Source organism: Hordeum vulgare, chromosome 3H (assembly GCF_904849725.1).
Source record: "Hordeum vulgare subsp. vulgare chromosome 3H, MorexV3_pseudomolecules_assembly, whole genome shotgun sequence".
NCBI classification, from domain to species: Eukaryota; Viridiplantae; Streptophyta; class Magnoliopsida; order Poales; family Poaceae; genus Hordeum; species Hordeum vulgare.
The window spans coordinates 435,578,810-435,650,898 of record NC_058520.1 but is presented as its reverse complement, the minus strand read 5'-3'; the positions used below and the strand labels follow the sequence as shown (position 1 = coordinate 435,650,898).

The following is a 72,089-nucleotide window of genomic DNA, read 5'->3' as shown; positions in this document are numbered from 1 at the left end:
GTGGTGAATTCATGTCCTTCCAAGAGGTGTTCTCATGTTTTATGGGAATGCAAATCCCTTTGCTTAATCAATTGTCTTTTCAATTCTTGTCAACCGGAGTTGTTATGTCAATTCTTTTCAACCGGTGTGCTTCTCTTGAAGTGAATTCAATCCTCTCCAATTTTGCAAGATCAATCTCTCTTTTCTTTCCGGAGTTGTCTCATCCGTCCCAAGTTGTCTTAGTTTTTCCCCGCCCACCCGCCCTTTTCTTCAGTGATTAGATTATCATCCTAGTGCCTTCCTTTTCAATGGTGCTTCCGTTATCTTTTCTTTCGTGTCCTATCCGGTGACTCGTTGTGAAGATTCTCAGGAGTTCTAGTTTATAATTTCTTCATTTTGTTCTCTTTTCCGGTGAATTCAATTCAGTTATCCATGTTCATCATATCCTATTCATCCTCGTAATTCCTTCCTATGTTGGAAATTCTTGTTCAGCCTATCTCGTTTATTCTTCCATCTCTGTTCTATCCGGAGTGCTGAAGATATCTCAGAGTTTCTTGTTTTCAATTCTTTAATTATTTCGAGGTGCTCAACCCCATCAAGTTTTCTTTGTACCGGTGCAATATCTCTCTTCTAAGCAATCTTTTCAATGGTGGTTCCTTTCAGTTGGCCCATAACCCACAAGTTCTTTCCCAGGATCTTATCGGGTTCTTGTAATCTTTTCCGGAGTCCTCTAATTCTTTTCAACTATGACATAAGTATGAATTTCATCAGTCATATTTCTTCTTCAAGACCAATTTGAATTATTTCTCATATTTGGCTCAACCTGTCATTCTTCTTTATTCCGGAGTGTCTCAGTTATTCTTGGTCGTGTTCTCCTCATCATTTTCAGCTTGGAAGATCGAAGGAATGTTTCTCTTAAATCTTGGTTCATTCTCTTGAAGATTCATCATTTCAACTTTGTGGCATCATCTTGAATTGTTCCAAATCATGAGTAATCCCTTTCTTGCTATCCGGTGCATTTCTGAAATATTTTCATTCTCTATCCTACGAAGGCCATCATTTCAAAAGATTCTTCATTCTCAGCTTTCAACTTTCATCCTCAATTCTTCTCAATTGTTGTCTCTTCGTTCGTCTCTTAATTATTCTGGTGCCTTTTTCAAGTTTTCTGTTGGGTGGCTCATGATTTCTACATTGATGCTATCTTGGTTTAGTTTTCACCTAAAGCTTTTCCTATGGAATGTTGCTATTATGGTGATTTTCATTGATCCAAGTTATCAATGTTTCCGCTTGGTGTAAGAAGGTTTGGTATCTTTGCTCTCAAACTATCCTTGTTTCTTTTAGTGGTTGGTGTTCACCTCATAAATGTTGAGATGACTTTAACAAGTACACTACAAGCTTGTTCTTTTCGTTGTTGTTTTTCCAACAACTACGTCAATACCTCTTGTCCGGAGGCTCTTCAATTCTATTGTAATAGTAGTTGTCCTTCTCTTATTCATTCTTTGATCCCAATGATCTAGTTTTATTCCCTTGTTCCGGAGGCATTGTGATGTTGCTCTTTTGGGTCAATCATGTTTTTCTATCAAGATCATGGTGATACCTTGTTCTATTAAGTTGTTTGTTGTGAATCATGTCTAGTTCTCCCATATTATCAAAAAAATGTCCCCTTTTCCTACCGAAATGTTGTCGAAATTTTCCGTGAATTCTTGCTTGTTTCTCGTATCATCCCTCATCTCTTTGCAACATTCAAGGATCGTTGGTTTCACTCGTTTGTCAAAGAAGAAAATAAGTTCTACCTCTTGATTTCTCATTCTCTTCCCCTTTCATTCTTGGATCTCGAGTCGAGATCCTCTTGTAGTGTAGGAGAGTTGCGACAGCCCGAGACCGATGTTCCAGAAGATTCCCCTTCTATTCCGTTTTCGTCGTGTGTTTATTTTTATTTGTCGCATCATCATCGCATCATGTGCATCATCCGCATTGCATCGGCATTCTGTTGCCGCCAGTTTTCAAACTTGCATCCGTTATTAGTTGCTGGTTCTCGTCGTTGCCCGTTTTGAGCCCGACCACACACGCACGCGCCCGCGGCATCATCAAAACCTGTTTTTAAAAGTGCGTGTAAAATATTCTCTGATTGAGTTGAAACTTGACGTGCGGTCTTATTTAGTTATATGTAGGCCTCCTGTCAAATTTCGTCGCAATCGGAGTCCGTCTGGTACCCGAACGGTCGATCGTAGCGGCACCGTATTCGGTCTACCGTGGGACGTTCTTCGGTGTTTTAAAATCGCGTTGCCGCGCCGCACCGTTTCCCTCTCTTCCCCGGCTAGCCTACTCTACATGGTCACTTAGCCGACCCCGCGTTCGAGTTCGTTCGATTCCGATCGTGTGGGTGAAAACGGGGCCGTATTCGGATAACCCTAGCCTATTTTGTCTATAAATAGAACCCTAGCCACCTAACCCTAACCCTCCTCAAAATCCGTGCCCGCAACTCTCTCCCACCTACCTCCACCTCCCTGTCTCCCTCCTCGGCCGTCGGGCCCGCCAGGCCCGGATCGAGCCAACCGCCGCCAGCCGCTCCCGTGAGCCATGCCTCCCGCGCCTCAGCTCCTGCCCGCGCCTTCCCCGTCGCCGCGCCGCCACCGGGGCCCCCTTCGCCACCGGGCTCCGACGAGCCCTCGCCGGGTCGCCCCCGCGTCGCCCCTCTCCTCCTCCCCTCGTTTTCTCCTTATCAACCTCTCTCGTTGTCTCCCTCCTGCAGGTCCGCCATGGATCGAAGAACCTCCGGCTCGCCTCCGCCCCGATCTAGCCGGAGACCGGACTCCCCCGCGTTCTCCCGTGGATGGATCTAGCCGGAACAGCCCGGGCCCCGCCTTCGCCAGACTCGCAAGCCGCCGCCTTCGCGAGAGCTCGTCGTCCCGTCGCGCCATGGCCTGTTGTGCCTCGAGTGGGACGAGAAAACCGTCCGCGTTGACCGCGTCGCCCGCGGCCCAGCACTGCGCCTCGCCAGCGTGCCCACGCAGCCCAGCAGGAGAGTCGGCCCAGTCCCGCGCTGGCGCCCAAGGCCCACCTGGGCAGTGCCTCGCCTCTTCAGCCGGCCCAGCAGCGCCCTCCAACCAGGCCGAGCCCAAGGTGAGCTCCAGCGCCTATCCCTCACCCCGGGCGACATTTAGTGTGTTGCCCATTGGCCCATGTGTAGATTCGGCCCAATAGTGTTTTTTAGGATTTAGAATTTAATTCTATTTCACGAATATATAGATATTTTCAAACGCCCGTATTTAATTAACCGAGCATCGGATCGAGATGATCTATATATGAATCTCGTGTAGAATTTCGTGTAGATTACGAATTTGCAACTTGCATGCACGTTTGAAGTAGTTTGACGTGCCGAATGCCTAGTTTTGTGTGCTGTCCTAATATGTTAGTCACCCGTATCTATTTTTCGTGAGTTTCCGGATTGCTCAAACCCCGTAGGTAAAATGCTCATGTTTTTAGGGACCCTTTGGCATGTATTTTAGAGTAGTTGTTTGTATTTTTGCACGTAGGATTCCGTCGCTAGTTTGATATACCGCGTTTAGGACATATTCCCGCATATACGTGTGGCGTTGTTTTTATTTTGCAACCCCTCATGTTATATATGTTTTCGGGGTAGAAAAATCCATAGAATTTAACTGTGCATTTAGTTTTAGCTTTCGAGTAAATTAGTTTGCGTGATATTTTGCCATGTTGCCCTTTGTTTATTTTTGTGGGATTTAATCCGTGCGTGATATGAATGAGTTGTCAACTAGAGATATGCCCTTGGATGTTTAGGCTAGCCTCTGGTATTTTTCGTTGCAATAGAAATCCATGTTCAGGTGTGGTTTGCTTGCTCTCAACTTGCTAGGAAATAGTGCTGTTTTAGAGATGCTGAAATATTTTTAAGTCAGAAATCTGTTATATTTTTTTGCTGTCTTGTCATGGTTTTATCTCGTGTTCTATAGCTCTTTTGACGTTGGTGCAATGGAGTTAGTTGTAGACTTTAAGATTCTCTAACATGCTGTCGATTTTCATGCCATTTGGAGTTCTGTAGCTTATGGTTTTGCTGCTGTTAATATGCCTTCAGATCGAAAACTGCAGTTTCATAAACTGTTATTTTCACTAAGTCTGAAACTGTGTGTGAGATGCCTTTTTGTGACTTCTTTTCATAGTGATCCATACCTCCATGCTAGATGATATTGGTTGTATGTTGTAGTGCATCTTGCCCTCTATCGTCTCATGCCTTGGTTGAGCATATTGGATTTGTGTAGCTCGTAGTTGTGGGGTGTAGAAAATGCTATGTGGCTGATTTTGGCAGATTGTAGTGATTTCTTGTTTAGCCCGTAGTTGTTGAACCGTTGCTCCGTTTTGATCGTGTCCTACATGAAACTTGCTTAGAATATCGTGTAGTTTCATATTATCTTGTTGGTTGTGTGTTCTGGAATGCTTGTGACTGTCGTTGCACACATATTGCATTCATGCCATCATATGTTGCAGTGCTTGTATCTTTTGGATCGTAGCTCCGTTGGAGATGTTCTTTATGTGTAAATTGGTTGTAACGACGCGTAGAATCACGTGAACCTATTTATTTTTTTGTTTAACAAATATTTAGAAGTGTTAGTTCAGATCTGGACAGAATTACAAATTAACGCATGAGGTCATCTCGGAGGTGCTATATGTCATTTCTGACCTCATTTAAAATGCCTAGATAGGTAGCTTAATTACGCTTCACCTCTTGCCATGGTTAACCATATTTAATACTGCCGTGTACCTAATCGGGATAGAACTAAATAATTCGTATGTGGAGTTTCGTCAATATGCAACTCGTTGCATATTGAACTTCACTTAATGTGTAGTGTTTGATTGTTGTGAATTGTCATGCCATGCCTTGCATCTATCCAACCGTTCATGCATCATATGTGTTGGGCATCGTGTGGTGTATATCGTGTGTTGATTCTTGTTTCTGGTTTCCTTCATCTCGATAGAGTTCCGCAAGCGTATCGGAATGTGAGGACCCATTCGACTACATCAGTTCGTCTGCTTCACGGAGTCATTCTTCTTCCAAGCGGGATCTCAGGCAAGATGACCATTTCCCGAGATACCATTACAATTACTGTCATTCTAGTATTATCGTTGCTGTCGCTATGTCTCGTTGCCTACCACATGTTAAATCTCAGTCTCTCAACAATGCCATGAAAACCTTCAGCCTCTTCACAACCTAGCAAAGCACTTATTGGCTATGTTATCGCTTGCTTAACCATGTGTTAGCGCTGTTAGTTGCAGGTGCAGTTGCTTCCATGTGATAAAATGGGTTCCTTGTTATATCACCCTATTAAATGTTATTTAATTTAATGGACCTATATACTTGGTAAAAGGTGGAAGGCTCGGCCTTCCTAGCCTGGTGTTTTGTTCCACCTTTGCCCCCTTAGTTTCGGCTACCGGTGTTATGTTCCATAATTGAGCGCTCCTAACACGATCGGGGTTGTTATGGGGACACCCTTGATAATTTGTCTTAGATTAAAGCTGGTCTGGCAAGGCCCAACTTTGGTACTACATTTGCCTAATAACCTAATAATAATGCATAGGGACCCGCTGGCACCCGCGGAGTAATTTAATCAACCCCCAGGCCAGTGCTCCTCATGAGTGTTGGTCCCACCTGAGCGATGTCCGATGCCCCCTGGTCATCCAGGGTTTAGCGATCCCGACGTCTAGCTCATCCGTTGTGTCCTGAGAACGAGATACGCGGCTTCTATCGGGATCGTCGACACGTCGGGCGGCCTTGTGGATTAGTTTTACCTTTTACGAGATATCTTGTGCATCGGGATTCCGGTGATGCTTTGGGTAATCTCAGAGTTGAGGTTTTCCACTAAGGAGTCCAACGAGATTGCGAGCTTCGTGATCGGGGATTTCTATGCGGCTTGTGGTAATTTGTGATGGACTAGTTGGAGCACCCCTACAGGGTTAAATCTTTTGGAAAGCCGTGCCCGCGGTTATGTGGCAATGTGGAAACTTTGTTTAACACTGGTTCTAGATAACTTGAAGTTAACTTAATTAAAACATGCCAACTGATTGCGTAACCGTGACTGTCTCTTTTGTGAGTTCCTTCTCCGATCGAGGACACGGTGGGGTTATGTTTGACGTAAGTAGGTGTTAAGGATCATTCATTTGATCATCAGTAGTTCACATCCGCTATGCGTAGATCATCCCCCTCTTTCCTTCTTGTACTCGTAAGTTAGCTACTAAATAAATGCTTAGTCGCGTGTTGCTGCCTCACCACTTAACCTTACCTCACCCATTAAGCTTTGCTAGTCTTGATACCTTTGGAAATGAGATTGTTGAGTCCCCTGTGGCTCACGGATTACTACAACATCGGTTGCAGGTACAGGTAAAGGTTACTTGACGCGAGCGCATTGGTTGTTCATTTGGAGTTGCTTCTTCTTCTTCTTCATCATCGATCTAGGATGGGTTCCAGGCCGGCAGCCTGGGATAGCAAGGATGGACGTCGTTCTCTTTTCTCGTTTATTTTTGTCTGTAGTCAGACCCTACTCTTCTTCGTGATATTTTTGTATTGCACTGTTGTGACTCTGAAGTAGCTTGTGGCGAGTGTAAGCCAATTCTATGTATCTCATATTTTCAGTACATGTACTTGTAACGATATCCATTCTTGCGAAACGACGAGTTGTGCTTCTATCCCTGACGAGGCCCTCGTGCCAAATTGAGGATAGGATCGCATCTTGGGCATTACAGGTGAGGATCTCTAATCCAGCATCTTGCACCGAAGACATTGAAATAACTTACATTGGGTTTCTTGTTAGTGATGAGTTCACATGAGGTTTTCTTGAGGAATTTGTGAAGATATGCCATGTTGATGATGTGGCAAGCAGTGTTGATTGCTTCAGGCCGGAAACGATGAGGAGTCTGATATTCTTCAAGCATGGTCCATGCCATTTCAACCATAGTCATCTTCTTTCTTTTAAAGATGTCATTCTGTTGAGGAGTATAAGGAGGAGGCAATTCGTGAGTAATACCAAGTTCATCAAGATAATCATCAAGACCAGTGTTTTTGAATTATGTCCCATTATCACTCCTGATGTTTTTGATCTTGACGCCGAAGTTCGTCGAGGCCATTGAGAAAAATCGTTTGAAGACTTCCTCCACTTCAGTTTTATACAGAATTATATGCACCCAAGTATATCTAGAATAATCATCAACTATGACAAAGCCATATAAAGATGTTGCATTTGTTAGAGTAGCATAATAAGTAGGTCCAAATAGATCCATGTGAAGCAATTCAAACGGTCGTGTAGTAGTCATGATGATCTTCGAGGGGTGTTTGGATCTGGTCATTTTTTTCAGACTCACAAGCACCGCAGAGCTGGTCCTTGAGGAATTTGACTGATTCGATGCCAATGACATGCTTTTTCTTCGCCAGCGTGTGCAAGTTCCTCATGCCTGCATGACCAAGTCTTCGATGCCATAGCCAGCCTTCTCAGGTTTTTGCTAGTAAGCATGTGGCTGGTTGAGGACCTGTGGTAAAATCAACAATGTACAAATCTCCTCTCCTAACACCTTCGAAGACTTTGGATCTGTCAAATTCCATGATGACTACACACCTATATTTTCCAAAGATAACAACCATATCAAAATCACAAAGCATTGAGACTGACATGAGGTGAAACCCAAGGGATTCAACAAGCATCACTTTGTCCATGTGCATGTCCTTGGAAATAGCCACTTTGCCTAGTCCCAATACCTTGCTTTTACCTTTGTCAGCATATGTGATTTGCTTCAGTGGTGATGGAGTTAGTGGCATATTCATCAGCAAGCTTTTATCACTAGTCATGTGGTGTGTGCAGTCACTATCAAGAACCCACTCAGTGCTCTTGGGTTTGTCCTCCTGCAGATGAATTAGTGCAGCTTACCATCTCATATGCTTCAGATATGAAGAATATGATATCAATTTCATTAGACAGGAATTTCATCATAAACAGTAAATTTGAGAACGTGTGAAATGTTATCATTTCATCAATTTTAGCTTGCGTCCAAACAAGCATTTTCCTCAGGTCTCAAGCAAATTCTTCAGATGATGATTTTCATCTGGAGACCTGGCCTGCAGAAGTGATTAGTTTAATTTCTTCACCACCCACATATGAAGGGGTGGCAAAGAGTTCATCATCCTGCGAGCACCATATGGGAGAGGGGGCATTGAAGCTAATGCACTTCTCTTCACAGTAGGGGGTTAGAGTACTCAAATGAATAGGCAGAGAAGTTCTTTGAGGATTTATGAACATAGTGATTTGGGGTATAATGCTCATATTCATATCCCATGTAATTTCCCTGCACATCAGAGTATGAGCATAGTTTTGACCAGTTGAGGATTTTGATCCTCTTGAAGACTTTGGTCCACCTGAGGAATTTGATCTCGGGTTCACATTCTTCACGGGTGGTGTCATGAGGACATTCACCTCAAGATTTTCCAAGCAACTTTTGGGGACCTAGATTTTCCTCAGGGATGGTCCATTCCTGTAGTTAGTTCCAATATATCGAGCAAATAGTTCACCAAATTGATTTTTGAACAGTTTATAGTCGGAGTCAAATGACTCATCTGAGGAATAGGATAATTCACATGCAAAGCATGTTAGATTGGATGGATCAACAAGAGGTCCTTTAGTAGCAACCCATGAGGTTTTGGGATATTGCTCAGGTTTCCAGTATGATCCATCAGCATTCAGTTTCCTTTCAAAGGCAATTCCTTCTTTCCTCGGGTTCCTGTTCAACATCTGCTTTTTGAGCACATCGCAAAGGGTTTGATGCCCTTTGAGACTTTTGTACATGCCTATCACATACAATCCCTTCTGCCCTTCATTTTTGTCAGTAACATTTGTGGTTTCCTTAAGTGAGGAATTTGGTACCACATTACTGTCGGAAATATGCCCTCGAGGCAATAATAAAATGGTTATTATCATATTTCCTTGTTCATGATAATCGTCTAATGTTCATGCTATAGTTGTGTTAACAGGAAACAGTAATACATGTGTGAATAAATAGATCACAATGTGTCCCTAGCAAGCCTCTAGTTGGCTAGCTCGTTAGTCAATAGATGATCATGGTCTCCTGGTCATGGGCATTAGATGTCATTTATAACGGGATCACATCATTGGTAGAATGATGTGATGGACAAGACCCAATCCTAAGCATAGCACTAGATCGTATTGTTCGTATGCTGAAGCTTTTCTAATGTCAAGTGTCTTTTCCTTCGACCGTGAGATTGTGCAACTCCCGGATACCGTAGGACTGCTTTGGGTGTATCAAACTTCACAACATAACTGGGTGACTACAAAGGTGCACTACGGGTACCTCTGAAAGTGTCTGTTGGGTTGGTACGAATCGAGATCGGGATTTGTCACTTCGCATGACGGAGAGGTATATCTGGGCCCACTCGGTAGAACATCATCATGAGCTCAATGTGACTAAAGAGTTAGTCACACGATGACGTGCTACGGAACGAGTAAAGATCCTTACCGGTAACGAGATTGAACAAGGTATAGGCATACCGACGATCGAATCTCGGGCAAGTTCTATACCGACAGACAAAGGGAATTGTATACGGGATTGATTGAATCCTTGACATCATGGTTCATCCGACGAGATCATCATGGAGCGAGTGGGATCCACCATGGGTATCCAGACCCCGCTGATGGTTATTGGCCGGAGAGGTGTCTCGGTCATGTCTGCCTGTCTCCCGAACCCGTAGGGTCTACACACTTAAGGTTCGATGATGCTAGGGTTATAGGGAATTGTTATACGAGGTTATCTAAAGTTGTTCGGAGTCCCGAATGAGATCTTGGACATCACGAGGATCTCCGGAATGATCCGGTGGTAAAGATTGATATATAGTACGGATGGTTTTGGACTCCGGAAGTGTTTCGGGCGTCGGCGGTAACGTACGGGGACCACCGGGACCACCGAAAGTGGCCCCGGGGGTCCGCCGGAAGGGGGGCACCACCCTGGGAGGCTATATGGGCCAAGTGCGGGAGGGAACCAGCCCCTAGGTGGGCTGGTGCGCCCCCCACACTCAGCCCATGGCGCAAGAAGAGGGGAGAGAGGGGGAAACCCTAGCGCAGGTGGGCCTAAGGCCCACCAAAAGGGTGCGCCACCCCTCCTCCCCCCCCCCTTGGCCGCCGCACCTCCTCCCATCTAGGGCTGCCGCCCCTCCCAGGAGAGGTAAACCCTCAGGAGGGCGCAGCCCCTCCCTCCCCCTATATATAGTGGGCACTTTGGGCAGTTGGAGACACCAATCTTCCTCTCCCTCGGCGCAGCCCTGCGCTTCCTTCTCCTCCTCTCTGCCGGTGCTTGGCGAAGCCCTGCCGGGAGACCTCGTTTCTCTGTCGACACCACGCCGTCGTGCTGCCGGATATCTTACCCAACCTCTCCCTCCTCCTTGCTGGATCAAGGCGCGAGAGACGTCACCGGGCTGCACGTGTGTTGAATGCGGAGGTGCCATGGTTCGGCACTAGATCGGAATCACACCGCGATCTGAATCGCCGCGAGTACGACTCCATCAACCGCATTCTAGCAATGCTTCCGCTTAGCGATCTTCAAAGGTATGAAGATGCACTCACCCCTCTCTCGTTTCTGGTCTCTCCATAGGAAGATTTGAATATGCGTGGGAATTTTTTTGAATTTATGCTACGTTACCCAACAGTGGCATCCGAGCCAGGTTTTCTATGCGTAGATTCTATGCACGAGTAGAACACAAAAGGTTGTGGGCGATGATTTGTCAATTGCTTGCCGCTACTAGTCTTATTCTTTTCCGGCGGTATTGTGGGGATAAAGCGGCCCAGACCGACATTACACGTACGCTTACGTGAGACTGGTTCCACCGACAGACATGCACACCGTGCATAAAGGTGGCTAGCGGGTGTCTGTCTCTCCTACTCTAGTCGGATTGGATTCGATGAAAAGGGTCCTTATGAAGGGTAAATAGCTTTGGCATATCATCGTTGTGGCTGTCACATAGGTAAGAAAACATTCTTGCTAGAAACCCAAATCAGCCACGTAAAACTTGCAACAACAATTAGAGGACATCTAACTTGTTTTTGCAGGGTTTGACATGTGATGTGATATGGCCAAAGTTGTGATGTTGCATGTATGATGTATGAGATGATCATGTTATTGTAATAGGTTTCACGACTTGCATGTCGATGAGTATGACAACCGGCAGGAGCCATAGGAGTTGTCTTAATTTATTGTCTGAGATGCAACGCCATGTGCTTACTACTTTTACTTCATTGCTAACGGTTAGCTATAGTAGTAGTGATAGTAGTGGTTGGCGTGACGACTTCATGGAGACACGATGATGGAGATCATGATGATGGAGATCATGGTGTCACGCTGGTGACAATGATGATCATGCGATGCCTGAAGATGGAGATCGGAAGAGCAAAGATGATAATGGCCATATCATGTCACTATATGATTGCATTGTGATGTTTATCATGTTTTTCATCTTATTGCTTAGAACCACGGTAGCATAATAAGATGATCCCTCCTAAAATTTCGAGAACGTATTCCCCTAAGTGTGCACCGTTGCGAAGGATCGTTGTCTCGAAGCACCACGTGATGATCGGGTGTGATAGATTCTAACGTTCGCATACAACGGGTGTAAGCCAGATTTACACACGCGAAACACCTAGGTTGACTCGACGAGCTTAGCATGTACAGACATGACCTCGAATACAAGAGACCGAAAGGTCGAACATGAGTCGTATGGTTGAATACGATCAACATGAAGTTGCTCACCATGGTGACTAGTCCGTCTCACGTGATGATCGGACACGGGTTAGTCAACATGGATCATGTATCACTTAGATGACTAGAGGGATGTCGATTTAAGTGGGAGTTCATACTTAATTTGATTAAATGAACTTAATTGTCATGAAATTAGTCTAAAATTTGTCTTTGTAAATATTGTAGATGGCAACGTCAACCTCAATTTCAATGCATTCCTAGAGAAAAACAAGTTGAAAGATGATGGTAGCAACTATGCGGACTGGGTTCGCAACTTTAAGCTCATCCTTGAAGCAGCTAAAAAGGCTTATGTCCTTGATGCGCCACTAGGTTATGCTCCCGCTCCCGCAGCAGCCCAGGACATTCTGAATGTGTGGCAAACGCGGAGTGATGGCTACTCTCTGGTTAGGTGTGGCATGTTATACAGTTTGGAAACGGGGCTCCAAAGGCGTTTTGAGCAACACGGTACATATGAGATGTTCCAAGAGCTGAAGCTAGTTTTTCAAGCTCATGCCCGTGTCGAGAGATATGAAGTCTACGACAAGTTCTTTAGCTGTAAGATGGAGGAGAACAGTTCTGTCAGTGAGCACATACTCAAAATGTCTGGGTTGCACGGTCGTCTGACTTCACTTGGAGTTGAACTTCTGGATGATGCTATAATTGACAGAATCCTCCAATCTCTCCCACCAAGCTACAAAGGTTTTGTGTTGAACTACAACATGCAAGGGATGGAGAAGACCATTCCCGAGTTGTACTCAATGCTCAAGTCTGCAGAAGTGGAAATCAAGAAAGAGCATCAAGTATTGATGGTCAACAAGACCACTAGTTTCAAGAAGGGCAAAGGTAAGAAGAACTTCAAGAAAGACGGCAAAGCCGTTGCCGCGCCCGGTAAGCCAGATGCCGAGAAGAAGAAAAATAATGGACCCAAGCCTGGGACTGAGTGCTTCTATTGCAAGGGAAAAGGTCACTGGAAGCGGAACTGCCCCAAATACTTAGCGGACAAGAAGGCCGGCAATGTTAAAGGTATATGTGATATACATGTTATTGATGTGTACCTTACCAGCGCTCGTAGTAGCTCCTGGGTATTTGATACCGATGTTGTTGCTCACATTTGCAACTCAAAGCAGGAACTGCGGAATAAGCGGAGACTGGCCAAGGACGAGGTGACGATGCGCGTCGGGAATGGCTCCAAGGTCGATGTGATCGCCGTCGGCACACTACCTCTGCATCTACCATCGGGATTAGTTTTAAACCTTAATAATTGTTATTTAGTACCAGCTTTGAGCATGAATATTGTATCAGGGTCTTGCTTAATGCGATACGACTACTCATTTAAGTCAGAGGATAATGGTTGTTCTATTTATATGAGTGATATGTTTTATGGTCATGCTCCGCTGGTGAATGGTTTATTCTTGATGAATATCGATCATGATGTTACACATATTCATAGTGTGAGTACCAAAAGATGTAAAGTTGATAATGATAGTCCGACATACTTGTGGCACTGCCGCCTTGGTCATATCGGTGTTAAGCGCACGAAGAAGCTCCATACTGATGGACTGTTAGAGTCTCTTGACTTTGAATCATTTGACACATGCGAACCGTGCCTCATGGGCAAGATGACTAAGACCCCATTCTCAGGAATAATGGAAAGAGCAACCGACTTATTGGAAATGATACATACTGATGTGTGTGGTCCAATGAACGTTGAAGCTCGCGGTGGCTATCGTTATGTTCTCACTCTCACCGATGATTTGAGTAGGTATGGGTATATCTACTTGATGAAGCACAAATCTGAGACATTTGAAAAATTCAAGGAAATTCAGAGTGAGGTCGAGAATCAACGTGACAGAAAAATTAAGTGTCTACGATCTGATCATGGAGGAGAATATTTGAGTCACGAGTTTGGCACACACCTAAGGAAGTGTGGAATCGTTTCACAACTAACGCCGCCTGGCACACCGCAACGCAACGGAGTGTCTGGACATCATAATTGCACTTTATTAGATATGGTACGATCTATGATGTCTCTTACCGACTTACCGCTATCATTTTGGGGATACGCATTAGAAACTGCAGCATTCACTTTAAATAGGAATCCCTCTAAATCCGTTGAGACGACACCGTATGAACTATGGTTTGGCAAGAAACCTAAGTTGTTGTTTATTAAAGTTTGGGGCTGCGATGCTTATGTGAAGAAACTTCAACCAGAGAAGCTCGAACCCAAAGCGGAGAAATGTGTATTCATAGGATACCCTAAGGAAACTATTGGGTATACCTTCTATCTTAGATCCGAAGGTAAAACCTTTGTTGCCAAGAACGGATCCTTTCTAGAGAAAGAGTTTCTCTCGAAAGAAGTAAGTGGGAGGAAGGTAGAACTTGATGAGGTAATTACACCCCCTCTCGAACAAGAAAGTAGCACAGCGGGGGAAGTTGTTCATGTGGCGCCTGCACCAACTGAAGAGGAAGTTACTGATAATGATCATGTAGCTTCGGATCAAGTTACTACTGAACCGCGAAGGTCCACAAGGGTACGCTCCGCACCAGAGTGGTACGGCAACCCTGTGATGGAAATCATGTTGTTAGACAACGGTGAACCTTCGAACTATGAAGAAGCGATGGTGGGCCCGGATTCCAACAAATGGCTTGAAGCTATGAAATCTGAGATAGGATCCATGTATGAGAACAAAGTATGGACTTTGGTGGACTTGCCCGATGACCGGCAAGCCATAGAAAATAAATGGATCTTCAAGAAGAAGACTGATGCAAACGGTAATGTAACCGTTTATAAAGCTCGACTTGCCGCAAAGGGTTTTCTAAAAATTCAAGGAATTGACTACGAAGAGACTTTCTCTCCCGTTGCGAAGCTGAAATCAGTCCGAATCATGTTAGCAATTGCCGCCTTTTATGATTATGAAATTTGGCAAATGGACGTCAAAACAGCGTTCCTTAACGGGAACCTTAAGGAAGAGTTGTATATGATGCAACCAGAAGGTTTTGTCGACCCTAAGGGTGCTAACAAAGTGTGCAAGCTCCAATGCTCCATCTATGGGCTGGTGCAAGCATCTCGGAGTTGGAACATTCGCTTTAATGAGGTGATTAAAGCGTTTGGGTTCATACAGGTTTATGGAGAAGCCTGTCTGTACAAGAAAGTGAGTGGGAGCTCTGTAGCTTTCCTCATACTGTATGTGGATGACATATTATTGATGGGGAATAATATAGAGATGTTGGAGAGCATAAAGGCCTATTTGAACAAGAGTTTTTCAATGAAGGGCCTTGGAGAAGCTGCATACATATTAGGCATCAAGATCTATAGAGATAGATCAAGACGCCTCATAGGTCTTTCGCAAAGTACATACCTTGACAAGATATTGAAGAAGTTCAATATGGAAAACTCAAAGAAAGGGTTCTTGCCAGTTTTGCAAGGTATGAGATTGAGTAAGACTCAGTCACCGACCACCGCAGCAGATAGAGAGAAGATGAGTAATGTCCCCTACGCTTCAGCCGTAGGCTCTCTAATGTATGCCATGCTGTGTACCAGACCTGATATAAACGTTGCCATAAGTTTGGTAGGGAGGTACCAAAGTGATCCCGGTATGGAACACTGGACAGCGGTCAAGAATATCCTTAAGTACCTGAAGAGGACTAAGGAAATGTTTCTCGTTTATGGAGGTGACGAAGAGCTCGTCGTAAAGGGTTACGTCGACGCTAGCTTTGACACAGATCCGGATGACTCTAAGTCACAGACCGGATACGTATATGTTTTGAATGGTGGGGCAGTGAGCTGGTGCAGCAGCAAGCAAGAAGTCGTGGCAGCATCTACATGTGAAGCGGAGTACATAGCTGCTTCAGAAGCGGCTCATGAAGGAATTTGGATGAAGGAGCTCATCACCGACCTTGGAGTGGTTCCAAGCGCGTCGGGTCCAATGACACTCTTCTGTGATAACACTGGGCCATTGCCATAGCCAAGGAGCCCAGGTTTCACCGGAAGACGAAGCACATCAAACGCCGCTACAACTCCATCCAGGACCATGTACAGAGTGGAGTAATAGAGATTTGTAAAGTACATACGGATCTGAATGTTGCAGACCCGTTGACTAAACCTCTTCCACGAGCAAAACATGATCAACACCATAATGCTATGGGTGTTCGATACATCACAATGTAACTAGATTATTGACTCTAGTGCAAGTGGGAGACTGTTGGAAATATGCCCTAGAGGCAATAATAAAATGGTTATCATCATATTTCCTTGTTCATGATAATCGTCTATTGTTCATGCTATAACTGTGTTAACAGGAAACAATAATACATGTGTGAATAAATAGATCGCAATGTGTCCCTAGCAAGCCTCTAGTTGGCTAGCTCGATAGTCAATAGATGATCATGGTTTCCTGGTCATGGGCATTAGATGTCATTGATAACGGGATCACATCATTGGGATAATGATGTGATCGACAAGACCCAATCCTAAGCATAGCACTAGATCGTATTGTTCGTATGCTGAAGCTTTTCTAATGTCAAGTTTCTTTTCCTTCGACCGTGAGATTGTGCAACTCCCGGATACCGTAGGAGTGCTTTGGGTGTATCAAACGTCACAACGTAACTCGGTGACTACAAAGGTGCACTACGGGTACCTCTGAAAGTGTCTGTTGGGTTGGCACGAATCGAGATCGGGATTTGTCACTCCGCATGACGGAGAGGTATCTCTGGACCCACTCGGTAGAACATCATCATGAGCTCAATGTGACTAAGGATTTAGTCACACGATGATGTGCTACGGAACGAGTAAAGAAACTTACCGGTAACGATATTGAACAAGGTATAGACCGGTAACGAGATTGAACAAGGTATAGGCATACCGACGATCGAATCTTGGGCAAGTTCTATACCGACAGACAAAGGGAATTGTATACGGGATTGATTGAATCCTTGACATCGTGGTTCATCCGATGAGATCATCGTGGAGCGAGTGGGAGCCACCATGGGTATCCAGACCACGCTGATGGTTATTGGCCGGAGAGGTGTCTAGGTCATGTCTGCTTGTCTCCCGAACCCGTAGGGTCTACACACTTAAGGTTCGATGACGCTAGGGTTATAGGGAATTGTTATACGAGGTTATCTAAAGTTGTTCGGAGTCCCGGATGAGATCCTGGACGTGACGAGGAGCTCCGGAATAGTCCGGTGGTAAAGATTGATATATAGTACGGATGGTTTTGGACTCCGGAAGTGTTTCGGGCGTCGTCGGTAACGTACGGGGACCACCGGGACCACCGGAAGTGGCCCCGGGGGTCCGCGGGAAGGGGGCCACCACCCCGGGAGGCTAGATGGGCCAAGTGCAGGAGGGAACCAGCCCCTAGGTGGGCTAGTGCGCCCCCACACTCAGCCCATGGCGCAAGAAGAGGGGAGAGAGGGGGAAACCCTAGCGCAGGTGGGCCTAAGGCCCACCAGAAGGGTGCGCCACCCCTCCTCCCCCCTTGGCCGCCGCACCTCCTCCCATCTAGGGTTGCCGCCCCTCCCAGGAGAGGGAAACCCTCAGGAGGGTGCAGCCCCTCCCTCCCCCTATATATAGTGGGCACTTTGGTCTATTGGAGACACCAATCTTCCTCTCCCTCGGTGCAGCCCTGCTCTTCCTTCTCCTCCTCTCTGTCGGTGCTTGGCGAAGCCCTGCCGGGAGACCTCGTCTCTCCATCGACACCACGCCGTCGTGCTGCCGGAGATCTTCCCCAACCTCTCCCTCCTCCTTGCTGGATCAAGGTGCGGGAGACGTCACCGGGTTGCACGTGTGTTGAACGCGGAGGTGTCATGGTTCGGCACTAGATCGGAATCACACCGCGATCTGAATCGCCGTGAGTACGACTCCATCAACCTCGTTCTAGCAACGCTTCCGCTTAGCGATCTTCAAAGGTATGAAGATGCACTCACCCCTCTCTCGTTGCTTGTCTCTCCATAGGAAGATCTGAATATGCGTAGGATTTTTTTTTCAATTTATGCTACGTTACCCAACAATTACCAGTTGAAGAAATTGTAGCAATAGAAGCATTTCATGATTCTGGTGAAGAATTGGCAGTTTCACGCTCGATGCATTAGAGACATGGTGGAGTGAATTCAACTTGAGCGGCACTGATCTATTGAGCAAGTAATGAATTATTTTCCATTTGAAGATCATCATGATACATCTTCAGCTTCTCAAGATCAAGTTTCCTTTGAAGAAATTCATAGGAAAGTTTCTCATGATCAACCAATAGTGTGTCATAACGATCTTGAAGACTGTCAAATCTGTACTGAAGACTTTTTACATCTTCAGTGAGGATTTGGGTATGATTCATTTCATCATTCAACAGGTCGTCGCTTGTGTCTAGTAGTTTTTGAAGCTTTTCAATGGCACTTTGTTGTTTAGTTGCAATATTGGCAAGTTTACTGTAACTGGGTTTTTTATAATCATCAGGTTCACAGTCACTTGAATCAGAGGAGGAAATGTCGTTTGGTACCTTTGAACCTTTTCCATGAAGCAATAGGTTGGAGCGAAGTCATCAGCATAATCATCAATGTAGATAGCGTTGTCATTTTCTTCAAGGTTGAAGATTGACTTGCTGACGAATGTGGTAGCCCGTGTAAGACTTGCCACACCAGACTCTGAGTCTTCTTCTGAACCTTCCTCTTTATCACATTCCTCAGATTCTTCCTCAGAATCCATTTCCTTGCCAATGAGTGCCCGAGCCTTTCTGAAACTAGCCTTCTTGTGCGATGAGGACTTTGAGGATGAGGATTTTGAAGATTTCTTCTTTTTCTTCGAGTCATCAGAACTTTCATCCTTGTATTTCTTCTTCTTTGATTCCTTCACCCAACGAGGACAATCAGCAATATAGTGACCTGATTTCTTGAATTTGTGCCAGGTTCTTTTCTTGTAGTCCTCAGATGAAGATTCTGATTTCCTCATATCTCTTCTTGAAGATTTACCAAACTGGCCACACCTTGTGAACTTATGGAATTTCCTCACGAGCATTGCAAGCTCCTGTCCAAGTTCTTCAGGATCACCAATGCTGCAATATGAGTCTTCTTCTTCAGATGAGGAAATTGCTTTAGCCTTCAGCACACGAGGTCTAGAGAAGCTTGGTCCATACAGATCTCTCTTTTCTTCCTGTTGGAATTCATGAGTATTGAGTCTTTCGAGTATATGAGCAAGATTAACCATCTTATAGTCTGATATTTCTTGAATCATCAGAACCAGTGTATCAAATGATGAATCCAAAGGTCTTAGCAGTTTCTTCACAACTTCATGGTCAGTAATGTCTCGAGCTCCCAGTGCTTGCAGTTCATTTGAGATGTCAGTGAGGCGATCAAAGGTATCTCGGCAGCTTTCATTGTCAAGCCTCTTGAAGCGATTGAAGAGATTGCGAAGAACATCAACACGAGAGTCACGCTGAGTTGTTATTCCTTCATTGACTTTGGACAACCTACCCCAGATAAACTTCGTTGTGCCCAACGCACTCACTCTGCCATACTGACATTTGCTCAGATAGCCACAGATGATATTCTTCGCTTGAGAATCAAGTTGCTTGAATTTCTTCACATCAGCGGCAGAGACAGTATCAGCAATGAAGGGAACACCATGTTCCACAATGTACCAGAGATCATTGTCAATAGCTTGAAGATGCATCTGCATCTTGGTCTTCCAGTAGGGAAAGTTCTTTCCTTCGAAGGTAGGACATCCTGCAGTAACCTTGATCATGCCTGCAGTCGACATAACTAAAACTCCAGGTGATTAAACCAAAAATCACACAGAACAAGGGAGTACCTTGCTCTGATACCAATTGAAAGTGCGTTATATCGACTAGAGGGGGTGAATAGGCGATTTTTAGAATTTCATCGCTGAGGAAATTCATTTTGAGAAAATTCCTCACTGATGAATAACGTGCAGCGGAAACAGCACAGGACCAGAGGTGCAAAGATTACAACAGCCGTTTTCTAGATGAATATAAGAAGAATGATTTGCACGGTACACAGGCACAGAAGAAACATGTGAAGATTAACAGGTATGAAGAATTTGAGGTTGAGGAAATTCAGAGAAAATATTCAGCAAATTCTTCAAACAGTGAGAATGACAGTCTTCAACATACAATATTGAGGAATTTAAATATTTGAAGAAATAGAACTCGTATCACTATGAAGACAGTTGTTGATGACCCAGTTCCAACTGTTTTCACAGTTGTACGTCTGGTTTGGAGCGGCTTGGTATTGAAACCAAAGGACACACAGTCCCTACCGTATTCTCCTTGAGCTAAGGTCACACAGTCCTCACCCAACACTCGTGGTAAGTCTTCAGGGCAGACTTCCAAACCCTCACAAACTCGGTCACCCGACGATCCACAATTGACTATGCTCTAGACCATGATGCCTAACCGTCTCGAGGATACACATTCCTCAAAGGTAAAAGGCTTCAGTTCCACACAGGAACAAATTCTTCAGTGATGCTCAATCACTTGGTTTTTGGTTTGTGGTTTGGTGTTTGGGGTATTTCCTCACTGATGATTTACTCTCGAACACTCTGAGGATTTTGGGTTGCTTTAAATGACAAGTGTCAGTTTCTCACGGAGCACCCAACCCGCTAGTGGTTGTGGGGGCGGCTATTTATAGCCTAGGAGCATCCTGACATGATTTGACATAAATGCCCTTAAATATTATGACCGTTTGTGTGGATAAGATCGGTGAGGTGGCGTGAATCGCGGCAACGGTCGGAACTCTCAACTATGAGAGTCCTCATGTCTCTCATATTCCTCACTTGAGGCCTTTGTAGGATTAGGCTTGGGTTGAGCATCATGAGGAAATTCATTCTGTAGTGTTACCTCGACCCCTTTTAACAGTACGGTGTTCCTATGACTCAAGAGTGAAGACAAAGAAACAGAAAGAATAAATCTTCACACTTCAAAGTCTTCGATCTGATTTTCTTCAGGACACACCGAGTTCCTCATCTTCAGTATCTTCATGAGGAATATCAATTTCATCGCAATTTCTTCGCGATCAAAATCTTCAACATAAGACCAATTTCTTCAGCCGAAGATATACATTTTTAGGGGTCGATATTCATCGTATAACTCAAACTCCTCAGCGACTTATAGAGCTTGTGTACACTTATAAACACATTAGTTACTTAACCTATAAGTCTTCAAACCACCAAAATCACTAAGGGCACTAGATGCACTTACGAAAACCAAATCAATTTGAGATCGTGATCGCGACACGGTACCGTCTCTAGTCCTTCTATATATATTGCTTGCTGGCCTCGGCCAAAGAACACCGAAAACACTTAGGATTTTGCCTCATCTTGCAACTTGTGCTGCCACCGTAGTCTACCTCAGCTCGAACCCCGATGTACATCGGCGTGTGGGAGAGGGGGTCTCTAAAATCATTCGTCCTTGTGATCCTGCATCGGGAGAGGACGAATTAGGTTTTTGAAAAACGCTCTGCATGACTGCTCAAATTCGTCATAAGAGGTCGCCTACCATCCAAGTCAGACTGTGCTACTCATCGCCGTCTCCATCACCGTCAACAACAGGTCATCGCCAACACCGTCGCTCCCGCAACAACTAACGAACAGTACATTCTTCATGATATGTTCGTGTGTCTCTCTATAGTTGTTACTTCATGTGCGATGATGTGCATATTATATTGTTCGTCTAATTTGCTAGATTGTTGCATGCTTATTTCCGTTCTCGCCATGAATTGTTTACTGAAATTAATCATGAACTTGCCTAATTTTCCAACAGATAATTCATTAGGTATTTACCAAGAGAGTAGATTAAGTTGGCAACATCCTCAACATGTTTCTATTCTCCACATAACTAGTCTAACCAAATTAATCAGGCTGATTAAGATATAACATTGTACTTGAAAAATTACTAACATGACCAAGATCAATAACCAAATACTAAAGCAAGTTTATGCAAAATAAGGAAAATTAATATTCCCCCAAGACATAAGCCTAAAGTGTATTTTGACTACCCAATTCTTGATCAGTACAATGTTAGCCGTCATAAAAGGTGTTTTGAATGCAATCCTAATGGTGCAGATTTTATGTCACTTAACTGCATGCAATCTACTCCCTCCGTTCCTAAATATAGTTCTTTTTATAGATTTCACTAAGGAACTACATACGGAGTAAAATGAGTGTATCTACGTTCTAAAATATGTCTATATACATTTGTATGTAGTCTCCTAATAAAATATCTAAAAAGACTTATATTTAGGAATGGAGGGAGTATTGGACTAATTGCTTACCACAAAATGCTGGACTAATTGTTGGTCAAAGCCTGAACTTGGACAATCAGAATTCATCATGGGCACTGCAGAAATTCAAAGCAATGCATAGCTAGAGAAGCGCCACAAATGAGCTGACGCCACAAATGTGTATCTTGCCTGCACTGAGCCTTGAACCAAACAGGATGGGGCCAATACCAATTCACCACTGAACTAGAAAATCAGAATTCGGTTAAGGTTCAGACGCCACTTATAGCTCAAACCCTACGCATTCATCTAGCGTGAAATCATCATCATTGGAGCTAACATCGGGAATCATTCGTAAGGATGGATGAGTCGTTGGAATCAATGGACAGCATATGATCATGTAGGCTCTCAGGGACGGAACTCCTTTGTAGGCAATGGGGTCAATTGACCCCAGTAAAATTAGCAACTCCTTTACTAATTTAACACTAATCATTACTCATTTATAAATGATGACCCCATCATCATAGACATTGATCCCATTAAACTTTTTTTCAAGCTTCGTCACTGTAGGCTCTTTATTTCTGTCGCATTTTGCTCGACAATTTACCTTGTATACAGGTCACATTTTGTGATCTTCAGCTTGGGCTTCCTATTCAGCACCAGACTACGAGCGAACAACACCTTCGGGGTCATGGTATCCAACTTGAAGAAGCTCAACCCATTGGTGACCGGAGGAGGCACAATTTAAAATCCGGCTCATTCTCTCGTCCAAACAAGGCATTAAAGCTAAACCTTCAGTTTAGGTGCAGATTGTTCAGTTTCCATTGCCCAAACAACGCCAACAGTTCTGAACATATGAATTATAGCAGAGAAGAAGGTAAACAGAGCTGCGTACTTTCCATTCATAATAACTTAGAGAACACTTGATACATGAACATCAATTGCAGATACTAAAAACTACAGTACGGCTAGACCATGACACGATGAGGACTGAAGGAACCAAGCAGGACGGAGAGGTCGCCTACGCGCGCTCCCCGCGGATGCGACGGGCGAGCTGGATGTCCTTGGGCATGATGGTGACGCGCTTGGCGTGGATGGCGCAGAGGTTGGTGTCCTCGAAGAGGCCCACGAGGTAGGCCTCGGCGGCCTCCTGCAGGGCGGAGACGGCGGAGCTCTGGAAGCGGAGGTCGGTCTTGAAGTCCTGCGCGATCTCCCGGACGAGGCGCTGGAAGGGGAGCTTGCGGATGAGCAGCTCCGTGCTCTTCTGGTACTTGCGGATCTCGCGGAGCGCGACGGTGCCGGGGCGGAAGCGGTGGGGCTTCTTCACGCCGCCCGTCGCCGGCGCCGACTTGCGCGCAGCCTTGGTGGCCAGCTGCTTCCGCGGGGCCTTGCCGCCGGTGGACTTGCGCGCGGTCTGCTTCGTGCGGGCCATTTGGGGGTCTGTGGCGAGGAAAGGCTGGGAGGTTTGCTGCGTTCCGGCGAGAGTTGTTCGGCGCGGTGGTGGTCTGAGGATCTCGGCATGGGTTCACCGGGATGAAGTAGGGGCGCGGGTTTGGCCGGCGGGCGGGGCGCGTAAGCTTGAAAATTCCAACGGACCGACGACGATGAATTTATTCTTTTTTATCCGTTTGGGTCGGCCGTCCGTCTGGTGTCCGTCCTGTTTCACATTTGGGTCGGCAGTCGCCGATCCATTTCATGTCCGCAGTCAATATATTTTAAAAAAGGGTCCGCGGCCGATCGTGCCAGCGACCATGTTTCATGTCAGCACCATGCCAGCGGCCGTGTTTCATGCCAGCAACATGCGAGTGCCGACATACAATGTCGGCCTCAAAAAAATATCACCACAGTCATGCTGGTGCACTCGCCAGCCGACCGGCACACATGCGAGCACACAGAAAAACAGTGGGACTTGAGTTCGACCACGCCATTGCGGCCCTGTGGTCATGTTAACACACTTGCTGGCATCCAAAAAATATGGCAGAAACTTCTTACGCTCATGAAACTCACGGTGAACACGAATCCAAAAGGTTGAATGCTTTTGTTCGGCGCACGTCTTGGGGTCTTGCCCAATGTCTCTTCAACACTCGCAAAGAAGCTTGTTGTAACGCCTCGGACACACCTGCCGGCGGTCGTTACTCCTGGCGGGATCTAGACTGGCCCCACATATCAATACTAGTCTTTTCCACGCACTTTGTCCTCACTCATGCGCACCCGGAATCAACTTCCGGGTCGGTCACCCATCCTATAACTACTCCAAGCCGAGCACGCTTAACTTGTGAGTTCTGTTTGAATGGGCTCCCGGAAAAGAAGGAATTTCTTATTGATATGAGTAGTCTATCATCCCTAATATGTCAGGCTATCACACTTGTCCTCGACCGTCGTGTATGCTTTGGTCCACTTGCTCTTGCGCTTCGGTGCGGTCCCGACCACTTGGTTGGCGAGCTCGTCCTCAAACAAAGGCTCCGCTTCGATGTCGCACTCGTCCTCTTTCTCTAGCCCGTAGTCCTCCGGGAACTCATGGTCGAGAGGGAAGCTGTCCAGGTCCAGGCCGACCCGAGCTGATCACGCATGAAGGCGGCCTGATCTTCGTTGTAGCCTCAGCCATCCTGGCTTTGTGTCTCGTTGGAATCGAAGCCCGCGGCCTGCAAACCACCCTCGAAGATCATGTTCTGCATGTAGTCGTCATTGTCGGCGGCCGGCATTCCGTCGAACAGGTTGTGCGCGCCCGACAGTTGGTCGGCTGGCGTCTGCCTCGCAAGTTTCCTCGCGCCTCCGGATGACGAGCCACCGGCCACTTGTGTGGCGTTGAGGGCGATGTTCGTGGGTGCGGGCGTGGAAGGTGCGACCACGCTCACCTCGGGCGAGCACTCCCCGAGAAGCGGGAGGCTTGCGGGTAGACGTGGAAGCCGGACACATGGTTGCAAGACGACGCGCGGGGCGAGTCGGAGCAGCATCGCACGAGGGAAGGCGGATGAGCCGGTGCTGACCGTGGCGGCCACGACGGCGTTGACGAGGCCGTGCTGGCTAGGGTTTAAACCCAACATGCAGAGCGCCTCCCTCGTTGCCGCCGTGACGCGGGCGTTGGTGACGTGCTGCTGTGCGGCGGCCGTCGCGATGGCTTCATCCATCGCGCCCGCCGCGTGCCTCCGGTCCTTCCTCTTGGCCGACTCCTTCGCTCGCTGTTCGGCCGTCAGCACCTTCTTCGGCTTCGGCGCGGCAGTCTTCCGGGAGGCGCGAGCCTTGCCTTTGTCGGACGCGAGGGAGGCCAGTCCGGCTGCGGCGTCGAGGTCGAGGTCGAGGTCACCGTCCATGGCGGGAGCAGGGGCTGGGTGGGAGCGCGCGGGGGTGGGAGGGTTTTTGGGGGAAATGAGGGGGAATGGCGGTGGAAGATACCGACCGGCGGGTCTTGTGAGAGGACTAGGCGCGCGCGAGCGTCCATCTCGCGTCCGCGCCGACGCAAATCCGATCCAGAATTGGGCCGGTAATGGATCGTCAGCCGGACGCCAAGCGGACGCGCGTCCGTTTGGGTCGACGCATTTGGCCGACTTTTATGTCCGCGCCGACCCAAACGAACGGCGACGGACGAAATGAGTCGCTTCATTAAAGTTGCGTTTAGGAACATATTTGTTGTACTATTTTGCATAGGACTAATCTCAATATTTTTCACTCAAATGTTCTAGCCGTCCGATCTTCCGTTGTGATTCGCGTTGAATTATTTAGTTGATTCTTTTTCACTTCCATTCTGATTTTTGAACGTTCGAATACGATGACTATACCGTTTTTCCTTTATTCTAACTTTTGTATGTTGGCTTATATCATTTTCCTTCAAACCATACAAATTGTTTTGCCTCATGTCTTAATTTTGAGGTATGCCTGTATTTGCGCTTAGTATTCCATTTGTGTCCCAATATTTATACCTTTTTATGAGTCATTCTTGTTATCCAATAATTACTATTGATTGTTTTAGTTTCTACAGTTTTGGGGTACAAAACTACTTTCTACTGTAATTAACTTGAGTTGGCATTGAAATTTTTTGCATGCTAGTCTGGAATCTTGATAACTCACTGTTGCTCTCCAAAAAATACTAGTGTCGATGGCTGTCTTTACAGTTTCAAAGAAAAATAATTACATTTTCTAACTTCTGTATACTCCCTCAGTAAGTAAATATAAAAGTGTTTAGATCATTGTTTTTAGTGATCTAAACGCTCTTATATTTATTTATAGAGGGAGTATAACTTATTGTACTACTTTAGTAGTTCTTTGCATGTTAGTCTGGTTTTCCTAAATTAGTTGGGTTGAATTTTGTAGTCATATTTTTTATATGGAATGTCAATCGGTTGCATGCATATACGTACTACTCCCTCTGTTTTAAATATAAGTTTTTTTAAAGATTTTACTAGATGACTACATACAAAATAAAATGAGTGAATTAAATTTCACACTTTCAGCACATCACATACGCATACACTCATACATACACACATAGATCACAAATTAAATTAAATTAAATTTCACTAAAATGTGAAAATAGATACTTCAGTAAGGAAAATTTATTCGGTTCTCGTGAATACGAAAGTTAATTGGTGCAACATCCTAAATCATTATTATCGACAAGGAAACTCTAAAGTTGCTTTAGGAAAAAAAATCATCGTGATACACCTTTTTTGTTGAATGTAAATGAAATTTCATTTTTTAGAGGGAAATTAAATTCCACTTGTTTTCTTGTTGAGGAACGCTACGCGTTCGCCGGATGATTTTTAAAAAGTATCCGTCACCTAGCTAGTCGTCGGATGCCGATCTAATGCCCCGCATCCCCGCCGCATGGTCAGTAGTTATTTTCTGAAACGACGCTCGAGTTGCGAAAACTTTCGCTTTGTTGCAAGAAATAAACTTTGGATCCGTTAATTCCTGAAACAACGGTCGAGTTTCAAAAACAATTTGCTTGTTGTAGAAAAAGAAATTCTTCGTCTTTCTGTAGCATAGGTATTTTTACGGAAGAATTTTCTGCAACAATGGTCGAGTTTCAGAAATTTTTGCAACAAAGGTCAAGTTGCGGAAAAAATTTCGTCTCTCCCTTCTCCGATCTGACGCCGCCGCTGCCCCACCAACCGGTCGCAGCACGCGCCCCGGCCCCCGCCCGCCCGCCCGCTACACTCGCGGCAGGGCAGCGCGGCCGCAGCCATGCCCCAGCTCGTCCAAGGTGTTCTCCTCCTCGGCGGCCACAACCTCCCGACGCTCCGCCCGTGCAGGAAATCCATGGCCTCCCCTTCCTCACGCGCCGTAGGGGACGCATCAGGCCGGAGGCGGAGGGGAGGCCCAGCCTGTGGCATATGGCGGCGACCTGCTGGCTCGTATGAGCAGTGGCGTTGCGGGAGCTTGAGGTGGTGGTGGCCATGGCATGCTGCAGGAGCTGGGGAAAGGAGTTGATTGAGAAGGAGATAAGAAAGATGTAGCGGTGCGAGGGACACGCGTCGCGTGATGAAGGTGACGGACGCCTAGTGTTCGATCAGCCGGATGAAAGGAATACTTTCCCTTGTTTTAAACACAACACATACGCAGATGCGCCAACTCTTGAGATTAGCAAATAAAAAAATAATTGTTGCAACATCCTAAATTATTATTTTCGACAAGGCAACTCTAAAGGTGCTTTAGAAAAAAACATCATTGAGATACACCATTTTTTGTTGAATGTAAATGAAATTTCATTTTTAGAGGGAAATTAAATTTACTTGTTTTAAACACGACAAATACAGAGAGGCGGTGACTCATAAGATTAGCAAAGCAAATAATAATTGTTGCAACATCCTAAATCATTTTTTTGACAAGGCAACTCTAAAATTGCTTTAGAAAATAAAAACACAAATAAAAAAAGGAAAACTCTTCCCATCAACCGGTGGATTTCTACGACCGCGTCCACCGCCTCTCCCACCAGACGCGTGTCCTGTGTTGGACAAAACCAACTTCGGTGGTGCCGATGCAAACGTCCTAGACTCCAACGCCCTACGTCTCCTCCTTGGTTTTGCCCCGAGCTCGAGCCCCATCCCTCGAGCAAATCCGCAGAGTTTCTACAACAACGGCGTTGTTGCGATTAACAGCGACGTAGCTAGTGCAAATAGGCGCAATGACGAGTTTTCACAACTTGGTCTATGTTTCAAAAAATTAAAACAAATATCTTTTGTTGCAAAAGTTTTATACGGCCTGACCTACGTGCAACATGACCTTTGTTACAAATTTTTCTGCAACATGATCCTTGTTGCAGAAAATATTCTATAACAAATCCTATCGCAAAAAAAATATACGGACATTTTTGCAACATGCTCTTTGTTGCAAAAGAAAAAATTGCAACATGATCTATGTTGCAAAAGACCCGTCAGTCACTTTTTAACCCGTCAGCCGGACGCGTAGCAGCGTGCTTGTTTCTGCAACTGGAGCGTCGTTTCGGGATTTTAGGTGGTGGACGAAGACGATCGAGCTGGTGATCGGACGATACGCGCGTATACATCGAACGGCTAAAAAGGTGGTGGATGATTACTATAAACCCACCGATGGATGCCTAGCAGTCCCCATAAAAAAATCAGCAAGATACACCATTTTTTTGTTGAATGTAAATGAAATTTCATTTTTTTAGAGGAAAATTAAACTTCAATTGTTTTAAACTCAACACGTACGCAGATGCGGCGACTCATAAGATTAGCAAAGCAAATAATAATTGTTGCAACATCCTAAATCGTTTTCTTCGACAAGGCAACTCTAAGGTTGCTTTAGAAAATAAAAAAAGCAAATAAAAAAAATCACCGAGATACACCTTCTTTTTTTGAATGTAAATGAAATTTAATTTTTTTTAGAGGGAAATTAAACTTCACTTGTTTTTAAACACAACACGTACGCAGATGCGGCGACTATTAAGATTAGCAAATCGAAAAATAAAAATATTCCGTCGCCGGGACTTGAACCCGGGTCTCTCGGGTGAGAGCCGAGTATCCTAACCACCTAGACTACGACGGATTGCGTTATCCTGCAGGTGGTGAACATATAAATACACGTTAGCTCACAATGGAATTTCCTCCATAAAACACCATCATTTGTTTATAATAACATAGTAGAAATATGTAGTCCATGATTGTTAAACGTACTGCACTTGCGTCTATGTTTTTATTTTCATCGAAATTAACCAGGGGATTGCTCAAAATCATATGTAATCTCTTTTAGCACACTCTTAGCTACAAACATAAACGTACTAACAGCGAAATTTAGAAATCACGTGCACCCGGATCCGCCAAGTTCTTTGTATGGCTCGCGGCAAGGAATCACTGCTGGACAACTGATAGACTCCAGAGACGGCTGCTGCCTCTTCCGTCCACGTGTTCATTCTGCGACCAAGAGCAGGAAACCATCAGTCATATAACGCTCGGTTGCGTCCTAGCCAAGCAAGTTTGGGCGGCAATCACCGACAACTGGGTCAAGCCGGAATGGATGCCGCAAGTAGGCTCTAAGCTAGCGGACTGGTGGATGTCGCTAAATCCTGAAAAACAACGAAGGAAAGAAGTGTGGACAGTTGGCATGGATGTTGTGGAAGCACAAGAATAACATGCGTGAAAGAATGCGAGGCTATTAAGGGTAGTGAGGTGTCAACTTGATGTATCCTTGAAAAAAAAACTACCAGCGACAATTTAAAGTTGGTACAAGTAACTAAGATGAACGGATACGCTTTCATGGTGGCACAGGATAAAAGCTTAAGAGAATGCAGCAAAAGACTTAAACTATTGTGATACAAAGTGTGCGCCTCATCACTGAATGCGTTTACAATGAAATGCATCGGATGATGCCCCCAGAACTCAATCAGACAATTTGCAAAAACGCTAATTCGGAAACAAAATTAGCACACAGAGGGGTGACATAGGAAGGAAAAATGGGATGCCAGTTTCTTTAAATAGATAGCACAACTTGATATACATCGAATTTACACGTTTAGGAGATATTTAAGCCGTAAGAAACAAGAGGATGGTGGTGCTTGCTTGGCATAAGTGGTCTCAGAAAGATCAGAAATCCCAAGCTCAACCACCAAGTCAAGATATCCATTTCAGAATGTACATTCAGCACTCAACTACCAGAGATAGGAGTCCTCTCTTCGTCTATGTCAATGACCAGCAGATGGTCTTCCTTCGCGCCATTTGGTCCTTCTTTATATAGAGTGGGCAAATACGCATGGTATGCTGGTAGGTAGCGTGATACAAAATCCATAACCTGCAATAATTACAAATTTTCATGTTTCCAGTCAACAGCATTGGAAAGAACAGTCATCAATGGACTAAGCAAACACTATTCTGAGGATATAAAGTAGTTTACTGAAGAAATTGGACAAGTCAATCGAATATGATTTGATAGCCTTAAGTATTGTCCAACTATGACACAATTATTAAGCTGTTGCAAGTCATTTTGCATTTTTATTTGCTCATTTGTCCTGATTTATTTTATTCAGGAGATAGGCTCTTGTCTCTCGGTATGTCCTGATTTGAGAGATGCACTATATCCAGTTTGGTCACAACGCACAGCTAAGAACTCAGAAAGAGCTATATCTATCAGGTGGCAAATTTTGCTTGGGCAATGTAGGATCAGAGAGCTGTTCCTTGGCAACCAGTAGGACGCCAATAAATGACCCAACTGGAAAGGAAGGTCGCTGTAATGGACGAATTAGCATGAGAAACACACCTCCTCATCAGACATTCCTGTTTTACCATCAGCTCTCATAGCTACCTCTGCCTGCGATTAAAATAACAGCATCAGAAAATAATAATTTACTGTTTTATTGTACACACTGTGAGACCACTAGTTGGATAAGTCTGATAACGACCTGCAGTCTCCACTGAAATACACAGTTAGGCTCCTTGATTTTTATGACAATCCATGACTCGATGAATCTGTCCCACGCGTCATAGTATGCTTCTAGGTTCTTATTAACCACCTCGAGCTGAAGAAGGAAACATGTTCAAGTCATATTAAAGTATAACAAACAAACCAAATAATGTTATGATCCTAGAAACTCACCTGAGGATCCACTGCTGTTACAACTTCATTTGGAAGAGGTTTAAATCCAAGCATCCATCCTTCAAAGAGAACAACCTACGAAAGGAAAGCAGGAATGCGAGAAGTTGAGAATCACATGTCTCAACTCAAAATGTTATTCAGCTAAACATGACATTACCTCTGTGGGCCCTTCAACCTCTGGCCATGTCGAAGGATCAGCCCGGTCACCTCTTCCACCAAAAGCGGACTACATGGATATCTGAGGTGTATCATTTGGCTACTCAAATATAAACATAAGGTACGCTAAGATAACTGCAACCTTTTACCTTGTCATACCGTGGAAGCTTCATCTTCGTACCTAAATGTTGTTGAAAACAACAGTAATTTCAGTGAAAATATATTCTTTATATATGAATCTATGATGCATGCATTTCTTCAAAAAGAAAAAGAAAAACTAGGATTCAGCACCCTTAATAATCCAAAGAATACAGAAAATAGACTGCGGAAATGACCATGAAATAGAGACTTGTTCACAATCGATACCTTCCTTTGTTAGTTTGATCAGTGACTCAAGTGTTTCAACTGAGAATTGGAGATCGTGGCTTCCAGCATTTCCACGAAACTGTAAAGTTTTGGTCAGGTACTCTCAGTTCATGTTAAACAGTATCTAAATATCTAAAACGCAGGTAGTACAATTGACTAATGGGGGTGTTCTTGTACCTCTAAAAGAGCATTTCCAGGATGTGCTTCCCTCAGTTTACCCTGCACATATGCATCCATCGATCATCATCGATATTTCAACAGATATATGCAGAAAAAAATGTAATTCCCAGAACAGAATTTAATTGCTCCACTGAATATTCATGCCTGTTCTGCTGCAGTCAAATAGAAGTCATCGATAGATAATGTGGCAGAGTTCCTGAGGCACACAACAGTTTGGCTCTTAAATTCCATTCATAGAGGCAAAGAGAACACATGGTAATCAACATGATGAGGACTCACCTACCAGAAACCCGAAAAAGAAAATCAAGGGCGAAAACAAGAGTCGTCTTCCCGCTGCCTTGGGGAGCGCTGACCCCAATCTACAAAACAGAAAGATGATCCATTTATGAAACGCAGGTGAGCAGAAGTACCTAAATCTATTCATGCTTGTAACTTGATATATACTCTGGTATCATACTGGTGAGTTTTCTGATTTTGTGCTTTGTGGTACTCTTGATTTATCAATCACACAAGAACCACTTTCATGGTAGTGGACATTGGACAGCATATGCTTCCTATGACATTTGTTTGGCTAAAGGCAAATGCAGTAGCATCTTGGGTGTGTTTGTTTGGCTAAAGGCAAATGCAGTAGCATCTTGGGTGTGTGATGCAAGAAATAATGCACAAGAATATGTGCTCTGTCCATCTGGCCGGAAGATGCCACCAGAGATTTGGATGTTCCGACACTAGACTAGAGGACACAGTTATCCTATGAACTAATGAGGTGAAAACTGAAAATAATTACTAGCATTGAATCAAATGCATACCACTAATGGCGGGATCTCGTCGCCGTCGTTGTACTTTGACCTGTGATCGGCGACCTGGTCCTCGCACCAGAGGAAGACGGGTATGTAGAAGTGGTATATCCTCGACTTCTCGGCGTCCGTCAGCCGGAGCTCGTCGATGCGGAACAACCGGCTCACCTGCGAGCCGCACCACAGCCAGCGGTCGATGGACTCGGCGATCTTCTCCCGAGTGTAGCCAATCCTGTCCACCAGCGGGCCGCTGCAGATGAACTCGTACAGGTCCTGCACGGCCGAGATGAGCGCCGGGGACGAGGCGGGAGCGCCGCGCGCCGGCGCCAGCGACCGCCCGGCCGCCGGGCCGTGATCCGGGCATGCGAGGAAAGCTGGCGCCAAGAAACAAGAAACTTGATCGTGTCAAGGAAAGCCGCAAATGGCAGGAGATATCTACAAGTCATCGCGAGCAGCAATCGCCTTCCGTTGTGAAGAAACAAAGATTACCATCCATGAAGTTTCAAGGGCCTGAACGAGGACGATCGAACTAACAAAAGACCAAAATGGATCCGCAACTGACCAGAAAGAGGGACACTTTGTACGCCTCGTTAATTAAAAAAAATCAAACGAACAAAAGAATCGCATCCACCGTCCAAGCGTTCTTATCCGTCTCGCTGAAGTTGCGGCGGGACAAGACGGAGCCGGCAACAATAAACAAAACAAGCACGGCAAAAGCCAACAGTGCAAGGCAAGTGGTAGCACGGCACAAACCGAGCAAACACGGACGACGGATTCCAAGGAATGTCGTCTCTCGTGTGAGAAAGAAAATGGGCGGGAGCGCCGGCCTAACCTTTTCTTGACGGGGTGGCGGCGGTCACGGTGAGTGAGCAGAGGGCAGCGGCCTTGGGATGGTAAGGCTTGGCGAGGAGGGGCGGTGGCGCGGATGAGGAGACCGCAGCCGACGCGGAGAGCGGCGGCGGGGCGGCGTGGAGCGGCGTCATCTCTCCTGGTCCCGAGCAGACGGCACGAGACGAGACGAGGGCTGGACTGACGTGCTTGGAGGGTGCGAGATTTTGGGGCGGAGGAGCGGAGGGGATTTTTCAGGATTGGGCGCGGAGTGCAGCCGGCCTCTCGATGCAGTGCGTGCAGGGCGGCACGCCAGCGGTCGCTTTCCAAAGCCAAATGAAATTCACATTTTATTTTTTCCTCCAACTTATAAGTGCTCAAAATTTCCAGAAACAGGATTGGAGAGACGTTTTATAGCTCTGTATGATTTCGAGATCAAATTCAGTTAGAGCAACTTCAACCTGTCGAAGACGGTGATTTTGTCCTTTTTTCCGTTTAGGTCGTTCGTCGGTTCTATGTCCGTCCATTTTATAATTTGAGTCGACAGGGCTCTTAACGCGTCCATATTTGTCCGCATGGTCCGCTAGCAGCCGATTTTCAACAAATGCAAACATTTTACATATTTTTTTTAAACAAATGATATAGCATAGTTTCACATCTAAAAATAAAATACAACAAAGTTTTACAAGCTCAATAAAAAATAAATTGTCTATAAAATAGCTAGCTTTTTTGAAATAATATATTTTTTTATTAAATTTGACAAATAATATGCAGTTTGAATTATTTACAAGAATAATACATCGTCGCCGCGGCGTAGCCGACTGGAACCTATCGGCCGCTGCGTAGCCGAGTCGCACCTATTGATTGCCAACATGATCCCACATATCTCAACTAAATCATCTTGTAACTGAATATGAGTTTCCAAATCACGCATTTCATGATGAAACTGAATGAACTGTGTAAACGATGTCGCTTCTCCGCCATGCTCACGCACCATATTGTCACCCTGAAACTCAAATCCTTGATCGTGGAGACGTTTCGAGCGTTCATCCTCTACGATCATATTGTGCATGATCACACAAGCGAGACGTGTCTGCAGCAGTCGCCTCTCTCAAGTACTCAGCGCCAAACACTGCAACCACAGCCTTGCAGAATATGTACAACGACTCTAGGCACGTAGACTCACTCATACGGAAGTACTCATTGAAAAGATCATTGGGTATTCCGTAAGTAAGCATCCGGATAGTTGTGGTGCATTTATGATAAGATGATAAACCAATCTTTCCAATAACATCCTCTTTGCACTCGAAGTAGTCTTCGTATCCGACCACCCCCTCTCGAATCCGGTTGAAAACATTCCTAGCCATACGGAAACGACATCGGAATTTCTGATGTTTAAACAGCGGATTGCTTGTGCCAAAGTAGTCCTTCCATAGAAGGAAATGGCCGCTCTCTCGGTTGCGATTCAATGCCGGAACATGGCCCGGAATCGAGCCCCGGAACAACGGCCACTACCTATTAAAGTGGTCATGAACCAACACGACAAGCAACATCTCCTCATCGTAGGAGTCGCACAAAACATTATGGAAAAAGAACTCGTCGGCGCAGTCCATTTGTACCTTGAGGCAAACTGTCGAACAGCTTGCGGGCATGGACGATGAAGCTGACCCACGACGGTGGATTGGGGTTGGGGAAGCTGTGGTGGCCCGACGACGTGGGTAGCGCTGGGCAGGTGATGACGAGTTGATGTATATACTTCTCGCGCCTCGTTGGATACCCCAGGTGGAAGGTGGAGATGTAGTCAGCAGCAAATTTCCCTCACACAGAGACTGTAAGGTTTATCGAACCAGTAGGACTCCTAGGATCAACAAGTAGGTGTCTTCCACCCTTGCGCTAGCAGAAGACATGGACCTGCACACATAACAAATAACTTTGCTCCCAGCGAGTACAGAGAGGTTGGCAACCTCTCCAGCCTTGTAGTTTGCAAAGGATGAAAACACAAGCGGGAAGGTAATAGTGATTGCAACGGAAAAGTAAATGAAAGCGGTAAATGATGGAGGTGTAAACAATTATGGTGATATGGACTGGAGTCACATGATGTTCGCTAGTGATGTCTCTCTCCCAAAAGACGATAAACAACTATGCTAGGGTAAACAAATCACAGTTGGGCAATTGACAGAATTATGATCGCACAATAATGGTAATTATGCTCCTTGGTAGTTAGAGGTTCAATAGTAATGGGCAGTACGCCAAGACAAGTAGACCATTTATTCATCAGCATCTACTTACTAATCATCCAGCTTGAGATATCTATCCAGAACATCTCTTCGGTATTAAGTTGTGAGCCCCACCCAAGGTGTAAACTCAAAACAACGGACAACTGCATTAACGAACTATGCGTAAGGTAAACAATCCTTGCAACCGTGGTCACAAGCACCATTGTGTTCTCCCTGGTGGCAACAAGCACATCCCCTATCTCATGTTTCTGTCACTCAAGCTAGACATCGAGGGGCCCGAACCCACAATCATGCATAACGCTCCCTCTTGGAGTTACGATCTACTACTTGGCCAAAGCAATAAAAAGCAACGGAGAACATGCATTAATCACTAAGGAACATAATATAAAAGGATAATCAAACATATAACTCATAACAATCTGAACATAATCTCATAATCCACCGGATCCCAACAAACCGAGCATCACAAAAGCAAGAGAATTACATAGATGCCTTGATCATGTAGGGCAGCTCACAAGGACTAACCATTGTAGCACAAGATTGTAGAGAAGACATCACATAGCTACTGGTCATGGACTCATGGTCCAAGAAGGACTACTCACGGCACGTCCGGGAAGCGTCCATGGCGGTGGAGAAGCTCCCGAAGGTCAATCCTCCCTCCGACAGGGTGCCGGGAAGAGGTCTCCTAACGCTCCCGATCTTGGAAACGCTGCGGCGGCGGAACGATGGAGAAATTCGCGATTCCAGGAAGTATGCAAGGGTTTCCTCACGGAACTCTAAATATAGACCAAAGGAGGGCACCAGAGGAGGTGGGACCCACCCAGGCGACCTCTTGGCGCGACCTAGGGCCTCGCCACGCCAGCAGGCCGCTTGGGAGGCCCCTGGCACCCCTCTGGCCCTCCTTCGGTGATCCGAAAGCTTCTGTTTTGCTGATTTTTTATATATATTTTTTGGATTTTTTCGGGCTTCGGAAAATTGGGTAAAAGCCCTTGGAAAATAGACATCAACAGACAAAAAGTGGCACTGGGTGCACTGAGTTAGTAGGTTAGTCCAAATATGTGTAAAATGATATAAAAGTGTAGCAAAACATATAAAAACGTCACCCAAAAGATCATGGAACAAGCAGAAATTATAGATACGTTCGGGACGTATCAACATCCCCAAGCTTAATTTCTGCTCGTCCTTGAGTAGATAAACGATAACACAATAATTTCTGTGGTGACATGCTAACACACATATAAGAACTTCAAAGTAAAGCAAGTAGGATATGCAATTCAAGTCAAGACAATAACAAGCAAGAGTCTATATCTAGTATTGAATTTAGCAAAGTAAGAACATAAAGGTGCAAGAGCCCTCGGTGTCCGTGACTCGAATGTCTCCAAATGGTGTTTGCGTGCAAGAAGTGGGAGATGGGTTCAGAGATAAAAATATATTTTTTTAACTGAGAACTCAATCTACTAAACCTCACACTTAGTCTCCTTAGGAATCTTATTTTGACTCATCCCCAGACCACTTGTCAGGCACAAGTCAAAATGATCCTCTCCCTTTTGATTTTGAGCACTCATGCAATGGATGAGCATAAGTAAGATATGTTGGCACTTAGGATGGCAAATAGAATAATGATGGGGAAGGGAGACAAAAAGGTGTGAAAGGCTCACATCAACGAGGACAACCATAGGCGAGAGAAAGCCAAATGATAGATATGATGTGAGGAGTAGGGATTGCCATGTAACGGATGCACATATGAGCTAAGGTAAGATCTCCAATGGACCTAGTGGGGGTGCATCCAACTTGTTTTCTCATGAAGACCTAGAGCTCATTTGAGTAGGCTCATCATTGGAATATGCAAAACAAGTTCTATAGTGTAAGGGTCCCCACGTAGTTATGCATGAATGATAATCTCTATGTAGTACCAATATAATAATGGAGTACAAGTGTGGATCTTTCAAAAGGAATAGTAGTGTTGCCCCCTTCTCTCTTTTTATTTCTTTTTCTTTTTCTTTTAATTTTTGTGGCCTCTTTGGCTCTTTCTTTTATCTCTCATTTGTCCTTTTTGGGATCTTTTGTTTTGTCCACTTTGGGATATTTTCCTCACTTAAGGGCAACACTCTATGTTTTACATGAATAAAAAGAAAAATCATCAAACTTTATAAGAAGTACTCAACATAAAGATAAGTGAAAACTATCATGATGTATGCAAATGTATGCCTCTGCCAGTGTAGCAGGATATGCAATGATACTAGCGCGTCATGTAGCAATAATTTTGAGCAAGGCCCAACTATCATGTGGCTCTATGATCAAGCAAAAGCATGTATGACATGAAGATCAAGTCATGAGATGGTGGATGTTGCATGGCAATGTATCTCGGAAAGGCTATGGAAATGCCTTAATAGGTAGGCATGGTGGCTGTTTTGAGGAAAGATATAATGAGGCTTATGTATGACAGAGTGTATCATGTCATGGGGTTTGGATGCACCGGTGGAGTTTGCACCAACTCTCAATGTGAGAAAGGGAAATGCACGGTAACGAAGAGGCTAGCAAAATATGGATGGTGGAAGTGCCAACAATCGAATACTCACATTAGTCCGAAGAACTCATACACTTATTATCGGTAACTCTCTATCTAGTTAGGAAATTCACAAGGAAACAAGTACCCCGAGGAGGAGTGTTTGGGGGTTTGGTTATCCTTGCGCATCCTCGACTCATGGTAACGTGAGGGTACTCTATATATTCCAACCCATCCAGAGGTTAGCGATAAATTTAGTAGCTAGAGTTCTCAACTAATTTTTAGTTTTCAAAAAACACACAGATTTCCCAAAATACGACACCTATCACTAATAGGCTCAAGCTCTTGGCACCACTAGTCCAAACATTAGTCAAATCAATACCTCAAAACTATTGCAAGTTACTACTATACTTAAATAGCAACCTCAGTTACCTACTCATGCAAGACACACAACTCAGTGCAATGAGCCAACTCTCTAAACAAGGTAAGCATGACAACTCAAGAGAGTTCCAAAATCAACCTAAATAAAATCTCTTAAAAATATAAGCATGAAAACTAACAGCTAGCATGACAGTATCTACGAAAAGATGAAGAACACACATAAAAAGATAAGCATGAAAACTATGTTGTGTTCTAGAGTGGAATGGAGCGTGTGTGTTTCCCGAACAAGGTAGGCTAGGTTCCGACTTGTTATGAACAGAAAGAAAAACTAAAACAAACTAAAAAGCAAATAACGGGACGCTCCAAGCATAGCACATAACATATGAAGTGATAAAAATATAGCATGGAGATGGACGAACTGATGATTGATGACAGAGAAGGGGATGCACGGGGGCATCCCCAAGCTTAGACGCTTGAGTCTCCTTGAATATTTCTTGGGGGTGCATGGGGGCATCCCCAAGCTTGAGCGCTTGACACTCATGTATCTTATTTCATCATCTCTCCCATCGCATACTTGAAAACTCACTTCATACGAAACTCATCATAAGCTGATTAGAGTGGTTAGTTCCCTTAATAAAATAATTCAATACCTGCTCGAAATAAATATTTTCATGAAAAGCTACTGCTTCTTATGAATGCCAAAGGGGTTTTGGAAATAAAAAGCAAGCTTAGGATTTGCAAAACAATGAAAACACAAAACATGGCAGAATCTGTGAAAAACAGAACAACAGGTAGTAAATAATTTATTCGGGGCACTTCTGCCACTCAAATCAAAAAAGTCAGAATAGATGCCAGAAAGAAAAATATATAGAGTATGCTGTAAAAACATTCAGATCAAAAAGACGATCTGGTGATTTTTGGCGATTTTTTTCCGTCAAGCAGACAAAATCTGTTTTTTGGGCAGCATGTCACAACTTTTGAACTTTCTTGCAATCAGAGGCTATAACTTGGCACAAAGCTTAAAAATAAAGATACAATGATGTTGCTACAGTATTAACACACATCAAGACCACTAAAACAGAAAGTAAAAAACAAATTGGGTTGTCTCTCAACAAGCGCTTTCTTTTATGCCTTTGAGCTAGGCACAATGAAAGAAGATCAAGTTGTATCAATTGAACCATCATCAAGATCATCAAAGAGCTCTTCAATAATACAACTAGTATTAAGAGGACTCTTAAAGAGAGGCTTAGTGGCAACACTTCTAGGAGCAAAAGCAAAGGTAGTAAGACAAATGGGAATTTCATTTCTAATTCTATTTAAGAGAGGTATCTCTTCCAAGGTCTTCACAGTTTCAAAACCCTTAGCAATAGGTATACTTGTTTTGGGTAGAGGAACTTTGGGTAAGTTAACGAACCTAGGTCCCTTCCTTGCGGGAGTTTCTACCTTTTCAGTCTTGATGGAGGATAGAGTAGTTCCTAAAGTTTCAAAAATATCCTCGATCTTATCAATCCTAGAAGGATCCACATCATGGGATTTAAGGGTCTCCAAAATTTTATAAATTTTGTTCATGGAGCTATCAAGTCTACTTAAGTTCCCTTGAATCCTACGATCTACTTCATTGATCTTACTCATGATTGGCATCTCTAGCTCTATTTTCTCAAGTTTACCCATAACATGAGATAAAGTGATATCATCGTTTATGTCAACATTTGGTGGGATTCCGACAAGATTTTCCATAACGTTAAGAGCCTCCCCAACGAGAGCTTCCAAGAAATTCCCTCCTATTGCCGTGTCTAGAAGAAACCTATGCCAAGAAGTAATACCAACATAAAAATTTCTAAGCAAAATAGTGGTGGATTTCTTCTTGGTGGCTCTATCTTGAGAATTTTTAATTCTATACCAAGCATCTTTTAAACTTTCTCCAACCCTTTGTTTGAAGGTGAGAATCTCTCCTTCGGGTGCGACACTAGAGACAAAGGATTTAGGCATACTCACTAAACAAAGCAAAGTAACTAATTTTTGTGTGGTTTTTGGTATAAGACTCTAAAGCAAAAACTAGAAAGCAAACTAACAAGACTAAAAAGCAAAGGTAAAAGATAGTGTGCAACTCCCCTATCTTGAAGAGTGGAGTCCCCGACAACGACGCCATAAATTAGCTTGATGATGAGTTGATGTATATACTTATCTCCCCTCGTTGGATACCCCAAGTGGAAGGTGGAGATGTAGTCAGCAGCAAATTTCCCTCACACGGAGACTGTAAGGTTTATCGAACCAGTAGGACTCCTAGGATCAACAAGTAGATGTCTTCCACCCTGGCGCTAGCAGAAGACGTGGACCTGCACACACAACAAATAACTTTGCTCCTAACGAGTACAGAGAGGTTGTCAACATTCCTAGCCATACGGAAACAACGTCGGAATTTTTGATGTTTAAACTGCAGATTGTTTGTGTCAAAGTAGTCCTTCCATAGAAGGAAATGACCGCTCTGTCGGTTGCGATTCAACGCCGGAACATGGCCCGAAATCGAGCCCAGGAACAACGGCCACTACCTATTAAGGTGGTCATGAACCAACACAACAAGAAGCATCTCCTCATCGTCGGATGAGGAATTGTCGGAGTCATACAGAACATATGGAAAAATAACTCGTCGGGCGCAGTCCATTTGTACCTTGAGGCAAACTGTCAAACAGCTTGCGGGCATGGACGACGAAGCTGAACGACAACGGTGGATTGGGGTCGGGGAAGCTGTGGCGGCCCAACGGCGTGGGTAGCGCTGGGCAGGTGATGACGAGTTGATGTATATACTTCTCGCCCCTCGTTGAATACCCCAGGTGGAAGCTGGACATGTAGTCAACAACAAATTTCCCTCACACAGAGACTATAAGGTTTATAGAACTAGTAGGACTCCTAGGACCAACAAGTAGGTGCCTTCCACCCTGGCGCTAGCAGAAGACGTGGAGCTGCACACACAACAAATAACTTTGCTCCCAGCGAGTACAGGGAGGTTATCAATCTCTCCGACCTTGTAGTTTGCAAAGGATCAAAACACAAGCGGGAAGGTAATAGTGATTGCAACGGAAAAGTAAATGAAAGTGGTAAATGATGTAGGTGTAAACAATGATGGTGATATGGACCGAAGTCACATGATGTTCGCTAGTGATGTCTCTCTCCCAAAAGACGATAAACAACTATGCTAGGGTAAACAAATCACAGTTGGGTAATTGACAGAATTATGATCGCACCGCAATGCTAATTATGCTCCTTGATAGTTAGAGTTTCAATAGTAATGGGCAGTATGCCAAGACAAGTAGATTGTTTATTCATCAGCATATACTTACTAATCATCTAGCTTGAGATATCTATCGAGAACATCTCTCCGGTATTAAGTTGCGATCCCCATCCAAAGTGTAAACTCAAAACAACGGACAACTTCATTAACGAACTATGGGTAAGGTAAACAATCCTTGAAACCATGGTCACAAGCACCGTTGGTTTCTCCCTTGTGGCAACAAGCACATCCCCTAGTCTCATGTTTTTGTCACTCAAGCTAGACATCGAGGGGCCCGAACCCACAATCATGCATAGCGCTCCCTCTTGGAGTTACGATCTACTACTTGGCCAAAGCAATAAAAAGCAACGGAGAACTTGCATGAATCACTAAGGAACATAATATAAAAGGATAATCAAATATATAACTCATAACAATTTGAACATAATCTCATAATCCATCGGGTCCCAACAAACCGAGCATAGCAAAAGCAAGAGAATTACATAGATGCCTTGATCATGTAGGGCAGCTCACAAGGACTAACCATTGAAGCACAAGACTGGAGAGAAGACATCACATAGCTACTGGTCGTGGACTCATGGTCCAAGGAGGACTACTCACGGCACGTCCGGGAAGCGTCCATGGCGGTGGAGAAGCTCCCGAAGGTCAATCCTCCCTCCCGCAGGGTACCGGGAAGAGGTCTCCTGACGCTCCCGATCTGGGAAGCGCTACGGCCATGGAACGATGGAGAAATTCGCGATTCCAGGAAGTATGCAAGGGTTTCCTCACGGAACTCTAAATATAGGCCAAAGGAGGGCACCGGAGGAGGTGGGACCCACCCAGGCAACCTCCTGGCGTGGCCTAGGGCCTGGCCGCGCCAGTAGGCCGCCTGGGAGGCCCCTGGCCCCCCTCTGGCCCTCCTTCGGTGATCAGGAAGCTTCTGTTTCGCTAATTTTTGATATATTTTTTCTGGATTTTTTTGGGCTTCAAAAAATTGGGTAAAAGCCCGTGCAAAATAGACATTAGCAGACAGAAACTAACACTGGGTGCACTGAGTTAGTAGGTTAGTCCAAATATGTGTAAAATGATATAAAAGTGTAGCAAAACATATAAGAGTGTCACCCAAAAGATCATGGAACAAGCAAAACTTATAGATACGTTTGGGACGTATCAACATGTACGGGAGGAGTGAGGAGTCACTGGAACTGGGCGGCGGCGATGACGGGGCTGGGGCCGGGGCGAGGGCTAGCTCTCGACGTTGTCGGTAGGGGTGGAGAACAAGCAATGTGCCACCGACTGGCGGGCGAGGGGATGGAGAAAGCGCGTGTCGTCCGCGTCCCGCTTATGTTCGCGCCGATCCAAATTAGGCTCAAAATTGGGTCGGAAATGGGCCGGCAGGTGGACGAAAAGCGGACGCGCGTCCGTTTGGGTCGATGCGCTGGGCCGTCTTTTGTGTCCGCGCGGACCCAAACGGACGGCGGCGGACGAAATGGGTCGCCACGTTGGATTTGATCTTATAGGAGTATTCCCGAGTGTATATTGGAATTTTTCTTTTACCATTTGATAACCCACAAGTGTAGGGGATCGCAACAGTCTTCGCGGGTAAGTTAACCCAATTTATTGATTCGACACAAGGAGAGCCAAAGAATATTTATAAGCTTTAACAGTTGAGTTGTCAATTCAACCACACCTGAATGATACTTGCTTGGCAACGAAATATTAGTAGCAACGGTGATATGGAGGTGATGGTGGCAATGGAAATAATAGAAGCAAATCAACGAAAGTAAAACAGTGAAAGTAAAGCTACTTGTGACCAGCAGGATTAAAACACTGTAGGCTAAGGAGATGGATGGTTGATCATGGATGAGAGATATCATGTATTTAACTTGGGGCAAGGAACATAGAAAAGTAATGATCATCTAAGCATATATCAAACATTAGGCATGTATCCCGAGGTAGCCGTACGTGCTTGCAATAAGAACTTGCACGTCATCTTTTGTCCTACCATCCCGCTATCAACGGGGCCAAATGGAACTTATGGATATTAAGGTGCTCCTGTCAAAGAGCACCGGAACAAAGCATTAACAATTACTGGATACATGGAATCCTCAAACTATAGCCCATCCCCTTTGGTGTCCCAAGCTGTCACCATTGGGATCACCGGTTCCAGACTATAATAGGTGCATACTACTCATAGATAGGATATAGAACACAAATATATTCATGAAAACATAAGGTATTCAGATCTAAAATCATGGAACTCGGGTCCAAAGTGACAAGCATTAAGAGTAACAATTAGTAGCAAAGATGATAAACATCATAGTAGATGATAGGCAACATGCCCCCAACAATCCAACGAACTATTACATGATCTAACTCATCCAATCTCACCCATACCCTTCACCTACAGCATGGAATTACTCACACATGATGGGAGAAGCCATGCAAGTATGGTGGAGTGGTAATGGTGATGACGATGGCGACGATTTCCCCTCTCCGGAGGCCAAAACAGCCTCCAGATTAGCTCTCCCGAAGAAGAACCGAGGGTGACGGCGGCTCTGCATCGAGAACTTGCAAAACGACTTCTGTTCTGGAATTTCCTCATCACGGGTAAAAATTGGAGCCAAAGTAGGGCACCAGAGGGGGTGGCCCCCACCCAGGCGGCCTCCGAGCGCGGCCAGGGAGCAGGCCGCGCCAGCAGGTCACCTGGGGGCCGTGTGGCTCCCCTCTGGCCCATCTTCTGGCCCATGCTCCCTTCCGGTGCGTGGATTTTCTCTATTTTTTATGGGAATTTTCTGGGACGTCTAAATATCCATTTTCCTACACACAAGAAAATGATACAGGCAGCTGTGGTGAAAACAACGTCAGTCCGGGTTAGTTTCATTCAAATCATGCAAGAATGAGGCCAAAACAATAGAAGAAGTGTTTGGAAAAGTCGATACGTTTGAGACGTATCAACTCCCCCAAGCTTAGCATATTGCTTGTCCTCAAGAAATTCAGTTCAACGAACTGAACGCGACAAAGAAAACTTGACAAACTCTTTTGCTTCATCGGATGTATATAAGCATGCACTACGATCAAGTCCAACAAGTATTGCAGTAATGCTACAAAAACAATACACGAAGCAATCCTACGATCATGTGAAGAGTTTCAAACAACTAAGAAAGAGTAATATGTAATTGAAAATCATAACGAGATCACAATGCACATGACTTGGATATACTAGAGTGGTATCTCGCTAGCCCCCATGAGTGAAGCAAAACATAAATGCAGACGCTCCTTCGGAGTATTAAAGGAGACTAGAAATAAATATTTCAGAATAAGCAATATCACAATCATGCAGAAGACAATGTGGTGCTTTGGGACAATGCATATTACACTCAGAATGACAATTATGCTATCTATAGTTGGTGCTTTTATGAGAAGAGGACGACTCAACAGAAAAGTAAAATAGATAGGCCCTTCGCAGAGGGAAGCATTGATTTGCAGAGGTGCTTGAGCTTGAGCTTTAAAACTGAGATAAATCAAATTTTTGGGTGGTATGCTTTCATTGTCAACATAACAATTGAGAGATATCAATATCTTCCATGCTAAATACATCATAGGCGGTTCCCAAACAGAAAAGTAAAGTTTTAACTCCCCCTCTACCAATCGATCACACTCCACGACGGGCCGAATCCACGGGTACCGTCCATACAAATAACAATCCCGGGGGAGTTTTGTTTCATTAAACTTGATTTGACTTTGAGCATGGAACTGGGCATCCCGGTTACCAGCCACTTTCTCGTGAATGATGGTGAATCAACACATATCTTGAGAATAACCTACTTAGCATGGAAGATACTGATAGCCCCTATGTTGGAAATATGCCCTAGAGGCAATGATAAAATAGTTATTATTATATTTTCTATTTCAAGATAATCATTTATTATCCATGCTATAATTGTATTGAATGAAAACATAGATACATGTGTGGATACATAAACAAAATAATGTCCATAGCAAGCCTCTAGTAGCCTAGCCAGTTGTTCAAGGATGGTTATGGTTTTCTGACCATATGCAAGTGTTGTCACTTGATAACTGGATGACATCATTAGGAGAATCATGTGATGGACAAGACCCATATTATAGACGTAGCATGTGATCGTGTCATTTTGTTGCTACTGTTTTCTGCTTGTCAAGTACTCATTCCTATGACCATGAGATCATGTAACTCACTGACATCGGAGGAATACCTTGTGTGTATCAAACGTCACAACGTTACTGGGTGACTATAAAGGTGCTCTACACGTATCTCCGAAGGTGTCCGTTGAGTTACCATGGATCAAGACTGTGATTTGTCACTCCGTGTGACGGAGAGGTATCTTGGGGCCCACTCGGTAATACAACATCACATACAAGCCTTGCAAGCAATATGACTCAATTGTAAGTCAGGGGTTCTTGTATTAAAGAATAAGTAAAGAGACTTGCCAGTAACGAGATTAAAATAGGTATACGGATACTGACGATCAAATCTCGGGCAAGTAACATACCGAAGGACAAAGGGAATGATATACGGGATTATATGAATCCTTGGCACAGAGGTTCAACCGATAAGATCTTCGTAGAATATGTAGGATCCAATATGGACATCCAGGTCCCGCTATTGGATATTGACCGAGGAGTGTCTCGGGTCTTGTCTACATAGTTCTCGAACCCGCGGGGTCTGCAAACTTAAGGATCGATGATATTTTAGTATAGTTGAGTTATATGTGTTGGTGACCGAAGGTTGTTCGGAGTCCCGGATGAGATCACGGACGTCACGAGGGTTTCCAGAATGGTCCGGAAATGGAGATTTATATATAGGATGGTTTCATTTGGTTACCGAAAAGTTTTCGGGCATTAGCGGCAGTGTACCGGGAGTGACGAATGGGTTCCGGGTATTCACCCGGGAGTGAGCCCAGTGACCCTAGGGTGGCGCACCAGACCTTAGTGGGCTGGTGAGGCCATCCCAAGAGGGTCATGGCGCCACAAGTGGAAAAAACCAAAGGAAAAGAAAAACAAGGAAAGAGGGAGGTGGGAAGGAATGAGTGGACTCCTTCTCCCAAACCGAATTGGGGTGGGAGTCCACCTCCTCCTCTCGGCCGGTGCCCTTGGGGCTCCCTTGAGCCCCAAGGCTAGCCCCTCCCCTCATCCTATATATATTGGTGGTTTTAGGGCTTTTTGAGACACAACTTTGCCACGTGCAACTCAAACCTATACCACGTAGTTCGTCCTCTAGATCGGATTTCTGCGGAGCTCGGGCGGAGCCCTGCAGGAGTAGATCATCACCACCACCGGCGTGCCGTGAGGTTGCGGGAGAAATCATCTACTTCGCCATCTCTCTTGCTGGATCAAGAAGGACGAGATCCTCATCGAGCTGTACGTGTGCTGAACGCACAGGTGTCGTCCGTTCGACGCTAGATCAGAACGGATCGTGGGACGACGATGATTTGAATCACGAAGCTGTACCCGTACATCAACCGCATTTCTTAATGCTTCTCGCTTAGTGAAGCTTAGCGATCTACAAGGGTATGTGGATCTAATCTCCTCTCGTAGATGAACATCACCATGATAGGTCTTCGTGTGCGTAGGAAATTTTTTGTTTCCCATGCAACGTTCCCCAACAGTGGCATCATGAGCTAGGTTCATGCGTAGATGTTATCTTGAGTAGAACACAAAAGGTTTTGTGGGCGTTGATGTTCGATTTTCTGCCCTTCTTTGTCTTTTCTCGATTCGGCGGTATTGTTGGATTGAAGCGGCCCAGACCGACATTACTCGTACGCTTACGAGAGACTGATTTCACCGACCAACATGCAACTTGTTGCATAAAGGTGACTGGTGGGTGCCTGTTTCTTCAACTTTAGTTGAATTGGATTTGACCGAGGCGGTCCTTGGAGAGAGGTTAAATAGCAATTTGCACATCTCCATTGTGGTTTTTGCTTAAGTAAGATGCGATCATACTAGATACCCATAGCTGCCACATAAAACATGCAACAACAAATTAGAGGACATCTAACTTGTTTTTGCAGGGTATGCTTGTGATGTGATATAGACATAGACATGATGTGATATATTTGATGTATGAGATGATCATGTTGTAATAGTTAATATCAACTTGCACGTCGATGCTACAGCAACCGACAGGAGCCATAGGGTTGTCTTTAAACTAACGTTTGTGTTTGCAGATGCGTTTACTATATTGCTAGGTTGTAACTTTAGTAGTAATAACATAGATAGCACAACAACCTCGATGGCAGCACGATGATGGAGATCATGATGATGGGGATCATGGTGTGGCGCCGGTGACAAGAAGATCATGTCGGTGCTTTGGTGATGGAGATCAAGAAGCACAAGATCATGGCCATATCATGTCACTTATGAATTGCATGTGATGTTAATCCTTTTATGCATCTTATATTGCTTAGAACGACGGTAACATTATAAGGTGACCCCTCACTAAAATTTCAAGATGAAATTGTGTTCTCCCCGCTGTACACCATTGCGACAGTTCGTCGTTTCGAGACACCACGTGATGATCGGGTGTGATAGACTCAATGTTCACATACAACGGGTGCAAAACAGTTGCACATGCGGAACACTCGGGTTAAACTTGACGAGCCTAGCATGTGCAGACATGGCCTCGGAACACATGAGACTGAATGGTCGAGCATGAATCGTATTGTTGATATGATTAGCATAGACATGTTTACCACTGAAACTATACTCAACTCACGTGATGATCGGACTTGGTTAGTGAATTTGGATCATGCACCACTTAAATGACACGAGCGATGTACTTTTTGAGTGGGAGTTTATTAATAATTTGATTAGTTAAACTCTAATTGTCTTGAACGTAGTCTAAGTCCACTTTGCAATATTTTATGTTGTAGATCAATGGCTCACGCAATAGCAACCCTAAATTTCAATACGTTCCTAGAGAAAGCTAAGTTGAAAGATGATGGAAGCAACTTTGTAGACTGGGCATGTAATCTTAGGCTCATCCTACAAGCCGGGAAAAAGAATTATGTCCTTGATGTTGCGCTAGGAGATGAACCACCCGCTACGTCTGACCAAGATGTTTTGAACGCTTGGCAATCACGTAAGGACTACTCAGTAGTTCAATGTGCTGTCTTGTATGGCTTATAACCGGGACTTCAACGTCACGTTGAGTGTCATGGAGCATATGAGATGTTCCAGGAGTTGAAGTTTATCTTTCATAAGAACGCCCGGATCGAGAGGTATGAAACCTCCGATAAATTATATGCTTGCAAGATGGAGGAGAATTCGTCTGTCAGTGAACATGTGCTCAAAATGTGTGGGTACTCAAACCGTCTAGCTGAGCTGGGGATTGAACTCCGCAAGAGGCTATCACTGACAGAATTCTTCAATCACTGCCACCTATCTATAAGAGCTTTGTGTTGAACTATAACATGCAAGGGATGAACAAGTCATCCAGCGAGTTATTCGTGATGCTGAAAGTCGCACAGTCAGAACTCCGGAAAGAGCATCAAGTGTTGATGGTCAATAAGACCACTGGTTTCAAGAGAAACGGCAAAGGCAAGAAGGGTAACTCCAAGAAGAGAGGCAAGCCTGTTGCCAATCCGACGAAGAAACCCAAGGCTGGACCTAAGCCGAAAAGAGAGTGTTATTATTGCAAGGGAATGGCTCACTGGAAGCGCAACTGCCCCAAGTATTTGGCTGATAAGAAAGCGGCCAAAGAAAAATCAGGTATATTTGATATACATGTTATTGATGTGTACTTAACTAACTCTCGTAGTAGTGCTTGGGTATTTGATACCGGTTCTGTTGCTCATATTTGCATCTCAAAGCAGGAACTGCGGAATAAATGAAGGCTGGCGAAGGATGAAGTGACGATGCGTGTGGGAAATGGTTCCAAGGTTGATGCAATCGCCGTCAGCACAATCTCACTTCAGTTACCATCAGGATTAGTTATGAACTTAAATAATTGTTATTTAGTGCTTGTGTTAAGCATGAACATTATATCTAGATCTTGTTTATTGCGAGACGGTTACTGGTTTAAGTCAGAGAATAATGGTTGTTCTATTTCTATGAGTAATATCTTTTATGGTCATGCACCCAATGTGAGAGGATTGTTCATATTGAATCTTGATTATGATGATACACATATACATAACATTGAGACCAAAAGATGTAGAGTTAACAACGATAGCGCCACGTTTTTGTGGCACTGTCGCTTAGGTCATATTGGTGTAAAGCGCATGAAGAAACTCCATTCCGATGGGCTTTTGGAGTCACTTGATTTTGAATCACTTGACACGTTCGAACCATGCCTCGTGGGCAAGATGACTAAGACTCCATTCTCCGGAACAATGGAGCGTGCAAGTGACTCATTGGAGATCATACATACCGATGTGTGCGGTCCGATGAGTGTGGAGGCGTGCGGCGGATATTGTTATTTTCTCACCTTCACTAAATATTTGAGTAGGTATGGATATATCTACTTGACGAAGCACAAGTCTGAAACGTTTGAGAAGTTCAAGCTATTTCAGAGTGAAGCTGAAAATCATCGTAACAAGAAGATCAAGTTCCTACGTTCTGATCGTGGGGGTGAGTATCTGAGTTTCGAGTTTGGTGCTCACTTAAGACAATGTGGAATTGTTTCACAGTTGACACCGCCTCGAACACCACAGCGTAATGGTGTGTCCGAACGTCGTAATCGTACTTTATTAGAAATGGTGCGATCTATGATGTCTCTTACCGATTTGCCGTTACCGTTTTGGGGTTATGCATTAGAGACAACTGCATTCACTTTAAATAGGGCACCATCAAAACCCGTTGAGACGACACCATATGAGTTGTGGTATGGCAAGAGGCCAAAGTTGTCATTTCTTAAAATTTGGGGATGTGATGCTTATGTCAAAAAGCTTCAGCCTGAAAAGCTGGAACCCAAAGCGGAAAAGTGCGCCTTCATAGGTTACCCAAAAGAGACAGTTGGGTACACCTTCTATCTCAAATCCGAGGGCAAAGTGTTCGTTGCTAAGAACAGAGCTTTTCTTGAGAAGGAGTTTCTCTCGAAAGAATTGAGTAGGAGGAAGATAGAACTTGATGAGGTTGTCGAACCTCTACTCCCTCTAGATAGTGGCGCAGGGCAAGGGGAAACCTCTGTCGAATCGACGCTGGTTGAGGAGGAAGTTAATGATGATGATCATGAAACTTCGGATCAAGTTCCTATCGGACCTCGCAGGTCGACAAGATCACGTACTGCTCTTGAGTGGTACGGTAATCCTATTTTATCAATCATGTTGTTGGATAACAATGAATCTGCGAATTATGAAGAAGCAATGGTGGGCCCAGATTCCAACAAATGGCTGGAGGACATGAAGTCCGAGATAGGATCTATGTATGCAAACAAAGTGTGGACTTTGGAAGTATTACCTGAAGGCCGCAAGGCTATTCAGAACAAATGGGTATTTAAGAAGAAGACGAACGTAGACGGTAATGTGACCGTTTATAAAGCTCGACTTGTGGCAAAGGGTTTTTCACAAGTTCAAGGAGTTGACTATGATGATACATTCTCACCGGTAGCGATGCTTAAGTCCGTATGAATCATGTTAGCAATAGCTGCATTTTTCGATTATGAAATCTGGCAGATGGATGTCAAAACGACGTTCCTTAATGGTTTTCTTAAGGAAGATTTGTATATGATGCAACCCGAAGGTTTTGTCGATCCAAAGAATGTTAACAAAGTGTGCAAGCTCGAGCGATCCATTTATGGACTGGTGCAAGCATCTCGGAGTTGGAATAAGCGCTTTGTTGAAGTGATCAAAGCGTTTGGGTTTATACAAGTTGTTGGAGAATCTTGTATTTACAAGAAAGTGAGTGGGAGCTCTCTGGCGTTTCTAATATTATATGTGGATGACATATTGCTGATTGGAAACAATGTGGAGTTTTTAGAGAGCGTAAAAGATTACTTAAACAAGTGTTTCTCTATGAAGGACCTAGGAGAAGTTGCTTACATTCTAGGCATTAAGATCTATAGGGATGGATCGAGACGCGTGATAAGACTTTCACAAAGCACATACCTTGATAAAGTTTTGAAGAAGTTCAAAATAGAACAGTCCAAGAAGAGGTTCTTGCCAGTATTACAAGGTATAAAATTGAGTAAGACTCAGTGTCCAGTAACTGCGGAAGATAGAGAAAAGATGAGTACCGTCCCCTATGCTTCATCCATAGGGTCTATCATGTATGCAATGTTGTGCACTAGACCGGACGTCGGCCTGGCCATAAGTATGGCACGCAGGTTTCAAAGTAATCCAGGTGTGGATCACTGGACGGCGGTCAAGAATATTCTGAAGTACCTGAAAAGGACTAAGGAAATGTTTCTCGTTTATGGAGGTGACGAAGTGCTCGTCATAAAGGATTACGTGGACGCAAGCTTTGACACTGATCCGGATGACTCTAAGTATCAAACCGGATACGTATTTATTCTTAATGGGAGTGCGGTAAGCTGGTGCAGTTCCAAGCAAAGCGTCGTAGCAGATTCTACATGTGAAGCGGGGTACATGGTTGCCTCAGAGGAAGCTAAGGAGGGTGTCTAGATGAAGCAGTTCATGAAGGATCTTGGAGTTGTGCCGAGCGCACTACATCAAATAACTCCATTCTGTGACAACACTGGTGCCATTGCTTTAGCAAAGGAACCACAGTTTCACAAGAAGACCAGACACATCAAACAACGCTTCAACCTTAACCACGACTACATCGAAGGAGAGCACGTAAATATTTGCAAAGTGCACACGGATCTGAATGTAGCATATCCGCTGACTAAACCTCTTCCACGAGCGAAGCATGATCAACACCAGAACTGTATGGGTGTTAGATTCATTACAATGTAAATCACATAGCGATGTGAGGACTAGATTATTGACTCTAGTGCAAGTGAGAGACTGTTGGAAATATGCCCTAGAGGCAATGACAAAATAGTTATTATTATATTTCCTGTTTCAAGATAATCATTTATTATCCATGCTATAATTGTATTGAATGAAAACATAGATACATGTGTGGATACATAGACAAAACAATGTCCCTAGCAAGCCTCTAGTAGCCTAGCCAGTTGGAGGAGTGGAGGAGTCACATACCAGGGAGTAAATGCTCAAATTCTCAATGCAAATGATGGGTTGTAGAGAGCGATCGAAATTTGCCACCAAGAACAACAAGAACTCGAGCTCAGCAGAAAAATCGGGATTTTTGGAGTGAGAGAGAGAGAAGGGAGGAAGAAGTATGTGGAAAAGGGGCGAGGTGGGCCCAGGCGACTTGTGGGCACGGCCACGGGGCAGGCCGCGCCAGCTGGCCGCCTGGACAAAGGGTGCCCCCTTGGCTGGCCCCAGGTGCCCCTGTGTCACTTTTTCGATGGAAATTTTTATTTTAAAATTTCTGGATTTTTTGTGACAACTTGAATTTTGAATTTTTTTCGAAATACTGAAATGTGCAAAACTTCCGGTAAGCTCGGAAAAATGGTTAAACATATGAAGCTTCAAAAACATAAAACTTTGGTACAACAGGGAGGAAGAAAGATGAAGGAAATCAAAACATAACAAGCTTCTCTTTTTTACTCATATAAAACATATCTGTTAGCAAGGTTGATCAAGTCTTACTACCAAATAGGTGTTATATTTGAGCAAAAAGTTTCACTTCTTATAAAAGCAATCATGGTACCTTTATTTCAATGGATATTTTCCCCACCATAATAGTTTTGTATTTGTGGTGCACATGTAGAGGACAATCCCACTCTCCAACCTTCGCGTTCTCAATATTCTCAATAGAACTAAGGCCATGCCTTTTATAATCTTCTTCGGAAAATATACCGTGTGCTTCTTCTCATTAACATTGAAGGTAACCTTTCCTTCATTGCAATCAATAATAGCACCTGCGATGTTAATAAAAGGTCTACCAAGAATAATAGGCATGCTCCCATCCTCGGGCATGTCAAGCACAACAAAGTCAGTAAGGATCAAGCAATTAGCAACTTCAACGGGAACATCCTCACAAATACCTACAGGAACGGTTGTTGACTTATCAGACATTTGAAGAGAGATATCCGTAGGGATTAGTTTATCTAGACAAAGCCTTTTGTAGAGAGAAAAAAGCATAACACTCACTCCTGCACCAAGATCACATAAAGCAGTTCTAGCATAATTATTTTTTATGGAGCAAGGAATGGTGGGTATACCTGGATCACCAAGCTTCTCAGGAATCGTGCCACTAAAATAGTAATTAGCAAGCATAGTAGATATTGCCTCATTATGAACTTTTCTTTTATTAGTGACAATATATTTCATATACCTCGAGTACGGAGGCAACTTAATAGCATCGGTCAAAGGAATTTGAAGAAAAAGAGGTTTCATCCATTCACAAAATTTATTGTAATGCTCTTCTTCTTTAGTTTTGAAAGACTTACCTGGGAAGGGCATTGATTTTTGTACCCATGGTTCTCTTTCCTTCCCATGTTTTCTTGCAACAAAATCTTCTCTAGTATACCTCTTGCGTTTGTCGGGTGCTTCTTCTTCTCATATCTCAGGAGGATCAATCTTCTCATTATCTTTATCGGGTTCAGCACCATCTTCAGTTTCAGCATCGGAAATAGATATACTATCAGGATCAACAATAGGTTCTTCATTAGTTATGGGATCATTGGAGTTGTCAGCCTCCTTGTGTTTCTTCTTCTTCTTCTTCGTGGAGCTCACAATGTCTTCTTCCTGCAATTGAGAATCTTGCTCGATCCTCTTTGGATGCCCCTCCGGATAAAGGGGGTCCTGGGTATGTGTACCTCCTCGAGTCTTTATACCGTATGCATGTGTACCAACTTGTTTAGCATTGTTAGCAAGCAAATCTTTTTGCACATTAGAAATTTGTTCAAGCTGAGTTTGAACCATATGAAAATGCTTAACAAGACCTTTAACATCATTAACAGTTCTACTTAAAACATCAAGCAAACTTTTGATAACAAGGCAATTATCATGCAATTGGCTTTGAATTCGCTCATTAAAGTGATTTTGCTTGACAATGAAATTATCAAGCTCATCTAAACATTGACCAGGAGGCTTACCATGAGGGACGTCACTTGCATTGAATTCTAAAAAAGAGTGTACCTCTACCATAGGTGGGTGAGTGGTAGGCTCACATAATTTCTCAATAGGAGGTAGATTCTTCACATCTTCAGTTTTAATACCTCTCTCTTTCGTAGACTTCTTGGCTTCCTGCATAAATTTTGGGCTCAAGAAAAGCACACCTATCTTCTTGGGTGATGGGGGTGGTTCAGGAACGGACCAATCATCATGATTCTTAGCTATCTTGCCCATTAATTCTTCGACATCGCCCGGTGTTATTTCCCTGGAAACACAACCAACACAACTATCCAGATAGATTCTAGATTCATGAGTTAGACCAGCATAAAATATATCAAGCAATTCATTCTTAGGAATTCCATGTACCGGTCTAGACTTAATCAAAGTGCAATACCTCCCCCAAGCTTTAGGGAGGTGCTCATCCTGCAACTGTTTAAAGTTATAAATTATTTGTAAAGCAGCATGTTGCTTATGAGCAGAAAAATATTTAGCAACAAAAGATTGAGCTAAATCTTGAGGAATCTTTATGGAACCACATGGTAGTGCATCATACCATGCTTTAGCGTCTTCCTTCAAAGAGAAAGGAAGTAGGTTAGTAACATAATAATTTCTCTTCTTGTCCTTTGTAGTGAATAAGCCACCCAACTCAGTGAGTTTGGTAAGGTGTGCAATAGCATCGTCATCTTCTCTGCCATAAAAAGGGTGAGCTTCAACTGTGGATATAAGTGAAAGATCAATAGAGAAATCAAAATCAGCATCCTCAATGCAAATAGGAGATGAAGCAAACTTAGGATCAGGAGTAAACCTGTTTTTCATAGAATGCTTTTCAAGCAGCTTCTTAACAGAAGCAGGGTCAGAGTCAGCACACTCTGTAAGCTCCCTGCATAAATCATCATCAAGTTCAATATAATTATCATCAAGAATTCTTTCCTTGAGACCACTCAAGTCTGGGTAACCAAAAGATCTACCAATGGTGTAGCGTGTGACAGGAAGTTCAATTCCAAACTTCTTAGCAGCCTTAGCAATCTGAGACTCAATAAAATAACCAAGTAAACCAGGGTCATTAACAGTAGTGGAAGCATCATCAAAAGTATCAGGCATAGTAACAGACTCGGTAGAAGCAGCATGTGGTGGTGGTGAAGCAAACTTACTTATAACGAAAGGTGAATCAAGCGTAGCGCTAATGCTGAGAACAGTACCTTTTCTCGTAGTGGGTGGTAAAATTGGAACCCTCGGGTCTCCTTTCTTACACATAGTGAATAAATTGCAGCAAACAAAAAAACTCCAAGTAGACTGATACGTCTCCGTCATATCTACTTTTCCGAACTCTTTTACCCTTGTTTTGGACTCTAATTTGCATGATTTGAATGGAACTAACCCGGACTAACGTTGTTTTCAGCATAATTGCCATGGTGTTGTTTTTCTGCAGAAATAAAAGTTCTTGGAATGACCTGAAAATTTACGGAGAATTCTTCTGGAATTAATGAAAAATACATGCGCAAAGATCCACCGGAGGAGGTGAGCGAGTGGGCCACAAGCCCAGGAGGCGCGGCCACCCCCCAGGCCGCACCTACGAGGCTTGTGGGGCCCACGTTGCGCCACCGCCTCCTATTCCAGCTCTATTTAGTTCGTCTCGCCCGGAAAAAAATCAAGGAGAAGAGTTCATCGCGTTTTACGATACGGAGGCGTCGCCACCTCTTGTTCTTCATCTGGAGGGCATATCTGGAGTCCGTTTTGGGCTCCGGAGAGGGGAGATCGTCGCCATCATCATCATCAACCTTCCTTCATCGCCAATTCCATGATGCTCTTCACCGTTCGTGAGTAATATCATCGTAGGCTTGCTGGACGGTGATGAGTTGGATGAGATCTATCATGTAATCGAGTTAGTTTTGACGGGGATTGATCCCTAGTATCCACTATGTTCTGAGATTGATGTTGCTACTACTTTGCCATGCTTAATGCTTGTCACTAGGGCCCGAGTGCCATGATTTCAGATCTGAACCTATTATGTTGTCGCCAATATATGTGTGTTTTAGATCCTATCTTGCAAGTTGTAGTCACCTACTATGTGTTATGACCCGGCAACCCCGGAGTGACAATAGCCCGAACCACTCCCAGAGATGACCATAGTATGAGGAGTTCATGTATTCACCAAGTGTTAATGCGTTGGTCCGGTTCTTTATTAAAAGGAGAACCTTAATATCCCATAGTTTCCATTAGGACCCCGCTGCCACGGGAGGGATGGACAATAGATGTCATGCAAGTTTTTTTCCCTAAGCACGTATGACTACATACGGAATACATGCCTACATTAGATTGGCAAACGGGAGCTAGTTACTTATCTCTCCGTGTTATACCTGTTACATGATGAATCACATCCGGCATAATTATCCATCACAGATCTAATGCTTACGAGTCTTTTCCTACTGGTCCTTGCTACATTACTTTGCCGCTACTGCTCTCGTCAACGTGCTATAGCCGTTGCCGGGGAGGCCACGTCAAGAATATTCTCTCGTCAACGTGCCATTTTTCTAGCGCCGTTGCCGGGGAAGCACAACTATATTCTCTGAGTCACTTGGGATTTACGTCTTCTGGTCACTATGAAGAATCTGAAAGATCCAAGAACTAAAGTCTTGCCCTCAACTACGAGGACAGGTAAGGAAATGCCATATAGCTCTGCACTTGATTCACCTTCAGTTATGAGTAAGTTTGCGACACCACCTCCTGCTAGAAATCTTGATATGTTGCCTGTGCTTGATGATACTACTTTGTTTGATGATGCTATGCTTGATACTACTTTGCCTCACTATTCTATGCTTGATACCGCTTTGCCACTTGGTGCATTCCTTGATGCACAAATTGCTAGAGTTGCTGCTAGATATGATGATACTTCTGAAACTGCGGATACTATTGAAGTAGAACCTGCTATTTTGCCTGATATGCCTGATACGCGTTATGTTATGGAGGGAGAGATAGCTGAGGACTTTCTTGCGTGTAAGGATAGCTATGATGTTGAGAATTTACTGCGCAAGTGGAAATAAAAATCTTTGAACGCTAGGATGAAATACGACCCAAAGTTTGCCACTTCGCCTATCTTTGTGACCGATAAGGATTATGAATTCTCTGTTGACCCTGAGTTAATCACTCTGGTCGAATCTGATCCTTTTCACAGTTACGAGTCTGAAATGGTTGTAGCCCATCTTACCAAACTGCACGATATAGCCACCGTATTCACTAGTGAGGAAAAGATCCGCCACTACTATATCCTCAAGTTGTTTCCTTTCTCGCTAAAGGATGATGCTAATACTTGGTTCCCTTCTCTTGCTCCTGGTTGTGTGCGTAGCCCTCAGGATATGGTCTACTACTTGTCTGAAAAATATCTCCCTGCCCATAAGAAGCAAGCTGCCTTGCAGGAAATATACAGCTTTGCTCAATCCGAAGAAGAGAGTCTCCCACAAGCTTGGGGGAGGCTCGTCCAGCTGCTAAATGCTTTGCCCGATCACCCTCTTGAGAAGAATGAAATACTTGATATCTTCTATAATGGACTTACCGATGCTTCTAAAGACCACCTAGATAGTTGTGCTGGTTGTGTTTTTAGGGAACGAACTGTAGAACAAGCTGAGATCCTGTTGAATAACAACTTGTGCAATGAGAATGCTTGGACTATTCCGGAACCACCTCCTAAGCCAACTCCATAGAAAAGAGGTATTCTATTCCTCAGTCCTGAAGATATGCAAGAAGCTAAGAAATCTATGAAAGACAAAGGCATTAAATCTGAAGATGTCAAAAATCTACCCCCTATCGAAGAGATCCATGGTCTTGATAACCCGATACAGGTAGTAGAAGTAAATTCTCTGCGTAGATTCGATGAGAGTGATATTCCTTTTGATAAACCTGCTAGCTTATGCCTGGATGAATTCAATAACTTTGTTGCCAAACAACAGAGTTTCAATGATTATGTTAGCAGACAATTGGAACAGAATGCTCGTATGCTTAGTCATTTAAGTGCTTGTGTGGACAGAAATGTCAATGATCTTAAGCTTATGAGTAAACATGCCTCTATGGTTACTACTCAGGTAGAACAAGTACTTAAGGCTCAGAATGACTTGCTCAATGAGTTGAATGACAATTCTGTTAGAGTCGTCACTAGAGGCGATAGAATGACTCAGGAACCTTTGTATCCTGAGGGTCATCCTAAGAGAATTGAACAAGATTCTCAAGGAGTTAGCACTGATGCACCTAGTCATCCTAGGAAGAAGAAGAAAGATGATAGGAACTTGCACGCTAGCAACCCTGTCTATGTCTCTGTCTCTCATGCCGAAACACAATATGGTGATGAACATGAGCCTAATGATAATATCAATAGTGATGTTCATGATGATGCTCAACCTATCAATGATAAGGATGTGGAGATTGAACTTGTTGATCTTGATAACCACAGCCTAGAATAGAAGATACGATAAAAATGACTTTGCTGCTAAGAAGCATGGTAAAGAAAGGGAACCATGGGTTCAGAAACCCATGCCCTTTCCTCCCAAACCATCCAAGAAAAAGGATGATGAGGATTTTGAGCGCTTCGTTGAAATGATCAGATCTGTCTTTCTGCAAATGCGTTTGACAGATATGCTCAAAATGTCTCCGTATGCTAAGTACATGAAATATATTGTGACTAGTAAGAGGAGGATACCTGAGGTTGAGATTTCCACCATGCTTGCTAACTATACCTTCAAGGGTGGAACTCCTAAGAAACTAGGTGATCCCGGTGTGCCCACTATACCTTGCTCCATTAAAGGTAATTACGTTAGAACTGCGTTATGCGACCTTGGAGCCGGTGACTTTCCATGTCAACAATAATGAGCATACGGTGCACTTTCCGAAGAAACAATATCGAGTACATTGCATCAATGCTATCGAAAAAACTTCATCAATTCTGATTGGGAGTTTTGAATGCCCCATTCCTCCTATTAAGAGGAATTATGATTTGCTTGTTGGGGAGATACACATCCCCATTGAGGTGACTTAGTGACTAATCAAAAATTCTCCGTTCTCTTTTGCGATTCGAAAAGGTTTGTCGTGGAGACTTGATCAACCTCATTGACGGATTTCTTTCGATGACCATGAGATGGATGAATCGAGGAGTCACAAAACTCTGTTCCAAGCTTTCACCTCGGTTGCTTAGAAGAAAAATGGTAGATTTAGTTTAGTTTCCCCTGTTTTCTGCTTTTAGCGTCCTATGGAAAAATACCCCGAAAATAAAAGTTCTCCGAACGTCCTGAAAATCAAGTATTATTTTTTCTGGAATTTTTGCAAAATATTGAGACGAAGAGCTAGTCTGGGGGCTGCACCAGTGGGCCACAAGCCCTGGAGGCGCGGGCACCCCCTGGCCGCGCCTACCTGGCTTGTGGGGCCCACGTGCACCCCCTCCACTCATTCTAGCTCCCATCTGCTGCTCCTACCTCCAGAAAAAATCGTTTCGCAACTCAAACCCGTGTTCTTGCTCTTCTTGCTGGGATTTTCGATCTCCTTGCTCAAAGCACCATTCTCCGAACTGTTTTGGGGAAATTGCTTCTTGGTAAGTGACTCCTCCATTGGTCCAATTACTTTTTGCTCTAGTGCCTTATACTTAGCGTGTTTTTGCTACCTTGGTGACCCTGTTCTTGAGCGTTGCATGCTAATTTTAGCTGGTCCCAAGTAGTTTTGATGCGTAATATGGCCTCTAGGCACTTGTGGGAGTAGTTGCTATGAGTTTTGTTGAGCCTTATTCACTTTTCCTTAGAATCACTAAAAATTTCAGAAATTTTCAGAGATAGGAAAAGGAAAAGATGAGGAGGTTCTTAAGAGGCTCTTCAAGCAGTGACCCCAAGGATGATGGAAGTGAGAAGAAGCCCAAGTATACGGTCCCTCGAGTCGCAGAAGTTCAAGCGTGCGAGTGGCCAAGCGATGTGTTCTTACGCGCCGCTGGACTTTATGAGGACTTTTATCACTTGGTGGAGAACGCATGCCTTACCGCCTTCGTTGAAGATAAGTGTTCGCAATACCTCCTCCTCACTAATATCTTTGTACAAAGCTTTAACTTTTATCCGAGGAAGAATCCTCCTATGGTTGAGTTCAAATTATATGATATCCCCCAGTGCATGTCACTCCAGGATTTTTGCAATGTTTGCAAATTGCCTTTTGTTGGGGATATTCATGAACCTCGTCCACGGGACTTGGAGGCTTTCAACGATACAATTGTTGTAGGAGAGGAGAGAGGAGTGTCTTGCGCTAGAGCTGCTAGCATTCATTTTCCCGTGCTTCGGTACTTCTCATTATTCGTGGGAAAATGTTTGATTGGCCGTGGGAAAGCTGGGTCCCTTAGCTCCCCAGATCTTGCGGTCTTACGCGAAGCCCTTTATAATGATAAAACTCATAGCTTGGGCGCTATAGTAGCTCAACGGTTGAACACGAAGCGTTCTAAAGGCGTTGTTTATGGAGGTATGTATGCTACCCGTCTAGCCAGACACTTTGAGATACCCATTAGACTGGACGAGGAAGAATAGATCCTTCTTCCTGAGAGATATCTAGATTATGATAGCATGGTTCACCATGACTTTCTTGATAGAGATATAAATAGAAGGATGATTTATAATCTGGTATTTAGTCAGGGTACTCGTGAGACTATTACTTTGCCTGCTCCTTCTTTGTTCAATCTTCATACAGGCAGGTACATTATTATGCCCTCGGACATCTATGCATATTGGGGATTAGCCCAACCACAGGTGCCCGTGCCCGAGCCACCAGTCGAGTACCAGACGCCAGTTTATCAGTGGGAGCCAGAGGAGCTCACACAACAGTGGCACCCTCAGTACACTCCGGAGTACCCCGGAGACGGTTACTTCCAGCCATGGGAGTAGACCAACTTAGGCCAAAAGCCTAATCTTGGGGAGTACGTGTTTCTCACCGACTTTATATTCATGCTTACACTTTCACTTTGATAGTCGGTGTTCACACTTTGCCACTGTATCATCCATGCTATTTTATTTCTTTTTCTCGTTTTCTTCTCGTGTGTTTGTCTAGCTTGAGAAAACCCAAAAATATTTCTCGTTCTTCTTTTGCTTGTTGGGAGCTTTCCCGTGTAAATAGTTTGCTTTTTCTTTGGTTCAAGGTAGAAGAACATGGTTACAATGTTTAGTGGTTCTCGCATGCATATCTGTTTATCTGTTAAAGAGCCATATTATTTTGTCTTCTCCTTTGTGTTTGCTTGCAGATTCCAGCTTTAGTCCAATGCACGATCACTCTTTTTATTGTTCACATCATTCGGTCGTGCAAGTGAAAGGCAATAATGACGATATATGATGAAGTGACTGAGCCTGGAAAAGTTGGTATGAACTCGATCTATTTTGTTTTTGTAAATATGACTAGCTCACTGTTCCTAGTTCAACTTTGTTGTGAGAGAAACATGTTTGCAATGGCAACTTAGAGATCATAGTTGCTGATGCCATGCTTAATTAGCTAGGATCTTATAATGGTTTGTCTTGGTTGCCCACATGAATTTTGAGATGACTATGATGTAGTATGATAGGATGGTATCCTCCTTTGAATGTTTCAAGTGGCTTGACTTGGCGCATGTTCACGCATGTAGTTGAAACAAAATCAACATAGCCTCTATGATATTCATGTTCATGGTGATTTATGTCCTACTCATGCTTGCACTCAATGTTAGTTAATCTCAATGCATTTTGATGACTGTTGTTGCTCTCTAGTTGGTCGCTTTCCAGTCTTTTGCTAGCCTTCACTTGTACTAAGCGGGAATACTGCTTGTGCATCCACTTCCATAAACCCAAAGTTGTTCCATATGAGTCCACCATACCTACCTATATGCGGTATCTACCTGCCGCTCCAAGTAAATTTGCATGTGCCACTCTCCAAATCTTCATGAAATAATCTGTTTTGCATGCCCGAACCGCTCATGTGGTGACAGGGGGCTATCAGTAACTTCCATGCTAGGCGTGTTATCCTCGATATGTGTTTATTCACTATCATTCACGAGAAAGGGGCCGGTAATTGGAATTCCCAGTTCCATGCTCAAATCGAACATATAATTGCAAACAAAACTCCCCCAGGATTGATGTTGGTATGGACGGTACCCGAGGATTCGGCTAGCCATGGAGTATAATTGATTGGTGGTGAGGAAGTCAAAACTTCACTTTTCTGTTTGGGAACCGCCTATAGCATGTGTAGCGTGGAAGATGTTGAGAACTCTTAGTCATTGCATTGACAATGAAAGCATGCCACCCAAAATTATTATATCTGTTTTCAAAGCTTGAGCTCTGGCACCTCTGCAAATCAATGCTTCCCTTTGCGAAGGGTCTGTCTATTTATGTTCTTGTTGAGTCATCCTCCTCTTACGAAAGCACCAATTAGAGAGCACCTTTGTCATTTTTATGCTTTGCTTTTAACTGTGTTGAGTATGACTGTGACTGGATCTTCTTTGCCAAGAATTAAAATGTTTAGTCAGCCCTTGGTCTTTGAAGGTGCTGTGCATTTATGTTTTGCGGTCTCAGAAAGAGCTAGCGAGATACCATCTATTCGTAGTGCTTCATGTTGTTTTGATTGAAGTGTTGACGTTTGAGACTTATTATTATTTGCTTGCTAGTTGATTATGCCATTGATATGAGTTTACCGTGAGACCTAGATGTCATTTGCTTATGTGGTTTGCTGTGATCTTTCTGAAACTGTGGATATGAGTTAGACATAGTTGCAACAACAAGATGAAACAGAGTTCGTCAAAGTTTTTCTTTTGTCTCTTTCAGTTTGTCAACTGAATTGCTTGAGGACAAGCAAGGCTTTAAGCTTGGGGGACTTGATACGTCTCCGTCGTATCTACTTTTCTAAACTCTTTTGCCCTTGTTTTGGACTCTAATTTGCATGATTTGAATGTAACTAACCTGGACTAACGCTGTTTTCAGCAGAATTGCCATGATGTTGTTTTTGTGCAGAAATAAAAGTTCTTGGAATGACCTAAAAATTTACGGAGAACTTTTCTGGAATTAATGAAAAATACCTGCGCAAAGATCCACCGGAGGCGGTGAACCAGTGGGCCACAAACCCAGGAGGTGCGACCACCCTCAGGACGCACCTACCAGGCTTGTGGGGCCCACATTGCGCCACCGCCTCCAATTCCTGCTCTATTTAGTCCGTCTCGCCTGGAAGAAAATCAAGGAGAAGAGTTCATCGCGTTTTACGATACGGAGGCGCCGCCACCTCCTGTTCTTCATCTGGAGGGCAGATCTGGAGTCCGTTTTGGGCTCCGGAGAGGGGAGATCGTCGCCATCGTCATCATCAACCTTCCTTCATCGCCAATTCCATGATGCTCTTCAAAGTTCGTGAGTAATCTCATTGTAGGCTTGCTGGAAGGTGATGAGTTGGATGAGATCTATCATGTAATCGAGTTAGTTTTGACGGGGATTGTTCCCTAGTATCCACTATGTTCTGAGATTGATGTTGCTACTACTTTGCCATGCTTAATGCTTGTCACTAGGGCCCGAGTGCCATGATTTCAGATCCGAACCTATTATGTTGTCGCCAATATATGTGTGTTTTAGATCCTATCTTGCAAGTTGTATTCACCTACTATGTGTTATGACCCAGAAACCCCGGAGTGACAATAGCCGGAACCACTCCCGGAGATGACCATAGTATGAGGAGTTCACGTACTCACCAAGTGTTAATGCGTTGGTCCGGTTCTTTATTAAAAGGAGAACCTTAATATCCCGTAGTTTCCATTAGGACCCCGCTCCCACGGGAGGGATGGACAATAGATGTCATGCAAGTTCTTTTCCCTAAGCACGTATGACTACATATGGAATACATGCCTACATTAGATTCACGAACGGGAGCTAGTTACTTATCTCTCCGTGTTATAGCTGTTACATGATGAATCACATCCAGCATAATCATCCATCACCGATCCAATGCCTACGAGTCTTTTCCTACTGGTCCTTGCTATGTTAGTTTGCCGCTACTGCTGTCATTGCTGTTGTTGTTACTCTGTTGCTACTGCTGTTACTTTGCTGCTACTGGTTACTGTTGCTACTCCTGCTATCATACTACTTTGCTACTGATACTAAATCTTTTAGGTGTGGTTGAATTGACAACTCAACTGCTAATACTTGAGAATATTCTTCCGCTTCCCCTTGAGTCGAATCAATAAATTTGGGTTGAATACTCTACCCTCCAAAACTGTTGCGATCCCCTATACTTGTGGGTTATCATAGACTTGTAAATAAAGCTATGCTCCCCGGCAACGGCACTAGAAAAAGATCTTGATAATCTACAAGTGTAGGGGATCGCAAAAGTCTTCGCGGGTAAGTTAACCCAATTTATTGATTCGACACAAGGGGAGCCAAAGAATATTTATAAGCTTTAACAGTTGAGTTGTCAATTCAACCGCACCTGAAAGATACTTGCTTGGCAACGAAATATTAGTAGCAACGGTGATATGGAGGTGATGGTGGCAATGGAAATAATAGCGGCAAAGCAACAAAAGTAAAACAGCGAAAGTAAAGCTACTTGTGACCAGCAGGATTAAAACACTGTAGGCTAAGGAGATGGATGGTTGGTCATGGATGAGAGATATCATGTATTGAACTTGGGGCAAGGCACATAGAAAATTAATGATCATCTAGACATATATCAAACATTAGGCATGTATCCTGAGGTAGTCGTACGTGCTTGCAATCAGAACTTGCACGACATCTTTTGTCCTACCATCCCGCTATCAACGGGGCCAAATGGAACTTATGGATATTAAGGTGCTCCTGTCAAAGAGCACCAGAACAAAGCATTAAAAATCAATGGATACAGTGAATCCTCAAACTATAGCCCATCCCCTTTGGTGTCCCAAGCTGTCACCATTGGGATCGCCGCTTCCGAACTATAATAGGTGCATACTACTCATAGATAGGATCTAGAACACAAATATATTCATGAAAACATAAGGTATTTAGATCTGAAATCATGGCACTCGGGCCCAAAGTGACAAGCATTAAGAGTAACAAGTAGTAGCAAAGATGATAAACACCATAATAGATGATAGGCAACATGCCCCCAACAATCCGACGAACTATTACATGATCTAACTCATCCAATATCTCCCATCCCTTCCAGGGAATTACTCACACATGATGGGAGAAGCCATGGAAGGATGATGGAGTGGTGATGACGATGGCGACGATTTGCCCTCTCCAGAGGCCAAAACAGCCTCCACATTAGCTCTCCCGAAGAAGAACTGACGGGTGGCGGCGGCTCCGCGTCGAGAACTTGCAAAACGACTTCTGTTCTGGAATTTCCTCATCACGTGTAAAAACAGGAGCCAAAGTAGGGCACGAAAGGGGGTGGGCCCCACCCAGGTGGGCCCCCGGCGTGACTAGGGGGCAGGCCGCGCCAGCATGTCGCCTGTGGGGCCAGTGGCTCCCCTCTGACCCATCTTCTGGCCCATGGTCCCTCCCGGTGCGTGGATTTTCTCTATTTTTATGAGAATTTTCCGGTACGTCTAAATATCCATTTTCCCGCACACAAGAAAACCATACAGGCAGCTCTGCTGAAAACAACGTTAGTCCGGGTTAGTTTCATTCAAATCATGCAAGAATGAGGCCAAAACAATAGCAAAAGTGTTTGGAAAAGTCGATACGTTTGAGACGTATCACCATCCAGCAATGATTTTGTATTTTCCCGTCCCTCACCCCACCCCCACCCCCACCTCCACCCCCCGTGTTGCCCTCTCTCGCGGCTCGGGGGAACCCTAGACGCCGTCGATAGTAATCCTCCGTCGCCCTCCCCCGCATCATCGCCGCCGGAGAGCCGGCCAGATAAGCCACGCCGGACCCCACGAAAATGTCGGCGGGGCGGATCTGGCCATAGGCGACACCCCCCCCCCCCCGCACCCCTTCCTCCACTCCGTGCCCCGACCAGCAAGCGGTCGGCTCCCCCGCTAGTCTGGTGCAGGGGCAGTGCACGCAGGGCATGGTAGAGCGGTCGGTTCCCCCGTCCCTGCGCCTCCCAAGGCTCATTGCGCTCCCCCGTCCCCGCACCTCCCCAGGCTCGCCGTGCTCCCCTGTCCACGCGCCTCCTAGGTCATCGCAGGCGCCACCCAGCACGCGCCTCTGCCCACGGCCCTGGTATCCATCACCGAAGCATCCCATGCGCCCTCTCTCAGCTGCTATTGCACGAGCGTGCTGGTCCAGTGGCGGATCTGACGTTCCTCGCCAAAGCCTTCGGCGTCACCCCGTGCAGCCACCCCCGCACCTCGCGGCGACATGAGCTAGCCGTTGTTGATGGTGCTGCCGCCATGAGTGCGGTGTGGGACATGCGGCTGGTTGCGGGGGTGGTCATGCCTCCCTTGTGCAGGCATCCCCCTCATCTCCGATGGCACTTCCTCCTCCCGAACCACGGTGACGGCTCTCGCATGGAGTCGTCGATGTTTCCGTGGTTGTGATAGACACCGGGCACCTCGCAGTGGATCCTTGCTAGAGTTGTTACGGTCCCGATGGCCTTGGACCAGCGTCTCCGGTGTCCCTCGTCGTCGGCGACCTCTGTCAGGGAGTTTCGGCCTCGGTGACCGGGTGGTTGTGTCCCTTCCAGTTCACCTGGCTCGTTGATGTTGGAGATATGCCCTAAAGGCAATCATGTATGATGATATTTCCTATGTGTTTATGAATAAAGATAGTTCTTGGACATTATCAATGATGTGTATTAACAAGTACGTGACTTGTTTGTGAGACTATACATTGTATGATGACTGTCCTAAATGATCCCTAGTCGAAAGAGTTGTGTGGACGTGCAACCAACTAGACTGGCATATGATAAGGTGGATGGTCTGGTCTCACTGACCATGTAGCATTGGATGCTAGCCGGGTAATATGGACTCGGACAGATCTGGTCGGATTCGACGTAGTTGGATCCGAGTCGAGATAAGGTCTGAGTTGGACAAACCCAACTATGAGACGCAATGATAGGTCATCTGTGAGTCTCTAGTACAACATATGTTCTATGTCCTAACACCTGAGCTGGTGCATGTACTCGGATGGTGATAGACTTGCTTTGGGCCAACTAAACGCTACTCCGTGACTGGGTAGTTACGAAGGTAGGCTTCAGGCTTGTCCAAACCCATGTTGCGAGACGTGGTCGAGTAAGATGGGATTTGCCCCTCCGACTAGGAGAGATATAATCTGGGACCCTCGGCTGACCTGGATAAGCATGGCCATGCGATGAGGATTATGAGATAATCCGAATGTTGGTTATATTCACCGGAACGAGAAATAGGTCATGCACCAACAAGGATGACCATGTCGCCTTGAGCATGACAACATATATCGTGTGGCAAAGGGAACAGAAGTATGAAGTACAAGTTCGCCTAACCAGCTTCATCGGACACTTGGAGTCGGCACGCCTTGCTAGAGGCCACTACCGACTAGCTGAGTCAGACGTGGTCTAACTCGCGACCAGGTGAATGAGAACCTAAAGGGTCGCCTCTTAAGGGAAGGAACACATGGGCTTTAGGGTCCATGCGACGCCCAAGAGCTGAGTCTGCACCAGACATATATATAGTGGAGGTGCGACACACTTATTCGATTGATCGCTTCGGCACCGTCATTAGGGTTATACATATGTTGCACCTAGCCACCTCCACTCACCGCCGTCAACTGTGTTATCCGGACCTAGTAGTCCGCCACACGGTGTTCATCTTGCACGCACGGATACCGTTAGAGGCGGTGCACGTGCACCGCTCCGGCAAACCTGTACGTGGGATCCGGCGACCGACTTTTCGAGGGAGACGATCCAGCAACTAACTGTTAGAGGAAGATCGGACGAGGAGGAGACGGACCAAGCGGACGTGCTGCCCCAAATCTACTTCTACTGCATGGCACTGCACGTCTAGTGGTAACGATCTGTGATCCATCTCCGCAGAATGTTCTTGGATGTTCTACGCGTAGGAATTTTTTTAATTCGCATGCGATGCACCTACGGTAGAACCCAACAGTTCATGTCGTAATGGAAGGCCACAACAGCTTGGATCTGCGTCCCTCCAGTCCTAGCTTGTCAACGTTGCTAAACACATTCACTCCAACCCCGTGCATGGTTCGCTTCATCGCCATGTCCTACCATGTACATCAAAACCTCCCCTTTTGCTAGATCCATTGTTCGCGGTTTCATAGGTGTAGCCACCCTCCGATGACAGGTGCAACCCCGCTAAGGCCCTTCCAACATGGTGGTTCCGACCAACTTCAGCTTCCTCATCTTTGATTCCTGATCGGCGCTTACGGGATTCTCAGCTTCAGGCCAGGGAGAGATCCATGCTTGGCTTGCCGATGCTAGCAACGGCGGCGCCTGCAGGTGTCGTTTCCTTCTTGGATGTGTTGTCAAGGCCTCCAGCTGCACCCCTCTTCGAGCTCAGGGGAAACCCTAGGTCCGGTTGCTCCAGACCGAATGGCGGCAACGTGTGGCGACAATGTCTCGACGTCATCTTCCTTCTTGAAGGCGCTATCTTGCTCGCTTGAGGTTTCCCCGGTTTTGGCTCGAGAGATGCTAGAAGTCTCGTTGGTTCGGCATTGCTGCTCTTGGTTCGGGCTTGGTTAGTTTATGTGTGATGCATCCTTTGTTCGGGTTGAGCATCCCTTGTCTCTCTGCTTTGAGCACCATGTTCACGCCTGACTGCTTTGAGTCCAGGATGAGATCCTGGACGTCACGAGGAGCTCCGGAATGGTTGGGAGGTAAATATTTATATATAGTAAAGTGGTATTTGGGTTGTGGAAAGGTTTCGGGCATTTCCGATAGTGTACCGGGAGTGACGAATAGGTTTTGGGGGTCCACCAGGAGGGGCCCATCCACCCCGGGGGGCATATGGGCCCAAAAGGTGGCGCACCAGCCCCTGGTGGGCTCGACAGCTGACCCTATAAGGGGCCCATGCGCCCAAGAGGAAAAAAGGTGGAGGGTGGATGAGTCCTTGTTGGAGTAGGACTCCTCCCCACACCCACCTCCTTGTAGGAGGTGGACCCCACCTCCTTGGCCGGCGGCCAAAGGCCCTAGGGGAAACCCTAGGGCGCCTCCTCCCACCCTAGGGTAGCCACCATGCAAAAAGCCACATGCTGCCCTCTCCCCTCTAGATTGTCTCCCTCCTCTAGTTTAGTTCGGTAGAGATCGGTGAAGCCGTGCCGAATTAGTTCACTGATACGTCTCCATCATATCTACTTTTCCAAACTCTTTTGCCCTTGTTTTCGACTCTAATTTGCATGATTTGAATGGAACTAACCTGGACTGACGCTGTTTTCAGCAGAATTGCCTTGGTGTTATTTTTGTGCAGAAATCAAAGTTCTCCAAACGTCCTGAAAATTTACGGGGAGCATTTTTGGAAAATATGAAAAATACCTGCACCAAGATCCACCTGAGGGGGTGGGCCAGTGGGCCACAAGCCCTGCCTCCGCCACCCCCTGGTGGCGGTGGGCAAGCTTGTGGGGCCCACACGGCTCTGCCGCCCCCAATCTCAAGTCTATAAGTTCACTTTCGTCCTAGAAAAAATAAAAAGAGAAGATTTCATCGTGTCTGCGATATGGAGGCGCCGCCACAACCTGTTCTTCATCTGGAGGGCAGATCTGGAGTCCGTTTTGGGCTCCGGAGAGGGGAAATCGTCGCCATCGTCATCATCAACCTTCCTCCCTCTCCAATTCCATGAAGCTCTTCGTCGTTCGTGAGTAATCTATTCGTAGGCTCGCTGGGCGGTGATGAGTAGGATGAGATCTATCATGTAATCAAGTTAGTTTTGATGGGAATTGATCCCTAGTATCCACTATGTTCTGAGATTGATGTTGCTACTACTTTGCCATGCTTAATGCTTGTCACTAGGGCCCGAGTGCCATGATTTCAGATCTGAAATTATTATGTTGCTACCAATATATGTGTGTTTTAGATCCGATCTTGCAAGTTGTAGTTACCTACTATGTGTTATAATTCGGCAACCCCGGAGTGACAATAGCCGGAACCACTCCCGGTGATGACCATAGTTTGAGGAGTTCATGTGTTCACCAAGTGCTAATGCGTTAGTCCGGTTCTTTATTAAAAGGAGAACCTTAATATCCCGTAGTTTCCTTTTGGACCCCGCTGCCACGGGAGGGATGGACAATAGATGTCATGCAAGTTCTTTTCTGTAAGCACGTATGACGACACACGGAATGCATGCCTACATCACATTGACAAACGGGAGCTAGCCACATATCTCTCCGTGTTATAACTGTTGCATGATGAATATCATCCAAACAAATCACCGACCCATTGCCTACGAGTTTGTCCTACTGTTGCTATTACTTGTCTTGCTCTGTTGTTGTTACTTGTCTTGCTCTGCTGCTACTGTTGCTACTACTGTCGCTTGCTACTGCTGTCACTACTGCTGTTCCTTGCCAATGCTATTACTCGTTACACTGTGCTACCTGCTACAATTTTGGTTCGTTGGTCGTTGACGGGAACTGACAATTTCCGTCAAGGAGGCAACTTGGCGCCATTGATACAATCGTTAGGAATAGTCTGCCGTCAATAGATCGTTTCTCACACCGTTGTTATCATACTACTTTGATACTGATACTTTGCTTGCAGATACTAATCTTTCAGGTGTGGTTGAATCTGACATATTGAGCTGCTAATACTTGAGAGTATCCTCTCACCTCCTATAGGCGTACCAACAAATTTGGGTCGAATACTCTACCCTCGAAAACTGCTGCGAACCCACACGCTGGTGGGCCGTCAACAACATTCTTCTAGTTTCATTGCTGGGGAGTTCTAGTAGCATTCTTCTGGTGCCGTTGCAAGGGAAGGTTTGTTGTCACAGAATCAACATTCGTCTAGCTATTGCTAGAGAGTGCCAGTCAGCATTTTTCTGGCGCCGTTGCCAGGGAGGTATTGCTATATTCTCTGAGTTACTTGGGATTTATATCTGCTGATCACTATGAAGAATGTGAAGGATCCAAAAACCAAAGTCTTGCCCTCAACTACGAGGGGAGGTAAGGAATTGCCATTTAGCTGTGCACTTGATTCACCTTCAGTTATGAGTAAGGTTGCGACATCACCTCCTGCTAGAAATCTTGATATGTCGCGTGTGCTTGATGATGCTTATGATGCTACTGCTAGAGATGCTATGCTTGATACTATGCCTCATGATGCTAGAGATGCTATGCT

The 72,089-nt window shown here is 44.7% G+C and overlaps 2 protein-coding genes and 1 non-coding gene across 3 annotated transcripts; all 3 read right to left on the bottom strand.

Moving 5' to 3' along the window:
- Positions 1-22,877: 22,877 nt before the first annotated feature.
- Positions 22,878-23,495, bottom strand: LOC123444127 (histone H3.2). The gene has a single exon (XM_045120745.1). It carries the CDS (start codon positions 23,429-23,431, stop codon positions 23,021-23,023), a length of 411 nt encoding a protein of 136 aa, XP_044976680.1. The 5' UTR covers positions 23,432-23,495; the 3' UTR covers positions 22,878-23,020.
- Positions 23,496-28,931: 5,436 nt separating this feature from the next.
- On the bottom strand, positions 28,932-29,004 carry TRNAE-CUC. Its single transcript has one exon. It is a non-coding gene; the product is annotated as a tRNA-Glu (tRNA).
- An 892-nt stretch (positions 29,005-29,896) lies between these two features.
- Positions 29,897-33,621, bottom strand: LOC123444126 (D-glycerate 3-kinase, chloroplastic). Its single transcript, XM_045120744.1, has 12 exons — positions 33,373-33,621; positions 32,553-32,914; positions 32,026-32,105; positions 31,891-31,942; positions 31,744-31,785; positions 31,567-31,645; positions 31,350-31,381; positions 31,202-31,270; positions 31,045-31,119; positions 30,851-30,967; positions 30,709-30,759; positions 29,897-30,243 (listed from the first exon to the last, which is right to left on the bottom strand). Exons 1-12 carry the CDS (start codon positions 33,521-33,523, stop codon positions 30,100-30,102), a joined length of 1,254 nt encoding a protein of 417 aa, XP_044976679.1. The 5' UTR covers positions 33,524-33,621; the 3' UTR covers positions 29,897-30,099.
- Positions 33,622-72,089: the final 38,468 nt, after the last annotated feature.

Coding starts and splice junctions, on each gene's coding strand:
- LOC123444127 (XM_045120745.1), bottom strand. CDS start 23,431: ATGGCCCGCACGAAGCAGACCGCGCGCAAGTCCACCGGCGGCAAGGCC.
- LOC123444126 (XM_045120744.1), bottom strand. CDS start 33,523: ATGACGCCGCTCCACGCCGCCCCGCCGCCGCTCTCCGCGTCGGCTGCG. Junction 30,760..30,850: donor TATTTCAGTGGAGACTGCAG/GTCGTTATCAGA, acceptor TTTTAATCGCAG/GCAGAGGTAGCTATGAGAGC. Junction 30,244..30,708: donor CAGGAATGTCTGATGAGGAG/GTGTGTTTCTCA, acceptor TAATTATTGCAG/GTTATGGATTTTGTATCACG.